Source organism: Mobula hypostoma, chromosome 5 (assembly GCF_963921235.1).
Source record: "Mobula hypostoma chromosome 5, sMobHyp1.1, whole genome shotgun sequence".
In the NCBI taxonomy this organism is placed as follows: domain Eukaryota; kingdom Metazoa; phylum Chordata; class Chondrichthyes; order Myliobatiformes; family Myliobatidae; genus Mobula; species Mobula hypostoma.
Window position 1 is genome coordinate 191,035,817 of NC_086101.1, and position 72,089 is coordinate 191,107,905.

Below are 72,089 nucleotides of genomic sequence, written 5' to 3' on the forward strand. Positions count from 1 at the left end.
TACACGCTCATTCACTGTGGATGCTGGTATGGAGAATCAGTATTGCAGAGTAGCTCTTTTACAGGATGGAATTTGTACGTCAGACCAGCCACCACCAACGTTCCCTTTATACAGCTGTGTGGATCAACCATTGCTCTGAGCAGGAAGTCTCTTCCTTGCCTCAAAACTGCATATTTTTGTAATATGTATACTATGTATATTTAGAATGAAAATTGAAAAATCAAATACCTTTTAATTTTATTTATTAATTGAAGAGTAGTACAACAAAGAAAATATTTCATATTTCATAAACTTTTAAATTTAGACAATATCGACATTCAAAAGGCTGATAGTTTATTAACAATGTGATACAGACTTCCATTCTGTGTTTATTGTTACAATTTGTAACAGTATTGTAACTTGAAACACTGACAATGTAAATATGTTTCAAAGTAAAGGTTGTGGTACATTTATTATTTAGAAAATTTATGGATTATATTTACTAACAAAATTAATTACACATTTATATTAACATAGATTTCAAAATTATATTAACATTAACATCATGAAAAAGAAAAATTCAGCAGTGTGGCAACAAAGGCTACACATACGAGAGCACCTAAGTCACGGTGCAGCCACACACCCATGCAGCTTGGAGGGAACAGCAGACCCCATACAACAAATGATTGCTGCTCAGATCAGCATAAGCACTCAGTTGCAGAGAAGTTGGGGCAGGAGAAGTTCCTGTGTGTGAAGGGAGAAAAATGGGTTCTCGGTCTCCAACAGTGGATTAGTCTGGATCATCTCTGTGGATAAAATAAGACCAATTAAAATCAGTTTCAGTTATTGTATGAGGAAGATACATTTCCCATTTATTGACATTTTAGAAATATTCCTGCACTCCGCCATCGGATTTCTGAATCCATGAACAGTGACGCACTGTCTACTCTCTTTTTGGACTACCTATTTATTTACTTTTCATATATTTCTTATTGTAACTTTTTGTATTTTTAATGTATTGCACGGTACTGCTGCCACAAAACAATAAATTTCACATGTCAGTGATAAACCAGATTTCCACTCCGATTCACAGAATTACAGAACAGTTCCAGTATAGTCATAGTCATAGTCATACTTTATTGATCCCGGGGGAAATTGGTTTTCGTTACAGTTGCACCATAAATAATTAAATGGTAATAAAACCATAAATAATTAAATAGTAAAATGTAAATTAAGCCAGGAAATAAGTCCAGGACCAGCCTATTGGCTCAGGGTGTCTGACCCTCCAAGGGAGGAGTTGTAAAGTTTGATGGCCACAGGCAGGAATGACTTCCTATGACGCTCAGTGTTGCATCTCGGTGGAATGAGTCTCTGGCTGAATGTAGTCCTGTGCCCAACCAGTACATTATGTAGTGGATGGGAGACATTGTCCAAGATGGCATGCAACTTGGACAGCATTCTCTTTTCAGACACCACCATCAGAGAGTCGAGTTCCATCCCCACAACATCACTGGCCTTACGAATGAGTTTGTTGATTCTGTTGGTGTCTGCTACCCTCAGCCTGCTGCCCCAGCACACAACATTTAACATTATCGCACTGGCCACCACAGACTCGTAGAACATCCTCAGCATCGTCCGGCAGATGATAAAGGACATCAGTCTCTTCAGGAAATAGAGACGGCTCTGACCCTTCTTGTAGACAGCCTCAGTGTTCTTTGCCCAGTCCAGCTTATTGTCAATTCGTATCCCCAAGTATTTGTAATCCTCCACCATGTCCACACTGACCCCCTGGATGGAAACAGGGGTCACCGGTGCCTTAGCTCTCCTCAGGTCTACCGCCAACTCCTTAATCTTTTTCACATTAAGCTGCAGATAATTCTGCTCACACTACGTGACAAAGTTTCTTACCGTAGCCCTGTACTCAGCCTCACCTCCCTTGCTGATGATAGAAGGATGCTTTAAGCACTTTATAGTTTGTCCACCCTGTCTCCCCTCACACATTCTCTATTTCCAACGCAGGGACGTTTCTTATTGAATGTGGGCCAGTATATCACAGAAACCAGCCTTCCCTCCATGGATTCTGCCTACACTTCCCACTGCCTCATGAAAACATCCAACATAATCAGAGACCAGTCCCATCACACCTATTCTCCTTCCTCTCCCCTTCTTTCAGTCCAAAAGAGTCAAAAGCCTGAAAGCACATGCCAGTATCTCAGGGACAGCTTCTGCCCCACTGTTGTCAGACTCTTGAACTGACCTCCTCTATGACCATCTTATGAGCTCTCAATCCAGCACATCATGGTCCTGTCACTGTATCCGTCCACCTGCACTGTGCTTTCTCTGTAACTGTGACACAATGTTCTACACTCTTATATTTAATAGTTCTACCTCAATGTACTTGTGTGTGGAGAGAGCTCTCTGGATAGCACACAAGCATTTCACTGTATCTTGGTACACTTGACAATAATGTATCTATTACTCACTTTCAAGGATGCTACAACTCCTGCCCTCGGTATTATGTACAAACATACTTACTTATTCATTATTGTTATTTCATTACTTATTATTGCATTTGCAGAGTTTGTCTTCTTTTGCACATTGGCTGTTTGTAGTTTTTCATTGACTCCATTGTATTTGCTTATTCTATTGTGAATATCTATTGTAATTCTATTGAGTTTTGCAGCTACTGTGAATGCCCACAAGAAAATGAATCTCTGTGTAGCATAAGGCAATATATTTGTTTGTTTGTTCAGTATGTGCCATCTTGTATGACATGGGCAATCTTAGTCTTTCCGTGACCGTGATTGTCCTTGGCAAATTTTTCTATGGAACTGGTCTTCCATTGCCTTCTTCTGGGCAGTGTCTTTACAAGATGGGTGACCCAGCCATTTTCAATACTCTGCCTGGCATCAGTGATCACATAACCAGGACTGGTGATATGCACCAGCTGCTCATACGACCATCCACCACCTGCTCCCATAGTCTCACATGACCCTGAATGGGGGCTAAGCAGGTGCTACACCCTGCCCAAAGGTGACCTGCAGGCTAACAGAGGGCAGGAGCACCTTACACCTCCTTTGGTAGAGATGTATCTCCACCCAGCTACTCAGAAAGTAACATATACATACTTCGGTAATAAATGTACTTTGAACTTTGGGTCCACCAGTGCCCTTGACCTTTATGGGTTTGAGTGATGCTGCCAAAGGCATAGGTTGTCTGTCAGTCTTTGTGTGCAGTATTTCATTGAATATGTTGTATTTCTATGTTCTGCTGTGAATGCTTGCAGGAAAATTAATTCAGAATAGTATATAGTGACATTAACGTACTTTGATAACAAATGCCTTTGAACTTCATTACTAATAACGGAGACACCAGAGGGTCTGCAGATGCTGGAAATCTTGAGCAACACTCACACAATACTGGAAGAACTCAACAGGTCAGGCAGCATCAAAAGAGGGAAATGAACTGTCTCAGGCTGAGACCCTTCATCTGGACTGGCAAGGAAGGGGGCGGAAGCCAGAATGAAAATGCAGAGAAGTGGAAGGAACGCAAGCTAGCAGGTAATAGATTAGCTCAATTAGAGTCATAGAAAAGAACAGCACAGAAACATGCTCTTTGCCCACCTAGTCAGTGCTGCAGTGCTGAACGATTTAAACTGTCCAGTCCCATCGAACTGCAGCAGAACCATAGCCCCCCATATCACTACCACCTACCTATGTACCTATCCAAACTTCTCTTAAAAGTTGAAATCAAACTCATAGGCAGCACTTGTGCAAGCAACTCATACCACACCCTCACAATCCTCTGAGTGAAGAAGCCTCCCCTCATGTTCATCTTAAATTTTTTGCCTTTCTCCCTTAATGCTTGGCCTCCAGTTGTTGTCCCACCCAACATCAGTGGAAAAAGCCTGCTTGCATCTACCCTATCTATACCCTCGTAATTTTGTACATCTCTATCAAATCTCCTCTCATTTTCCTGTGTTCCAAGGAATAAAGTCCTAACCTAGTCAATCTTTCCATATAGCTCATCTCTTTAGCCAGAGATAACCTGAGGCAACATCCTTGTAAATTTTCTCTGTACTCTTTCAGCCTTATTTACCATAAGACTAAAAGATATGGGAACAGAATTAGGCCATTTTGCCCATTGGGTCTGTTTTGCCATTTCATCATGGCTGATCCAATTTTCCTCTCAGCCCAGCCCCAGTCTCTTGTCTTCCTCCGTATCTCATAATTCCCTGATCAATCAAAAATCTATCAATCTCTCCCTTAAAGATACATAAAGACTTGGCCTCCAGAGAATACCACAGATTCGCCACTTTCAGATTTGCCAGAAATTCCTCCTCATCTCCGTACTAAAAGGACTCCCCTCTATTGTGAGCACGTGGCCAAGTGGTTAAGGCATTGGACTAGGGATCTGAAGGTCGTGAGTTCGAGCCCCAGCCGATGCAACATGTGTTGTGTCCTTGAGCAAGGCACTTAATCACACATTGCTCTGCGACGACACTGGTGCCAAGCTGTATGGGTCCTAATGCCCTTCCCTTGGACAACATTGGTGTCGTAGAGAGGGGAGACTTGCAGCATGGGCAACTGCTGGTCTTCCATACAACCTTGCCCAGGCCTGCGCCCTGGAGAGTGAAGGCTTTCCAGGCGCAGATCCATGGTCTCACAAGACTAACGGATGCCTTTACTTTACTATTGTGAGGCTATGTCTTCTGGTCTTAGACTCTCCAACATTCGGAAACAACCTCTCCACATCCACTCTATCAAGGCCTTTCACCATTCAATAGGTTTCAATTAGGTCACTGCTCACTCTTCTGAATTCCAGTGAATAAAGGCCCAGAGCCATCAAACATTCTTCATATGACAAGCCATTCAATCCTGCAATCATTTTTGTGAACCTCCTTTGAATCCTCTACAGTTTCAGCACATCATTTCTAAGAGAAGGAGCCCAAAACTGCTCACAATACTCCATGGGGCCTCACCAGTGCTTTATAAAGTTTCAACATTGCATCCTTGCTTTTATATTCTAGTCCTCTTGAAATGGATGCTAACATTGCATTTGCCTTCCTCACCACAGACTCAACCTGAAAATTAACCTTGAGAGAATCCTGCACAAGGACTCTTCCCTTTGCACCTCAGTTTTCTGTATTTTCTCTCCATTTAGAAAACAGTCAACCCATGACCATACACTTCCTGACACTGTATTCCATTTGCCATTTCTTTGCCCATTCTCCTAATCTGTCTAAGTCCTTCTGTAGCCTCTCTACTTCCTCAAATTGACCTACCTCTCCACCTACCTTCATATCATCTGCAAACTTTGCAACTGTGATAAAATACCAAATTATCAGAAGATTGATGCCGATAAGAGAGTTATGAGAGAGACAAATGGGAGAAACATTCAAAATGCTAATCAGAGAGAGACGAGAGAGATTACCGAAAAGAGACACAGTTCCAAGTATTGTTTAGACTGGTTGCTTTGAACCTGAACTGTTTGAAGTTTGATGGACAGGCGATACTCCAGCAGGAGGATAAAAGGAACAGGTTCGCTAAGGCAAGGAACACACACCATGACACCACGAGATAACGAGACCCTGGAAGAGCGGTGTGCCCCCACAAGTTGGTGAGAGTTTTGGAGGTCTGGTCACGGGACCAACCATAGACGCACAGGGTGAGAAGGTACGATCGGCGGGAACCTGGTGTGTGTGTCCGCCCTCGCCTGGGGGCCGGGTTCACCGTAGAAGAACGATTGTATCCGGAACGGAGGGGTCACAGTCGGTGACCTCAGAAGACATTACAAAGGGCTCGCCCAAAAGCTAACTGCGAGGAATATCAAAGGTCTGTTGAATCCGATTTGAATATCATCATTCGCTCTCTCTCTCTCTCCCCCAAACGGCACAACAACGATTACTGCGAACTGAACTGAACTGAACTCTGTGTCACTTGAGTCTGATCATTTTACCCTAGATTGGGATAGAGCTTGATTGATCCTATAATCCTAGTTCTGTGTACATGTGTGTTTTATCATTGCTAACCCGTTGCATTTATATCCTTACGTTTAGAGTACTGTGTTACTTATTTCTTTAATAAAACTTTCTTAGTTCCAGTAATCCAGACTCCAACTAAGTGGTCCATTTCTGCTGGTTTGGCAACCCAGTTACGGGGTACGTAACATAAGTGGGGGCTCGTCCGGGATTTTGAACGCTAAATTTGGGACTGGGTAAATTGATTGGGTTAAAATTCCCGACAGAAAGAAAAGGCAAACAGCAGAAATGGAGATTGAGGAATTTCTAAAGGCGCCAACCTTGGAGGCATTAGAGGATGCCAGGAAAGTAGAATTGGCAGCTGTGGCCAAACGGTTGAATCTTTTTAAGGGGAAGTCGACCATGAGGAGAGAAGAGATGCACAGAGCTATCATAGAACATTATGTGTCTAAAGGTGTGTTTCCCCAAGGGGAGCTGGAGGTGATATCTATTGAAAAACCTGGTGGAGACGCAGTACAGGTGCAGCTTGAAAAATTGAGACTCGAGCATGAGTTCTGGGTAAGACAGCTAGAACACGAAGAGAAACAGTTAGAACAACAACGAGAAGAGAGGCAGTTGGAGCGAGAAGAGAAACAGAGGGAAAGGGAATTTGAGCTGGAGAGGTTAAAGATAAGGGCCGAGCAGGGGCTCGTGCCGAACCAAGGTGGAGGGTTCAGGGTGACCCAGGAGGTTAGGCTGGTTCCCCCATTTGACGAGACCGATGTTGATCGGTACTTTCTCCATTTTGAAAAAGTTGCTGCAAGTCAGGACTGGCCAAGGGATAAGTGGGCTGTTTTGCTTCAGAGTGTACTTAAAGGAAAAGTCCAACAAGCTTACTCGGCTTTGTCCGCAGAAGATGCCCAGAAGTATGAGGTGGTGAAAGAGGCCATACTCAGGATTTATGAGTTGGTCCCGGAGGCAAACCGGCAGAGGTTCTGGAATGCGAGGAAGCAGTGGGACCGCACGTATTTAGAGTTTGCCCATGAGATGCAGATATATTGTGAGCGTTGGTGCGCCTCGAAGGGGGTAAATGGGGATTATGACAGACTGCTACAGCTGATCCTGATTGAGCAGTTTAAAGGTTGTGTCCCTGAAGGTATGAGACCCTACCTCGATGAGAAAGAGGCAGACACTTTAGCCGCAACTGCTAAGTTAGCGGATGAATACGCGTTGACACATAAAACGAAGTTTACCCGGAGTAAAGGCTACCAGAAGGGTAGTCAAGACGGCGGGGAGAGTCCGCCAGAAAAGTCATAAAGTAAGCTGGGGACTAGTGAGAAGGATAAGGTAGACCGGGAGCAGTTTGGTAGGAAGTCTCCTGGGGTTGTATGCTATAATTGTGGGAAAGTCGGACACTTTGCGTCCAGGTGCTTTGCCCCAAAGAAGGAGACAGGAAAAGGGAAAACAGCGGTTCTGACTGGCTGTATTGAGCTGGTAAGCAAACCGCTAGGAGAGAAGAGGTCTGATAAAGTTCAGGAAGGGCGCGAGAGGTTTATCTCGGCCGGATTGGTGTCGGTGAAGGAGGGGTTAAACCCAGTTCCAGGACGGATCTGGAGCTTGTCAGTCATTGATATTAAAGAGTGTGTTAGACTTTAGTTCAGAGACCCAAACTGGGAAAGTCAGGGTCATAAAAGGCGTTGGGAAAGGGACTGAGGCAGTACCTTTGCACCAGATACACCTAAAAAGTGACTTGGTCTCCGGACCGGTCACGATCGGGGTGAGGCCCGAACTACCGATGAAAGATGTGGAGGTCTTACTCGGTAATGACCTCGCCGGCGGAAATGTAGTAAAACTGACAAGCTAGCCTGCCAGCATTGAGGCCTCGCCCATGGACTCACAGGTTTATCCCATTTGCGCAGTGACTCAACGTGTGTCCAGAAAGGCTGCCGAAGTAATTGTAGAATTGGCTGAGACGTTTCTACCAGCCTTGTACCAGGGGGAGGTAGAAAGTGAAAAGAAGGAGCATAGTAGAACAGGAGGAAGTGTGGGAGCTGAGGCAGACTTAACATTAGCCACGAAGGAATTTGTACAGGCACAGGAGCGAGACGAGGAGCTGATGGTTTCGGCGGACACAGCTCTCTCTGACGCAGAATTAAAAAGGGAGCCAGTAGGCTATTGTGTGGAGGAGGGAGTGCTAAGGAAGAAATGGAGACCAAGTACCGTGTCCACAGATGAGGAATGGGGGGTGGTGCCAAAAATTTATGGGGATGAGATTCTTAACCTGGCCCACAAGATACCCCTCGGTGGACATTTTGGGGGGAGGAAAACAGTCGGCGGAATCATGAAAGAGTTTTACTGGCTGCACAGGAGGAAGGATGATATTGACTATTGTAGACGTGAGTTAACACAGTTAGAGGCTATTAACATGTTAAAAGCTCACCATGATCAGAAAACAGATCTAGCTGGTGATATCATGAAAATTAATGAGGCTAGGGTGCCACCTGATAAAGGGAGGACCCATTTTGAAAAGATAAGTGTGGTGCTGACCAGATGGGAGAACTCTATTGTGTTGACCAACTTTGCTGATGAGTTCTCTCACTTAATCCCTAAACAAAGCGACCCGTTACAAGAGCTAATTAAACGGCACGCACACATATGTCCGAATGTCCCGAAGTGATGCAAAGAGCTGGGACATGGTGTTGCTGTCACATCAGGTCAGCCTAGTGAGCAACATCCCTATAGAATGATTAATTCAGTGACAAAAGGGCTAAAGAACACAGAAGTGTAGATTGGGGATGTAGTGGTCTGGAGTGACACGTGGGAGGAGCACATTGTGGCAGTAGAGGAGTTGTTTAAACGGCTGTCCGAAGCCAACCAGACAGTGAACCTCGCAAAAAGTGAATTCGGCCACGCAAAAATCACTTATCTGGGATTTGTGGTAAGACAGGGGCAGCTGGCACCGATGCAAGTTAAGGTGAAGACTATCTCTGACGTCCCAACCCCGACAGACAAGAGAGCCCTGAGAAGGTTCTTGGAGATGGTGGGGTACTATAGGAAGTTTTGCAAGAACTTTGCGGATATTACCCACCCTCTTACTAAGCTCTTGCCAAAGAATGCTATATTGGTATGGGACGACCCTTGTTATCTTGGTCTGGGACGAAAACCACTGAGAAGTTACACTCATCACAACTCATTAGTGTTTTTGGCCACTATGAAGTTTGCTAAGTTGGAGCCTGGTCTTAGAGGATTATCAAAATAACACATATAAAAGGAACGGCAAATGTGATTGCTAACTGTCTGTCAAGGTGTTGTCAACTTAAAATTCTCTGCATTAGCCAAATAGCTGATGAACATGTATATTTGTGTGTATCTAATAGTGTATTCATGCCTATAATTTTTACCCCAGTAAAAATCCTTGAAGGATAGAGGTATGTGACAAAATACCAAGTTATCAGAAGATTGATGCCGATAAGAGAGATAAGAGAGAGACAAATGGGGGAAGCATTCAAAATGCTAATCAGAGAGAGGTGAGAGAGATTAACGAAAAGAGACACAGTTCTGAGTATTGTTTACACTGATTGCTTTGAACCTGAACTGTTTGAAGTTTGATGGACAGGCGATACCCCAGCAGGGGGATAAAAGGAGCAGGTTCGCTAAGGCAAGGAACACACACCACAACACCACGAGATAATGAGACCCTGGAAAAGTGGTGTGCCCCCACAAGCTGGTGGGATTTTTGGAGGTCTGGTCGCAGGACCAACCATAGACGCACAGAGGGAGACGGTACAGTCGGCGGGAACCTGGTGTGTGTGTGTCCACCCTTGCCTGGGGGCCGGGTTCACCGCAGAAGAACGATTGTATCCAGAACGGAGGGGTCACAGTCGGTGACCTCAGAAGACATTACAAAAGACTAGCCCGAAAGCTAACTGCGAGGAATATCAAAGGTCTGTTGAATCTGATTTGAATATCATCATTCGCTCTCTCTCTCTCCCCCAAACAGCACAACAGCGATTACTGCGAAATGAACTGAACTGAACTCTGTGTCACTTGAGACTGATCATTTTACCCCTAGACTGCGATAGAGCTTGATTGATCCTATTATCCTAGTTCTGTGTACATGTGTGTTTTATCATTGCTAACCCGTTGCATTTATATCCTTACATTTAGAGTACTGTGTTACTTATTTCTTTAATAAAACTTTCTTAGTTCCAGTAATCCAGACTCCAACTAAGTGGTCCATTTCTGCTGGTTTGGCAACCCAGTTACGGGGTACGTAACACAATAAAGCCATCAATTCCGTCATTGATATACAATGTAAAAAGAATCGGTTCCAACACAGACCCCTGTCGTACACCACTAGTCACCGGCAGCCAACCAGAAAAGGCTCCGTTTATTCCCACTCTTTGCCTCCTGCCAATCAGCCACTGCTTTATCCATAGTCGAGTCTTTCCTGTAGGTAGGTAGCCTAAGCTGCACACAGTACTCCAAATTAGGCCTCACCAACTTATGCAATTGCTTATTCCAGTTACTAATAACTGCAAGTTTAAAGGGGGGAAAGGTAGACTGTGAGAAGGGACTGGATGAGCCAAGGCAGTTAACACCATATTGCTAATTAGCAATGGATAAATCAATGACAGAAGGTAAGAGGTTGGAATGAGGGGTACATTGAGAATTTAAGGATGGGAGAGAGAGTCTGTGTGTTCCTCAGGCTGGAGGATGGTGAACAGTGATGTCCCTGAGGCACCGAGCTGGGTCCAATTTTATTTTGGGCTCCTAAATACGTAGGCACTTCTAAATTTGCAAATGACGCAAAGCTTGCAAAGCAGCAAGGATAGCAATAGAAAGTGAAGAGACACGGATTGGGTGCTGGAGGGGCGGGCAAGTGGTAGGTCTAACAAAGTGATAACCTGGGAATGGATTATAAAGAGAGACCATGCAGACTTTGGCAGTGGGCCTGTGGCATTCGGGTAATTGAAAATGCTGGTTATGGCAGGAGAATCTATGCAAGTAGATGGGATAGTAAAGAAGTCTATAAGGCTTAGAGATGGAATGAGGCCATTCAGCCCATTGAGTCTGCTCCATTATGGCTGATTTATTACCCTTCTTAGTCCCATTTTCCTGCCTTCTCCTTGTAACCTTTGGCACCCTGACTAATCAAGAATCTATCAACTTCCACTTTAAATATACCCAATGACTTGGCCTCCACGGCCGTCTGGCAAAGAACTTCACAGATTCATAACTCTCTGGCTAAAGATATTCCTCCTCAATGCCTACGTTCGTTGGTCCGGACATTGAGTATAAGATTTAAAAAGTCATGTTGCAGCCATGTACAACTTTGATTGGGTTGCCAAGTATTATATGTAACTGGAGTATTGGGGTGACATGCTGGTGTAGTGGTTCGTGCAATCACTTTACAGCAGTGAGCGGGGTTCAATTATCCCCGCTGTCTGTATGTTCCCCCTGTGAACACATGGGTTTCCTCCAGGTGCTCAGTTTTCTTCCCAATCCTCCCTTCATTCCAAAAACATGTGTTGAGGGTTGGTAGTTGTGGGCGCACTATGTTGGCGCTGGAAGCATGGGACTGTGGGCTGCCCCCAGCACCATCCTCACTGATTGGATTTGGTGCAAGTGATGCACTTCACTATATGTTTCAGTGTACATGTGACAAATAAATTCTGGGCTGTACCTCCTGTACCTAATAAAGTGGCCACTGAGGATAAATGTGTGGTCTTCTGCTGCTGTCGCCCATCCACTTCAAGGATCAACGTGTTGTGTGTTCAGAGATGCTCTTCTGCACACCACTGGTGTAACATGTGGTTATTTAAGTTAATCTCACCTTGAGACAATCGGGCCATTCTCCTCTGACATCTCTCAATAACAAGGTGTTTTCACCCACAGAACTGCTGCTCACTGGATGCTTTTTGATTGTTGCACTATTCTCCGTAAATTCTACTATCTGTGGTGTGTGAAAATCCCAGAAGATCAGCAGTTTCTGAGATACTCAAACCAGCCTGTCTTGCAACAGCAGTCATTGCACAGTCAAGTCACATAGATCAAATTTCTTCCCCATTCTGATGTTTGGCCTTTACAATATCTGAACTTCTTGACCACATCTGCATGCTTTTATGCATTTCATTGCTGCCACATTATTGGCTGATTAGATTATCCCTGATAAAGAGGCTACCGAGTGTGTAAGTCACAATTCAGGCATTTAAAGGCAAATCTCCCAGCATCTTTACATACCTGGGTTTGATCTTGTATAAAATGATGCCCATCACTAACAAGGTGAAAATTTTCATTCCGAGTGGGATACACAACAGCACAACGGGGGACATCTGCTTGACTGAAGAGAAAGTGAGAGAGGTCAAACTAAATTCCAACAAAGTGGGAGAGAACCCAAAAATGCAGGGACATTTAAGTAAACTCTGTGGGCAGACTAAAGAGTGTGTAACTCAGAAGCAAGTGGCAATTGTCAGAAGGGAGATGAGATCGGCAAAGGACCAACAAAGTGGAGAGAACCGAGTAGGTTGGTCACAGGATTTCCCCTAAGACTGAGGCAGCAAGAAACCTTAATAATGACGAGAATTTAGATCATAAGACACAGAGCAGAATAAGGCCAATCTGACATTCCATCATGGCTGATCTATTAACCCTCTCAACTCCATACTCCTGTCTTCTTCCCATAACCCTTGCCACCGTGACTAATCAAGATCTTATTAATCTCCGCGTTAAATTTCTGCAATGACTTGGCCTCCACAGCTGTCCGTGGCAATGAATTACACAGATTCACCACCCTCTGCCTAGAGAAACTCCTTCTCATCTCTGTTCTAAAGGGACATCCCTCTATTGTGAGGCTGTGCCCTCTGGTCCTAGACTCTCCTACGATAGGAAACATCCTCTCCACATCGAACCTATCTAGGCTTTTCAATATTCAATAGGTTTGAATAAGGTTCCGCCGCCCCCCCCCACCATTATTCTAAACTCCAGAGAGTACAGGCCAATGGCCAGTTAACCCCTTCATTTCTGGAATCAGTCCCATGAACCTTCCCTGGACCCTCTCCAATGCCGACACATCTTTTCTTAGATAAGGGGCTCAAAACTGCTCACAATACTCCAAGCCCAGTCTGACCAATGTCTTATAAAGCCACATCATCACATCCTTGCTTTTATATTCGACTCCCGCCAAAATGAATGCTAACATTGCATTTGCCTTCCTCACTGACTCAACCTGCAAGTTAACCTATAGGGAGTCCTGCATGAGGACTCCCAAATCCCTTTGTACCTCTGATTTGCTAAACCCATTTTCATGTTCTTTCCACACCAACCTAGATTCTATCAATCACCCCAACTAGGGGCATTTTACATAACCCGATTAACCCGCTGACTTGCACGCCTCTGGGGTGTGAAAGGAAGAACCAGAGTGTCAGAGAAATACAGGCATTCACAGGGAGATAGTACAAACTCCACACAGCTGGTGCTGGTGGTCAGCACTGGACACACAGATCTCTAGTGATTGGGGTTCACATCCATAGATAAATCAAAATTGCTGTTCTACTTGATAGGGTGGTTCAGAAAGCGAATGGTGTGTTTGAATTCATTAGTTGAGGGATTGAATTCAAGAACCATGAGAGTTGCAATTCTACAAAACCCTATTTAGACCACACTTAGAGTACCGTGTTCACTTCCGATCACTTCATTACAGGAAGGATGTGGAAGATCCAGAGAGGGTACAGAGGAGATTTACCAGGATGCTGCCTGGATTAGTGAGCATGTCTCATGAGGATAGGTTGAGCGAGCTTGGGCTTTTCTCATTGGAGCAAAGGAGTTGAGGGCTAACTTGACAGAGACGTACAAGATGATAAGAGGCATACAAGATGATAAGATGATAAGGGCTGAAATGACTAATAAGTCGAAACACAGTTTTAAAGTGATTGGAGGGAAGTATGGGGTGGGGGAGAATGTCAGAGGTAGGTCTTTACACACAGAGTGGTGGATGCTAGGAACGCACCCACCAGGGGTGATGGTACAGGAAGATACGTTAGGGACATTTAAGATACTGCTGGATAGGCAAATGAATGGATGGCAGAAAAATGGAGGCAATGTGGGAGAGAAGAGTTAGACTGATCTTTGGGTAGGTTATGAGGTCGACACAACATCGTTGGCCGAAGGGCCTGTACTGGGCTGTACGGTGCAGTGTTGCTTGCTCCCCTTCCTCCCTCACCCTCAGTGTACACCCCAGGGTGCGGTTTCTCACCAGCTCTCATCCGCAGGTGGGCCTCATACAGGGACAGATGGATGATCAAGGACGAAGTATATCCATGGTCAGTCCTGGTCTTCAACTCAGCCAGACACAGGTAGCTGTGACTGTCCTCCACACTCAGCTGCTTTATCCTGGTCGAGGCGTCCCCCAGCTCTGGGTCCCCGATGAGCTCGTACCGAGTCACCCCGTTTTCCGCTGCCCACGATCCATTTGTTTGGCGCCTGAAGGTGACGATGTGTCGGTAAGGAGTCTTCCTCATCCACGTCACCGTGAGTGAGATAAAGCTCTGCGGAGGCCGTGTGAACTCACAGGGTAACGTGGCCGAAGCTCCCTCGGTTCCAGTCACCTCCAGATCTTTCCCATCAGAAGCTGAGAGGAGGACAGACACCAGACAGTATTGATTCACGAATGGCTCCAAGCAAAGAGTGAGGAGAAAAGAGGGAGCTTTCTTAGACAAACTTGGAAATGTGAACCGATGCCTTGTATCACACTGAATAAGTTTTAGACACAACACTGGACATCCCAGTAGGAAGGGTAGAGAGAACAGAGGCCCAATGCCCACAGAGATCTAGCCATGTGGTGAAGATCTCCCTCCAGGGATTGGAGCCCATACTCTTGGTGGTGGGGTCTGAGGTCTCACACAGGTGTTGAAGGTCAGCGAAGATGTGGTTGGTCAGTAACTCAATCATCTACATCCCAGAAGATCCCTGTCGCAGTTGGTGCCCAACGCACACACATGTTACCCCCATACATAATACATGCCCCCCCCACACACACACACACACACACACACACACCTTCTTCGGTTGGTCAGTTGTCCATCGAAATCCGATGACGATGTCCACTCCTTTAACGGTGAGATCTTTGATGACTATACAGTCCTATCCTGGACCCACAAGCTCTATTGCAGGTGGGACATGTATATGTGGTAGTGGTGGCAACCATGGCTGCATTTCTCCTGGCTCTCTTCTGCTGTCTTCTGGTTGTTCTTTCCATCTCCAGAATACGAACCCAGTCCCTTCACAGCTGTCGCCAAGTGGTACGGTCAGCAGCAACGTCCTCCAGGTCCTCGGGTCTGATCTTGCACTTTCTTAAAGCAGTCTTCATCTGATCCTTACAGCGCTTCTTCGGCCCTCCAGCTGAGCATCGACCATGATGTAGCTGGCCGTATAACACTCTGCGGGGTAGCTGACATGGGGGCATCCTTATCACGTGCCCAAGCCACTGCAGCTGACACTGGGTGATCATGGCCTCAATACTCCTGCAGTTGGTCTTTACAAGTATTTCAGTGTGAGGTACCCGCTCATGCCAGGTAATTCCGAGGATGCGCTGGAGGCAGCTTATGTGGAAGTGCTCCAAGGACTTGATGTGACGGCGGTAGGTTACCCAAGCTTCACAGCTATAAAGGAGGGTGGTGACACAGACCGCTTGGTATACGGCGACCTTTGAGGAGGGACGAAGGCTCCTGTTCTGAAAGACCCTACGCCAAAGTCTCCCAAAGGCAGCTGATGCCTGCTTAATGCAGCTCTGGATGCCGTTGTCAATGCTGCTATCCTCAGACAGAATGCTCCCCAGATATTTGAAAAATGGCACTACTGACAGCTTTTCATCACCAACAGTGAAGGCAGGTAGAGTGGGTGGGACACTGGTACTCCATTGGCAAACCACTTCTGTCTTGGTGGTATTGACAGTGAGCCCCATCCTGCTGTACGCTCTCACCGCCACGGCAAGGACAGTCTGAAGATCCTCCGGAGTATGGGCCACAGAGCACAGTTGTCTGCATACTGCAGCTCCAGGACCCGCTCTCTACGGAGTTTGGTGGCTGTGTGGAGCCTCCTGATGACAAAGAGGTTGCCATCTAATCTGACGTCCACTGCCACCCTGCTGCTGTCTTCAATCTCATTGTGGAGAAGCTTGGTAACACACAAGAGGAAGATGTTAAGGAGCACAGGCACTGGTACACACCCCTGCCTCACCCCTGTGCGTACAAGGAAGGGCTCGGACTCTTGTCCTCCTGTGGTCACCCGAGCAGTCATCCCATCATGGAACTGGTGGAGGAAGTTAACAAATTTATTGGGACAGCCAAACCTGAGGAGGACATCCCATAAGAGCTCTCTTTGCACAGTGTTGAATGCTTTGGAGAGGTTGACAAAGGCCATAAGCAGGTCCTGATGTTGCTCCTGGCACTTTTCCTGAAGCTGCTGGGCTGTAAAGATCATGTCGATCGTGCTCCTGTTCTTCCTAAATCCACACTGTGATTCAGGCAGCATTGACTCGGTGATTTTGCTAATCAGTCTCTGAAGCATCACCTTAGCCAGGACCTTTCCAGCAACAGAAAGCAGTGATATGCCCCTACTATTGCCGCAGATGGCCTTGTCACCCTTGTTCTTATAAATGACAACAATGTTTGAATTTCTCCATTGCTGTGGGATGTTCTCATCAGCCCAGGCCTTGGTGATGTACTGGTAGAGGGTGCGCATACACGTGTACCCTCCGTTCTTCAGTAACTCAGCAGGGATATTGTCAGTGCCAGGGGACTTGTTGTTCTTAAGGGAATGGACAACTGATAGAACCTCCTGGAAGGCTGGTGGTAAACTGAGGTAATGAATAGGAGGAAGTTCAGGCAGTTCGTCCAGGATGGTGGGGTCTGCGTCAGAGTCCTGATTAAGCAGGGTGTTAAAATGCTCAGCCCACCTCAGCAGAATGGTATTCTGATTCTTCAGAAGTGTTAGACCATCTGCTATTTTCAGGGGAGTAACAAATCAATTTATTCGGCCGTAGATGGTTTTGACAGCATTGTAAAAATTATGCATGCCATTATTATCAGCAAATGACTGGATTTCATGTGCCTTTTCAGTCCACCACTCATTTTGTATGGCCCGTATTGCCTTTTGCACTTTCCTCCGAGCTGCCTGCCGATGCTACCTGATGCTGGTGGATGACGGGTCGTCTAGTTGCCCGGTGTGCTTTGCATGTCCTTAAGCAAGTTGTGGATGGTGTCTGAGTTATCATCAAACCAGTCTTGGTGGTTCCTGCTGTTATGGCCGATGGATTGGGCTGCTGACACATGGAGCGCAGAGCTGATATAGGTCCACTGTTGTTCCATGGTATTTTCTGAGCTCAGATAAGGTTCCAGCTCTCTTAGTTTCTCAGCTAGGATGTGTTGAAACTCACTTCTTGCTTCTGTGTTTCTCAGGCAGTTGCAATTTGGCTGCTTTTTATTGGGTTTTTGCAGCCGCAAGGGGGGACACACTTTCATATGGAGCTTGGCCACAATCATACAGTGGTCAGTCCAGCAGCCTGCACCTCTCATGGCACGGGTGATGAGAACATCCTTGATGTCACTACGTCTCACAATGAAGTCGATCATGTGCCAATGTTTAGAGTGAGGGTCCATCCACGAGGTCTTATATTCTGCCTTCTGCTGGAAGATGGTGTTGGTTATGGTAAGGTTATGCTCAGAGCAAAGAGTAAGCAGTCTCATGCCATCTGCATTCACCTTGCCAATACCATGCCTACCGAGCACTCCACTCCATATCCTGTTGAAGTTCCCAAGCAAAAGGATCTTATCATTCTTAGGGATCCGGCAAAGAGCTTCATCCAATGTTGATTAAAGCATTTCTTGGCCTCATTCTCAGAAGGCAAAGTTGGTGCATAGGCACTGAGAAGCATGGCATGGCGTTTCTTTGCCAGGGGGATACGGAGGGTCATTAATCTTTCAGTAATGCCAACAGGTGTTTCTGTGAGACTTGGTAGAGAGGTGTTCGTGATGGCCAATATGACTGCCACATACACAGAACCACCACCCCCACACACACACACACACACACACACACACACACACACATTCCTCCCACACGTGTATGTACCCACAAACAAACACAAACCCACACATCGCTCCTTCTTGTACCTTTACCACACTTCAGACTTCCACACACTTCTGGCTGATCTCACCGCACGCATGTCTCACCGAGGCACTTCCCACTCAAATGTACTCGTGAGCCAGTGACAGCCTTCGGATGTGGTAGTGACAGTGACGGTGGTGGTGGTGGGAGACACTGTCCAGTGGTGGGAGACCCTTTGGATGTGACAATGACAGTGATGGTGCTGGGAGACATTGTCCGATGACCGCACAAGTAAGACCAGTCCACCCACTACCATCAACAGCTGGTTGATACAGTTGGCTTTGGGCCGCAACCTCTCACATTGCCTGGGTGCCTTTCTTCGTTCCGGTGTCCCGGGACACCCAGCCATTCAGGGAGCCGCTATTTAGCAGGAGGACGGGTCTATGAAGGCAGCTGTCACTTGAGAAGGTGTGGTCAGCCACCAGCTCAGATACTGGCACTCCTCAACCCAAGTCAGCCCAGGGGACATCTCCTCAGCAGGTGGCTGAGGGACTTGGTGTCCAAAAAGCATCTGCTGCACTCTGTTGGATTGGAGTGTAGAATTGTTATTTTTCTAGTAATTTGCTCTTCTGTGCTTGCTTCTAATTTTTATATAATCACCGTATGTAGACTTAATTGTTCAGTAAATTTTCTAGTGATTAGGGTATAGCTGATTCTGTACTTTCTCAGTTTTTCTCAGTCAGATATATGGGTTGGGGTCAGTAAGTTGTGGGCGTGCTATGTTGGTGCCAGAAGCATGGCGACACTTGTGGGATGCTCTCCAGAACATCTTTGGACTGTGTTGGTCGCTGACGTAAATGACACATTTCGCTGTATGTTTTGGCATGACAATTAAAGCTAATCTGATCTAACCTCCCATGCAGTCACCGGGGGATGTACAAAACTCCTTACAGACAGTGGTGGGAATTGAAGCAGGATGGCTGGCACTGTAAAGTGTTGTGCGAACTGCTACACAACCACAGCCCACCCCTACTTGCCTCTGAACTGTGGTGGCTGTTATGGGTGCACCACGCTGGCATGTCCGTTGTCACATGTAAGCCAAAGTTCAAACTTAACTTATCAAAGTATGTATACTTTATATAACCTTGAGATTCGTCTCCTTGCAGGCAGCCACAAAACAAAGAAAACAAAAGAAGACCATCGAACACCCAATGTACAGTGAGAAGAAAAACAATAAAAGTAAGTAAATGGCATTCAGAACTGAAGTTCATGATTCAGAAGCCAGTTAGGTGCAGGCCACAGCCTCAGTTCAGTGCAAAGACCAGTAAACCTCGTGGAGCAGCGATCTAAACCAAATCGTCCCTCGCCCCTGGTCCTGATACCATGAGTTTTCAATCTGGCCCAGTGCTTCAATCATCCAAACCTGGGGTCATTCCTCACTCGCAGACTCAGGCCCTGCCGGACAAGGTAAGCAAGATAGACTTCCTTCCCAGACTATAGCAATGAAGTAGATTTGGTTTGACTAACTCTGCATTTCCACAATTCATCCTAACTAGGATTAATTTTAGTTTCCATGACAATTTTATTTCAATGTTACATTTAAAACCCTGGAATGATATGGACTCACGTTCCCTTGATTGATGACACAACCTCATGGTTTCAGCCAATGCCCTTTCTTTTAGTGGCCTGGCCAACACCAACACATCCCTTCTGGAAGCTGCTGATCCGATGCTGTTTAATTAATAAATATATTTATTTATTGAGAGATACAGCAGCATGGAACAGGCCCTTCCGGCACTTTGAGCTGCAACCCACCTATTTAACCCCAGCCTAATCACAGGACAATTTACAATATCCCGCTAACTGGTACGTCTTTGGACTGTGGGAGGAAACCAGAGCACCCGGAGGAAGCCCATGCCCTCACGGGGAGAACGTACAAACTCCTTACAGACAGCACTGGAATAAACTCCGAGCTCCAACATCCCGAGCTGTAAGGGCATTCCACTAACTGCCACGCTGTCTGCTTGGGATGCTGCACAAGTCAGTTTTTCATTGCTCTTCTGTGTAACTTCAACTTTGAACAAGCGGTGGCTTACTTAACTGTGGGAGTATGTCAGATAGCCCCTGTTTGCGGGAACGCAACTTCCAGCGGGTTTCGCTACAGAGGGGTTAGTTCTGTAGGCCAGACATACAGGTTCGTGCTGGACTTCTTCTGCTGTCTATGTGGAATCTGTACGTACTTCTTGTGATGGCGGGTGCCTCGGTTTCCTTCCACACTCCAAAGACGTGCAGGTGGGCAGATTAGCAGGTTGTGGGCAAGCTATGTGAGTGCTGAAAGCATGCGAGTTGCCTCCACAGACTCCTCGGACCGTATTGGTTGCTGATGCAAATGTGAAATCTTGCTGCCTGTTTCCATGTACGTGGGACAAACGAAGCTAAGTTTGGGCACCACGGTAGGGTAGTGGTCTGTGTAATTATAGTCATAGTCATAGTCATACTTCATTGATCCCGAGGGAAATTTAGTTTCATTACAGTTGCACCAACCAAAAGTAGAGTATAAATATAGCAATATAAAACCATAAATAATTAAATAATTATATGTAAATTATGCCAAATGGAAATAAGTCCAGGACCAGCCTATTGGCTCAGGGTGTCCTACCCACCAAGGGAGGAGTTGTAAAGTTTGATGGCCACAGGCAGGAATGACTTCCTATGACGCTCAGTGTTGCATCTCAGTGGAATGAGTCTCTGGCTGAATGTACTCCTGTGCCCAACCAGTATATTATATAGTGGATGGGAGACATTGTCCAAGATGGCATGCAACTTAGACAGCATCCTCTTTTCAGACACCACCGTCAGAGAGTCCAGTTCCATCCCCACAACATCAGTGGCCTTACGAATGAGTTTGTTGAGTTTGTGATGTGGGCACATGGCCAAGTGGTTAAGGCATTGGACTAGCGACCTGAAGGTCGTGAGTTCGAGCCCCAGCCGTGTTGTGTCCTTGAGCAAGGCACTTAATCACACATTGCTCTGCAACGACACCGGTGCCAAGCTGTATGGGTCCTAATGCCCTTCCCTTGGACAACATTGGTGTCGTGGAGAGGGGAGACTTGCAGCATGGGCAACTGCTGATCTTCCATACAACCTTACCCAGGCCTGCGCCCTGGAGAGTGAAGACTTTCCAGGTGCAGATCCATGGTCTCGCAAGACTAACGGATGCCTTTACTTTACTAGATACCCTAACAGCTCGAGGTGTCAGAGTTCAGAGCTCAGTTCCAGCGTCCCCTGTCAGAAAGTTTGCACGTTCTCTCTGTGAGTGAGCAGGTTTCCTCCCTCACTGCAATGACATGCTGCTTACAGGCTCATTGGTCATCGTAATTACAGACCACTACAGAGGGGTTACCCTTGTAGGTCCACATGTATGCTAGTTGGTCATCCTGTGATTAGGCTGGGGTTAAATCAGGGAGCTGCTGAGTGGGCAGCTCATTGGGCTGGAAAGACCAGTTCTACATTGTCCCTCTAAATAAATAAGAACAAAAAATAAGCTTTAGTTTTAAACCTGAACGTTGCTCCTTACCTCTGACCATCAGTTGTGTTACAATCATCCCACTGATGTCTGGAATGTTACACTGATACCAACCACCGTCACTCCGCTTCAGACGCTGCACCATGATCGAGGCGTCCCCCTGGCTGAGGTCCCCCACGAATATGATCCGGCCGCCTTCTGCCTCCTGAATCATGTTGCTGCACTGGGAGTGGAAGGGACTGGGGTACGTACACTTGGCCACGGCATTGTAACCCCGCAGGTCGCCTTTTAACCATGTCACGGTGTAGGGGAGAGTGAGGTCGATGACAGTACACGGCAACACTGCAGAGCTTCCTTCCACTGCAAACACATCGTCGGCATAGGGAATGGTCCAAACAGTGGAGGCTGAGAGAGGGGAGAACGACGGGTTTTAATTGCTATGCTTAAATTTAGAGATGCATCGTGAACCAGGCCCTTCGTTGCCCAGCAACCCACCAATTTAACCCTGGCCTAAACACAGGGCAATTTGGAATGACCAATTCACCTATTAACTGTGGGGTGTGGGAAGAAACTGGAGCACCCGGAGGAAACCCACGCACACACGGGAAGAGCGTACAAACTCCTCACAGCCGCCACTGGCACTGACCTCTGAACTCCGACGCCCTGAGCTGTGATAACGTTGCATTAGCTGCCGCGTTACCGTGGCGCCCCCACTCCCCCCCCAATTCTCGCAAGCGGATGGCCAGTGGTGGCAGCTCAGTCGTGTGGTGAACAGAGACACTGCATCACAGCTCCAGTCACCCAGGTCCAATCCTGGATTCCAGCGCTGTCTGCATGCTCTCCCCGCCTCCAGTCTCCAGTTTCCTCGCTACGACCCTGGGATGCGGCGGGGCCAATGGCAAACCACCTGTGTGGAAAAATTTGCCAAGATCAATCATGGTCAAAGTCCGCGATCGCCCACATCATAGGACATGCCGTAATGATGATGATAACAGAGTGCACATTGACTAAGAAACCCATCATCAGGCCTTCTGTCCGTGTTGGGGTTTATCAATTTTGCAGGAGGGGTCAGACTTCAAGCACTTTGCATGTCAGGTGCTACAAATAAAGAACTACAGACAAGGGCAAGACCTTTGAATACAAGTCCTTGCCAGGTGGCAAACACCTGACTTACGCATAGCCTATACAGAGAAGCAAGCCGTGCCCTGGGAAAAGCATACAGTGAACATACACACTATCTATGCCCCTAATGATTTCATACACCTCTGTAAGCTGTATCAGAAACCGCAGAAACACATCAACACATCACAGGAACCAACGTCCCCCCCTGCCCCCTCCCAGCCCACCTCCGTGGACTCTATCTGTACTTGTCACTCCTCAATAATAATCAAAGACCCCCAAACACCCCAGACATTCTCTCTTCTCCCTCCTCCCACTGGGCAGAAGATACGAAAGCCTGGAAGTATGTCCCACCAGGCTCGAGGTCAGCTTCTATCAATTGTTCATTGTGCACCGTGATGTAAGACTCTGGTACGATAAGATGCAGAGCAGGAGATTAGACTGTTCCACTTGAATCTGACACGTGGGTGTTTGATAATATGGACAACATCCTGTACGATACGATGGACACTTGGCCTCACAATCTCACTCATTATGATCGTGCACTTCATCGTTTACCTGCACTGCACTTTCTCTGTAGCTGTTACACTTTATTCTGCATTCTCTTCTTGTTTTACTTTGTTCTACCTCAATGCACTCTGTTATGACTTGATCTGCAGGAACTGTCGGCGAGACAAGGTTTTCATTACAGCTTGATAGATGTGACAGTAATAAACCAAAGTTAGAGTTAGTAAACTGTGGGCATGTTGCTTTGGTAGCGGAAGCATAGTCACACTTGCGGGCTGCCTCCAGAACGTGCTCGGACTGCGTCGGTCGTTGCCGCAAGCAATGCATTTCACTGTATGTTTCGATGCACGTGTGACAAATAAGGCTAATCTTTCATTTTTTAAGTTTAAATCTTTAAGAGAGGCATGGTAGCAAAGCAGTTACAATGATCAATAATGAAAATCCCCTGCCCAATCACCGGTTGAACATTAATGGAAGTGGAAAACAGATTTGAGACCGGGTTCAGATTTGTGTGAGTATTGTGAATAGTTTCAGGTCACCCGCCTACAGGGAAGATGTCAAGGAGACTAAAAGAGTGCAGAGACAATTTATAAGGATGATGCTGGGACTTGAGGACCTGAGTTATAGGGAAAGGCTGAGTAGTTTAGGACTATATTCCCTGGAGCACAGAAGAATGAGAGGAGATTTGACAGAAGTTTATGTGGGTATATGTAGGGTAAATGCTAGCAGACTTTTTCCACCGAGGCTGGGTGAAATGAGAACTCACTAGCTCTAGTCTTGGAGTATTGTGAGCAGTTTTGGTTCCCTTATCTAAGAAAAGATGTGCTGACATTGGAAAGGATTCAAAGGAGGTTCATGAAAATGATTTCGAATTGAAAAGTTATCGTTTAAGGAGAGTTTGATGGCCCTGGGGCTGTGTTCACTGGAATTCAGAAGAATGAGGAAAGAAGCTCATTGAAACCTATCGAATGTTGAAAGGCCTCGATAGAATTGAATTGAATTGATTTTATTTCTTACAACCTTCACATACATGAGGAGTAAAAATCTTTACATTATGTCTCTGTCTAAATATGCAATGTGGAACCATAGTAATTTATAATACTTCATAATAATTAAAACAGTTAATGTAATATAGAAATACACTCAAATCAGTGTGAGTTAATCAGTGTGGTGGCCTGGTGGAAGAAGCTGTCCTGGAGCCTGTTGTTCCTGGCTTTTATGCTGCAGTACCGTTTCCCAGATGGTAGCACCTGGACCGGACCATGGTTGGGGTGACTCAGGTCCCCAATTATCCTTTGGGCCCTTTTTTCACACCAGTCTTTGTAAATGTCCTGAATCATGGGAAGTTCACAACTACAGATGAGCTGGGCTGTGGATGTGGAGAAGATGTTTCCTTTGGTGCAGGAATCTAAGACCAGAGGGGACAGCCGCTGGATAGAAGGACGACTAAGAGATAAGGAGGAATCTCTTTAGCAAGAAGGTGGTGAATCTGTGGAATTCATTGCCACAGACGGCTGTGGAGACCAAGTAATTGGGTATACTTAAGGCAGAGATTGTTAAGTCAGGGCATGAAGGGATATAGAAACATAGAAACATTGAAAACCTACAGCACAATACAAGCCTTTCGGACCACAATGCTGTGCCGAACATGTACTTACTTCAGAAATTACCTAGGGTTACCAACAGCTCTCTATTTTTCTAAGTTCCATGTACCTATCCAGGAGTCTCTTAAAAGACCCTATTGTATCTGCCGCCACCAGCGCCGCCGGCAGCCCATTCCACACACTCACCACTCTCTGCGTAAAAAAACTTAACCCTGACATCTCCTCTGTACCTACTTCCAAGCACCTTAAAACTGTGCCCTCTTGTGCTAGCCATTTCAGCCCTGGGAAAAAGCCTCTGACTATCCACATGATCAATGCCTCTCATCATCTTATACACCTCTGTCAGGTAACCTCTCATCCTCCGTCACTCCAAGGAGAAAAGGCCAAGTTCACTCAACCTATTCTCATAAGGCCTGCTCCCCAATCCAGGCAACATCCTTGTAAATCTATGTTTATATGGGGAGAAGGTAGGAAACTGGAGCTGAGAGGAAAAAATGGATCGGCCATGTTGAAATGGCAGAACAGACTTGATGGGCCAAATAGCCTAATTCTGCTCCTATATCTAAAAAAAACACATGAAAGGTATAAAATATTGAAGGTGGAATGTCTTCACTCAGAGCATGGTGAGAGTGTGGAATGAGCTGTCAGCAGAAGTGATGAATTGGGCTTGATTGCAATATTTAAGAAAAATTTGGATAAATACATGGATGGGAGGGGTACAGAGCAGTAGGGTGCAGATGGGACAAGGTAGAGTATCAGTTCAACACATACTAGATGGGCCAAAGGGCCTGTTTGTGTGCTGTTATACTTTATGGTTCTCTGACTCTAATGACAATGAGCCAATTGACATTAAAAGCCACCCTGTAGCTCTGAGCCTTTGTGGGGTGTGAGGCACAAGCTGCTCGGTGAGCAGTCTCCAGAACATTCGTGCCAGTTCCCGTTGTAGACTGAACTTCGATATTTCATCACTTCTGCAGCCAATGTTGACATTGCTTTCACAAGAACTTAGGAAATGAGAAGTCAAGGCAATTCATCTCCTTAAGCCCTGTCTGCCATTCATCGAGACCACGCCCAATCCTTTATCTCAATACCATCTCCCTTGCCTCTCAATGCTCTTAATGTCCAGAATCCTATCACTTTCTTTTTAAATGAACAAAGACCATATGACCATACAACAGAGGAGCAGGATTAGGCCATTCAGCCCATCAAGTCTGCTCCACCTGCCCATTATGGCTGATTTATTATCCCTCTCCTGCCTTCTTCCCGTAACCTTTGACACCCTGACTAATCAAGAACCTATCAACCTCTGCTTTAAATATACCAAATGACTGTCTGTGGCAATGAATTCCACAGATTGACCAACCCCCAGCTCAAGAAATACCTCCTCATCTCTGTTCTAAAGAGAAGTCCTTCTATTCTGAGGCTGTGCCCTCTAGTGCTAGCCCCCCCCATGATAGGAAACATCCTCTCCATATCCACTCAATCTAGGCCCTTCAATATTTGATAGGTTTTAATGAGATCACCATTCATTCTTTTCAACACCAGTAAGCACAGGCTCAGAGTCACCTCGTATGTTAACCTTTTCATTCCCGGGATCATTCTCGTGAACTCCTTTGGACTCTAACACATCCTGAGGCCTAAAAATGCTCACAATACTCCAAATGTGCTCTGACCATTGCTTTGGAAAGCTTCAGCATTACAGTCTTGCTTTTATATTCTAGTCCTCTCAAAATGAATGCTAACATTGCATTTGCCTTCCTCACCACTGCAAATTTGGGAATCCTGCACTAGGGCTCTCGGGTCTCTTTGCACCTTTGGTTTCTGAATTTGCTCCCCATTTAGAAAATAATCTACATCATGAGGAAATCTGCAGGTGCTGGAAATCCGGAGTAATCGCTGAGGATCTCACCTACTCCCGACATATCGATGCCGCTATAAAGAAGGCAAGACAGTGGCTACACTTTATTAGGAGTTTGAAAAGATTTGGCATGTCAACAAATATACTCAAAAACTTCTATAGTCGTGCCGTGGAGAGCATTCTGACAGGCTGCATCACTGTCTGGTATGGAGGGGTTACTGCACAGGACTGAAAGAAGCTGCAGAGGATTGTAAATCTAGTCAGCTCCATCTTGGGTACTAGCCAGCAAAGTACCCAGGAGATCTTCAGGGAGCGGTGTCTCAGAAAGGCAGCGTCCATTATTAAGGACCTCCAGCACCCAGGGCATGTCTTTTTCTCACTGTTACCATCAGGTAGGAGGTACAGAAGCCTGAAGGCACACACTCAGCAATTCAGGAACAGCTTCTTCCCTCTGCCATCTGGTTCCTAAATGGACATTGAACCTGTGAACACTACCTCACTTTTTAAATATATATGTGCATTTAATCTATTAAATATATGCATCCTGTCATTCATTCATTCATTTATTTATTTATTATTTCTACTTCTATATTATGTATTGCATTGAACTGCTGCTGCTAAATTAACAAATTTCACGACACATGCCGGTGATAATAAACCTGATTCTGATTCTGACAAAATGCTGGAGGAATTCAGCAGGTCAGACAGCATCTGTGGAAAAGAGTAAAGAGTGCTGATGAAGGGTCTTGGCCCGAAACTTTGACTGTTTACTTATCTGCATGGATGCTGCCTGGTCTGCTGAGTTGCTCCAGAATTTTGCATGTGTTACACCTTTATTCCTTCTGCCAAAGTGGATGACCATACACTTCCCTGCACTGTAGGAGGCAAAGCGAGGACGTTGGAGATTTTAGCAGCCTTGCCTCTGTCCTGGCCGTGAGTGCTTTAACTCAACAGAGCAATTCTTTAGGCTGCGTTTACTAGTACCCGCCCCTGAGCGAGAAACAAAATAACAAAACGGTTTCCAGAGCAGGCAGAATCCCCTCTGGTGTTCTGAAACTCGGCGACGAGAAACCTCAGTTACAGACCTGCAAACTCCCACATCCAGAAAGAGGAGAATATTCCAAGGGTTAGAGTTTGCTTGGAATACGGCAGCAATCAAGATCTACATCGATGATTCGGCTGAGGGGATGAAATATCAGCCTGGGGTCAGGTGCAATATACTACAGAAAAGTGTGAGGGAACCCACAGGGCTGAACAAAACAGAAATTTAGAGCATTTGTTAAATAGTGGAAGATCAAGTTCAAAGTTCAAAGTAAGTGCGAGGGGTGATTGATAAGTTCGTGTCCTAAGGTAGAAGGAGTCCATTTTAGAAAACCTAGCACATTTGTTTTCAACATAGTCCCCTCCTGCATTCACACACTTAGTCCAGCGCTCGTGGAGCATACGGATCTTGGACCTCCTGAAAGTGTCCACAGCAGGGATGATTGATAAGTTTGTGGCCTAAGGTAGAAGGAAATAAGATATTAACTTCAAACTTTCTGCATAATCACTCAAAGAGTTGAACTGCATGTGCACGTAACGAGAGCTGTATAACTCATCGCCTTCTACCTTAGGCCACGAACTTATCAATCACCCCTTGTATTTATGGGCTCTCAAGTGGCTTATGAGTCCAATCTTGGCTTTGAAAGTTCTTCCGCATTCAGGACAGGTGGCTCCAGATGGCAGATCGGACTTTGGTTGTTGCTGCTTCTCTCTCCATTTTCTTCTCTTTTCTTCTAATTCTGCACATCTGTTGGCTTCGAAAGTTGCTGTTCCTCCTCCGATGATGCCTTGCCAGAGTTTCCTGTCCTTGGCACTGGTTTCCCAATTGTTGATGTTGATGTTACATTTCTTCATGTTGGATTTTAAGACGTCTTTGAATCTCTTCTGTTGTCCGCCTCTTTTACGTTTGCCTTCTTTAAGCTGGGAGTAGAAGATTTGTTTCAGCAGATGTTCGTTTTTCATCTGAACGTTTTTGATCGCTCCATCTTAGTTGGTTTTTGATGATGTAGGCTTCAACGCTTGTTGTTTTTGCTTTATTTAGCATGCTGACATTGGTTCTTCTATCCTCCCAGCTGATACTGAAGATGTTTCGAAGACAATGTTGATGGAACTTTTCAAGTGCCTTCAGATGTCATCGGTATGTTGTCCAGGTTTCTGATGCATACAGGAGAGTTGGGATCACCACTGCTTTGTACATTAACATTTTGGTGTCTGTTCAGATGGCACGATCATGAAAGACTCTTGTTTGGAGACATCCAAAAGCTGTTCCAGCGCATTGTTGGATCTCATTGTTAACATCAGGTAGGAGATACAGAAGCCTGAAGGCACAGTCTCAGCGATTCAGGAACAGCTTCTTCCCCTCTGCCATCTGATTCCTAAATGGACATTGAACCTTGGAAGACGATGTTGGGTCTCGTCATTAAGGTCGACATTGGAGGAGAGGTGACTTCCAAGATACGGAAAGTGGTCCACGTTTTCCAGGGTTGTTTCGCCAAGTTGAATTGATGGTTCTATCCGATTTGTCTCAGTTGGTGACGGTTGATAGATGATCTGAGTCTTCTTGGAATTGATGGTAAGTCCAAGTTTCGTGTATGCACGGTTCAAGGCAGTCAGAATCTGTTGTAGGTGGTTTTCTGAAAGAGCTGCAACACTGTTGTCATCTGCGTATTGGAACTCGATGAGGGAACTCGTGGATGTCTTGTTTCTGGATTTGAGACGGGCAAGATTGAAAAGTCTGCCATCTGTTCTGTAGACAATTCCGATTCCTGGGAGTAGGTCATCCCTGATTACGTGGATGATTGTCACAATGAAGATGGTGAACAAAGTTGGGGCAAAACAAAGTTGCTTTCTTTGGCTGTATATATGTGTGCGGTTGAATGACAATAAACTTCAGCTTGAACAATGACTATTGTGTAGTTAGTGACACACAAAGGCTGGCAAATGACAATGTACGAAGACAATGTGTACAAATATAGAAGTTATATATTGATAAATAATACTAAGAACATGAGTTGTAGAGTCCTTAAATGTGATTTCACTGGTTATGGAATTAATTCAGGGTTGAGGTGAGCGAAGTTAACCACACTGGGTCAAGAGCCTAATGGTTGAGGGATAATAACTGTTCCTGAACCTGGAGGAGTGGGACCTAAGGCTCCTGTACCTCTTTCCCTTATTAGCCTCAAATCCTGAGCCTCTTGTACCTCTGCAACTAGATCCTTGACTTTGTCATCGGGAGACCACTGTCAGTGCAGGTCAAAGATAACATCTCCACCTCCCTGACAATAAACACAAATGAACCTCAAAGATGCCTGCTGGGCGATGTTTCCTCTAATTTGTAATAACCAGTGTGCGCAATTTTTTGCCCAATGACAACAACATGCGCACACTGAATAATTTCTTCAATAAAAACAGCATAAATAAGTCAGTTCTAAAATCTGCAGACAAATCATCTCAAACTCCATGTCGTCAATGCCGTCCGCATCAGAAACCGGAAAAGGAACTGTGATTGTGTATGATAGTGAAATAAGCTTAACTTAAGTTTAATAAGCGAGGTTGAAGGTGACAATGTTTAATGTTGAAAGAGTTGGACAGAGTAGATGTGGAAAGGCTGTTTCCCTTGGTGGGTGAGTCCAGGACAAGAGGCCATAGTCTTAGAATTAGAGGGTACCCAGTTAAAACAGAGATGAGGAGAAATTTTTTTAGCCAGAGGGTCGTGGATTTGTGGAATTCATTGCCACATACAGCTGTGGAGGCTCGATCACTGAGGGTGTTTAAGGAGGAGATTGATAGGTATCTAATTAGTCAGGGTATCAAGGGATATGGGGAAAAAGCCGGAAATTGGAACTAGATGGGAGAATTAGTTAGCTCATGGGGGAGTTGCGGAGCAGAGTTGATGGGCCGAATGGCCTACTTCTGCTCCTTTGTCTTGTGATCTTGTGATCTTATGACAACCTCTAGTGCGTAGTTTAAATTCCTTTGCGCACTAGTAGCAAAAGAATGTGTGTGCGTGTGTGTGACCTTAGAGAGAACATTGGTGGCTAGTCCATTGCTCTAATTTCCTGGCACTCATGACTTGTAGTAGCATCGCAGTTAGTGCAAGGTTTTACAGTGTGGTTATCGCGGTTAGCGGAAAGCTTTACAGTGCGTCAGCTGTAGGATCGGGGTTCAATTCCTGCCACTGTCTGGAAGGAGTTTGTACCTTCTCCCTGCGTCTGTGTGGGTTTCCTCTGTGTGCTCTGGTTTCCTCCCACAGTCCAAAGACATACAGTATACAGTGGGGTTAGGGTTAGTGAGCTGTGGCCACATTACGTTGGCACTGCAAGTACAGAGACACTTGCAGGCTGACCTCAGCGCATCCTCGGACTGCGTTGGTCATTAACGCAAACGACACATCTCACTGTATGTTTCACAAAAACACAGAAAACCTACAGCACAGTACAGGCCCTTCAGCCCACGATGCTGTGCTGAACATGTACTTTAGAAATTACCTGGGGTTTACCCATGGGTAATTTCGATGTACATGTGACAGATAAAGCCTATTTGTGTTGCTGAACTGCGGTGATCAGAGTTGTGTCAGTCGGTTCAACAACTGAATGGTCGAGGAGAAGTAATTGTTACTGATCCAGTGGTGTGGGACTTCAGAATTTTTGTTTTTTAATGTTTTATTTATTTATTGAGACACAGCGCTGAACAAGCCTGTCCACTGCCGCTCAGCAATCCCTGATTTAACCCTAATTTAACCTTAATCAGAGGACAATTTACAATGATCAATTAACCTGCCAACTGGCAGATCTTTGCACTGTGGGAGGAAACGGGAGCACCTGGAGGAAACCCACACAGTCACAGGGAGAACGTACAGGCAGTGGCAGGAGTTGAACCCGGGTCACTGGTACGGTAAAGTGTCGTGCTAACCACTATGTTACCGTGCCGCCGAGCTGTGAGAAGATGAAAATAGCCTGTATGGTGGGGATCTCTGCCTCCCGTCGATACAACCAATGGTGGGGAGGGGTGTACCGGTGATGTTTTCGGCAGAATCTACTGCTCTCTGCAGCTTCGCACATTCCTATAACTTTCCAAAGGAGCCACAGATAAACACCTGAAAGAATATCTGCCAGAAGGTGGCATTGCCTGGATGATGGGGATCTTTGTTGATGGACATTGTCTCCCTGAGGCAGCTCCTCCTGTAGATACCACATCTGGGGTGTTGGTCATAGGTTCTTCAAGTAGGCCTGTTCTGCGCTGTGTACTCAGCCCCCTGCTGTACTCACTGTACACCCATGATTGTGTAGCCAAGTTTCCATCAAACTCAATATATAAGTTTGCTGATGACACAACAATTGTGGCCATATCTCGGGTAATGATGAGTTTGAGTACAGAGAGGAAATTAAGAACCTGGTGGCATGGTGCGAAGACAATAACCTATCCCTCAACGTCAGGAAGATGAAGGAATTGGTTGTTGACTTCAGAAGGAGTAGTGGACCGCACGACCCTATTTACATCAGTGGTGCGCAAGTGGAACAGGTCAAAAGCTTTAAGTTCCTCGGGGTCAATATCACAAATGACCTGACTTGGTCCAACCAAGCAGAGTTCACTGCCAAGAGGGCCCACCAGCGCCTTTACTTCCTGGGAAAACTAAAGAAATTTGGCCCGTCCCCTAAAACCCTCACTAATTTTTATAGATGCACCATAGAAAGCATTCTTCCAGGGTGCATCACAGCCTGGTATGGAGTTGTCCTGTCCAAGACCGGAAAAAGCTGCAGAAGATCGTGAACACGGCGCAGCACATCACACAAACCAATCTTCCGTCCGTGGACTCACTTTACACCGCACGCTGTTGGAGCAGTGCTGCCAGGATAATCAAGGACATGACCCACCCAGCCAACACACTTTTCATCCCTCTCCCCTCCGGGAGAAGGCTCAGGAGCTTGAAGACTCGTACGGCCAGATTTGGGAACAGCTTCTTTCCAACTGTGATAAGACTGCTGAACGGATCCTGACCCGGATCTGGGCCGTACCCTAGATAGGTATCTTATGGATAGGGGAATTAAGGGTTATGGGGACAAGGCGGAACCTGGTATTGATAGCAGATGATCAGCCATGATCTCAGAATGGCGGTGCAGGCTCGAAGGTCCGAATGGTCTACTTCTGCACCTATTGTCTATTGTCTATTGTCTATTGTCTAATATCCGGACCTGCCTCTCGGTTTTTTTGCACTAACTTTACTTTCCATTTTTCTATTTTTTATTTATGATTTATAATTTAAATTTTTAATATTTACTATCGATTTGTAATCCAGGGAGCGGGAAGCGCAGAATCAAATATCGCTATGATGATTGTACATTCCAGTATCAACTGTTTGGTGACAATAAGGTATAAAGTATAAAGTAAGGTCAACCCAGCTATCAGCTTCAACTATCCCGACCAGTATTCACTGTGCTGCCACTGGACAAAAGGCTGCCACAACCTGCTCCGATAGCTCCGCCTCTCAGTTTCCCAGATGCTGACCCTGCCCGTGGAGGTGAAGTGAAAACTTACACAGCTAAGTCAGTCTGAGCAAAATAAAAAGCACTTACTGTCACTGAGTACAGAGCCCAACAGCAGGGCAGCAGGCAGCCAGGAACCCAGTAAGCTCATCTCCAACTCTATCCTCAGTGTCCTGTTTGTCTCTGGACAATAAAATGCAGAAGTTTCGTTAAGGGTTGCTTCATTTCCTGACATATTCCTGTCCCACCCTGATCTCAACAACAAACAAGGGAAGCAACTTTCTATACATCAGCAGACATGGCCCCAACAGTCACTACATGCCCATTATCACAAAGCACCATTGGAGCAGGCCACTCGGCCCATTGTCTCCCTTCAAGATCCAAGATCATTTATAGTCATGCCTCAGTACATGAGTGCAAGGAGAACAAATTAATTGTTACTCCAGATCTGATGCAGCACAAAAAAAACACAATAAGATAAAGAACACAACAAAAATATAATAAATATAAATATGAAAGCAACCCTATAAAACACAATGCACAAGTAACTGTTTTAGTGTGACCTTAAATACATGCGCTTAGCTTATATACATAGACTGAATAAAGTACATGAGGTGACGCTAGTTGCTGGAGTGTCTGAACACAAGATGATTCTGACAGCAGATGATAAAGTCACAAGGTGACTCTTGGCAAGAGGAACTCTTCGAAGTTTTCCATTCACCACGATTGTATCTATATCAGTATCGGGATTATTATCACTGATATAAGGCCTTTGACAAGGTCCCGCATGGGAGGTTAGTTAGGAAAATTCAGTCGCTAGGTATACATGGAGAGATGGTAAATTGGATTAGACATTGGCTCAATGGAAGAAGCCAAAGAGTGGTAGTAGAGAATTGCTTCTCTGAGTGGAGGCCTGTGACTAGTGGTGTGCCACGGGGATCAGTGCTGGGTCCATTGTTATTTGTCATCTATATCAATGATCTGGATGATAATGTGGTAAATTGGATCAGCAAATTTGCTGATGATACAAAGATTGGAGGTGTAGTAGACAGTGAGGAAGGTTTTCAAAGCTTGCAGAGGGATTTGGACCAGCTGGAAAAATGAGCTGAAAAATAGCAGATGGAGTTTAATACTGACAAGTGTGAGGTATTGCACTTTGGAAGGACAAACCAAGGTAGAACATACAGGGTTAATGGTAAGGCACCGAGGAGTGCAGTAGAACAGAGGGATCTGGGAATAGATACAAAATTCCCTAAGGGTGGTGTCACAGGTAGATAGGGTCATAAAGAGAACTTTTGGTACATTGGCCTTTATTAATCAAAGTATTGAGTATAAGAGCTGGAATGTTATGATGAGGTTGTATAAGGCATTGGTGAGGCCGAATCTGGAGTATTGTGTTCAGTTTTGGTCACCAAATTACAGGAAGAATATTAATAAGGTTGAAAGAGTGCAGAGAAGGTTTATAATGATGTTGCCGGGACTTGAGAAACTCAGTTACAGAGAAAGGTTGAATAGGTTAGGACTTTATTCTCTGGAGCGTAGAAGAATGAGGGGAGATTTGATAGAGGTATATAAAATTATGATGGGTATAGATAGAGTGAATGCAAGCAGGCTTTTTCCACTGAAGCAAGGGGAGAAAAAAACCAGAGGACATGGGTTAAGGGTGAGGGGGGAAAAGTTTAAAGGGAACATTAGGGGGGGCTTCTTCACACAGAGAGTGGTGGGAGTGTGGAATGAGCTGCCAGACGTGGTGGTAAATGTGCGTTCTCTTTTAACATTTAAGAATAAATTGGACAGATACATGGATGGGAGGTGTATGGAGGGATATGGTCCCTGTGCAGGTCGGTGGGACTAGGCAGAAAATGGTTCGGCACAGCCAAGAAAGGCCAAAAGGCCTGTTTCTGTGCTGTAGTTTTTCTATGGTTTCTATAAGATGTGAAAATTGTTGCCTTGAGCCACCAATACTGCAAAGACTTACAAACAGGTCAATTACAACAAGAATCAGAATCAGATTTCAGAGTCAGAATCACCAGATATACGTCGCAAAATGTGTTGTTTAACAGCAGCAGTAGAGTGCGTCCGTTCATTGTGTGCCGAGTCGTATGACGTGGGCGATCGTGGTCTTTGACCAGGATTGTCCTTGGCAAATTCTTCTACTGAAGTGGTTTGTCATTGCCTTCTTCTGGACAGTGTCTTCTCAAGATGATGACCCTAGCCATTATTAATACTGTTCAGAGATTGTCTGCCTGGTGTCAGTGGTCACATAACCAGGACTTGTGATCTGCTCCGGCTGCTCGTCCGACCATCCAGCACCTGTTCCCATGGTTGCATGTGGCCCTAATCAGGGGTGGGGCGGTAAGCAGGAGCTACACCTTGCCCAAGGGTAACCTGCAGGCTAGCGGAGGGAAGGAGAGCCTTACATCTCCTTCCGTACAGACATCTCTCCACCCCGCCACCCAAGCGAGATACATACCACCATACATGGATTTTCAGGCATTACAACTAGTAGCTGCAATACATAAAAATCCATAAATCTCAGAAATATTGCAAAAACAAGGTAGTGTTCATGGGTTAATGGACCATTCAGATGGGCATGAACCTCCTTGATCATTGATTGTGGGTCCTCAGACCCCTGTATCTACTCCCCGATGACATGCCCCTAGCAGTGAGGGTGATTAGTGACGACGCTGCCTTCCTGAGGCACCGCCCATTGAAGATCCCGTTGGACGTAGGGAGGGAGGGTTGTGCCCGGCACGGAGTTGTCTGTAAACCTCTGCAGCCTCTTGCAGCCCAGTGCATGGGAGGCTCCACGCCAGACTGTGGTGCAACCCATCAGAATGTTCTCCACTGTAATTCAGTGGAAATTTAGTGACAAACCAAATCTGAAACTCCAAAAAAAGTAGAACTTCTGTCACTACTTCAAGCCCCTTAGGAGATGGATTGCAAAGAAAATACTACCTAAAAAAAACAGTTTTCTCATCGCTCTTCGATGACCTCTACTTCAGTGCTCTGTTCCTGTGGCTAATCCTTCTGTCAAAGAACTTTAAAAGAATTTTACTCAGGTTTCTGGCAAGACAAGCATATAAAGCTCTTTGCTAGCTGAAACAGAACATGACAGCACAGGACAGGCCCCTCAGCCCATTCTGTTATGTAAAATTGTCACACAGAACACTACAGCACAGACAGGCCCCGGGCCCACTCTGTTACATGGAATTGTCACACAGAACACCACAGTACAGGACAGGCCCCTCGGCCTGCAATGTTGTGCCAACCCTTTAACCTAGTCTAAGATGGTGTGGGCGTGGCACTATTGATCAGAGATAGTGTCATGGCTGCAGAAAAGGAGGAAGACATGGAGGGATTGTCTGCAGAGTCTCTGTGGGTGGAAGTCAGGAACAGGAAGGGGTCAATAACTCTACTGGGTGTTTTTTATAGACCACCCAATAGTAACAGGGACATCGAGGAGCAGATAGGGAGACAGATTCTGGAAAGATGCAGTAATAACAGGGTTGTACGTTCTAGTATCAATTGTCTGGCGACAATAAAGTATATAGTATGTATCTCCTGCCCGGGAGTGTAGTGAGAAGAGAGCATGACCTGGATGGTGGTCTTCGGTCATGGACCCAAACCAGGCCGCAGTGCATCCAGTTCGGAATCACTCCATCGTGCATCAATAGAGCTTTCTGGAACGCAATCTTGCATGCCAAGGGACAATTCTACACTAAGCTAGAATCAGAAATAATGCTCGATGGCTGTAGCAGGGCTTGCATGTTTGCATCCTACAAGCCGAGATCGGGTAACATTAGTGGCAATAACCCATCACTTCCCGATGAACTCAATGATTTTTTGTACACTTTGAAAGGCAGAGCAATGACACCCCTACACCACCCCCCATAACTCCCGATAACCCTGTGATCTCAGACTCTGAGCCTGATCTGTCTGGGACTCCTGCTCTTCATGATTTTTATAAATGATCTGGATGAGGGAGTGGAGGGATGGGTTAGTAAATTTGCTGATGACACAAAGGTTGGGGGTGTTGTGGATAGTGTGGAGGGCTGTCAGAGGTTACAGAGAGACATTGATAGGATGCAAAACTGGGCTGAGAAGTGGCAGATGGAGTTCAACCCAGATAAGTGTGAGGTGGTTCATTTTGGTAGGTCAAATATGATGGCAGAATATAGTATTAATGGTAAGACTCTTGGCAGTGTGGAGGATCAGAGGGATCTTGGGGTCCGAGTCCTTAGGACACTCAAAGCTTCTGCGCAGGTTGACTCTGTTGTTAAGAAAGCATACAGTGCATTGGCCTTCATCAATCATCGGATTGAGTTTAGGAGCCGAGATGTAATGTTGCAGCTATATAGGACATTTCTAAGGTAAGGACGTGTTCGGCACAGCTTTGTGGGCTGAAGGGCCTGTACTGTGCTATAGATTTTCTATGTTTCCATGAATCTAACCATTCCCTCCTATACAGCCTCCATTTTTCTTTCATTTTGTGCCTGATCTGTTGTGCTGATCCAATTAAACAGATGACTCCTGATGAATCGAATCCACCTTCACCTCACATTGACCGTATCCCTCTTTCTCTGCACATCCATGTGCATATCTGGGAGTCTCCTCAATGCTGCCATGTCACCACCCTGACAGCGCTTTCCTGGCATCAGACACTCTCTGTGAAAAAAAATCTGACACAGCACACCGCCTTCGAACTGGCCCCCTCTCACCTTTAACGTATGCTTCCATTGCTGGACATTACAGTCATAGTCATACTTTATTGATCCCGGGGGAAATTGGTTTTTGTTACAGTTGCACCATAAATAATAAATAGTGATAGAACCATAAATAATTAAATAGTAGTATGTAAATTATGCCAGGAAATAAGTCCAGGACCAGCCTATTGGCTCAGGGTGTCTGACCCTCCAAGGGAGGAGTTGTAAAGTTTGATGGCCACAGGCAGGAATGACTTCCTATGACACTCTGTGTTGCATCTCGGTGGAATGAGTCTCTGGCTGAATGTACTCCTGTGCCCACCCAGTACATTATGTCGTGGATGGGAGACATTGTCCAAGATGGCATGCAACTTAAACAGCATCCTCTTTTCAGACACCACCGTCAGAGAGTCCAGTTCCATCCCCACAACATCACTGGCCTTACGAATGAGTTTGTTGATTCTACTGGTGTCTGCTACCCTCAGCCTGCTGCCCCAGCACACAACAGCAAACATGATAGCACTGGCCACCACAGACTCGTAGAACATCCTCAGCATCGTCCGGCAGATGTTAAAGGACCTCAGTCTCCTCAGGAAATAGAGACGGCTCTGACCCTTCTTGTAGACAGCCTCAGTGTTCTTTAACCAGTCCAGTTTATTGTCAATTTGTATCCCCAGGTATTTGTAATCCTCCACCATGTCCACACTGACCCCCTGGATGGAAACTGGGGTCACCGGTACCTTAGCTCTCCTCAGGTCTTCCACCAGCTCCTTAGTCTTTTTCACATTAATCTGCAAATAATTCTGCTCACACCATGTGACAAAGTTTCCTACCGTAGCCCTGTACTCAGCCTCATCTCCCTTGCTGATGCATCCAACTATGGCAGAGTCATTATAATCCTGGGGATAAAAGGGCAGGCTGGCTGTTCCCATTATGCCACTGGTGTTTCGGGCAGCAACGAAGGCCCTCTGTCTCTGGCAGTGTCATAGCTTCCTTCATCACCTCAGTAGCTTCCTCTCAGTTTTCACTACTGTCAATCATGCAAGTCCCAGGTGGAAGATCAGGAATACCTTCACACTCAGATGCAGAACGGTTCTTCATTGCTGATTCCTTAACAGTTTTGTTTGACCATTCAGGGTTGTTAGCCCTGAGCTGAACCCCCGAACCTGGAGGATCGGTGGACACTCTTAGTGTGTCCTCTACCCTTTGACCTGCTTGGCATGGGTGACCCTACCAAGAGCCAAAGCACAAAGCCCTGACTCCAGCCAACGTAGCTCTCCGGGTCACTGAGGCGCACAGGCCTCCAAACCCAGCGAGGTTGTGGTCCTTTTAGAGGTGGGTGCAAAAGGATAACTTTTATTTGTCACATCTAGATCAAAAACATACAGTGAAACCTGTCACTTGTGTCAAGAAGATACCAGATGGCATAAGAAATTCTGCGGGAGCTGGAAATGTGCAGCAACACCCACACGCAAAGTGCAGGAGGAACTCAGCAAGTCAGCCAGCAGCTATGGATGAAATAAACAGTCAACATTTCAGGCCTGATGATGGATTTCGGCTTGAAACTGTAACAGTTCATTCCCCTCTATAGATGTTGCCTAACTTGTAGAGTTCCTCCAGCATTTCATGTATGTTGCTCAAGATACCAGCCGTCTACTCTAATCTGTATAAACTTCTCCCCTCAGCCTTTGCCACTCAAAAGACAGCAGCTCCTGCCTGTCTGACCTCCTGAGGCTGAGGTTGTCCTTGAGATGGAATTAAATGGTGCCTGATTTTGAAGTAAACTTATTAACAAAGCAAAGTACCTATATGATTTTATTGCACTATCTGACAAATTGCGCTGGGTTTAGATGATTCACTTTCTAGGATGTTACGACTCATGGTATCAGCTTTATTTATTTAGTTATGTATTCATTTCTTATCCATCTTTTGTTTGCCTATTTATTTATTATTCATTATTCTGGGTTTTTTTTTTGTATTTCTACAGCTTTGTCTTCTTTTGCACACCGGCTTTGTGTGTCAGTCTTCATTCATTCCATTGTACTTCTTTGTTCTACTGGGAAGGCCTGCAAGAAAATTTAAACTTCAAAGTAAACTTACTATCAAAGTACATACAGTATATGTCACCATAAGCAACCCTGAGATTCGGAGATTTGTTTTCTTGCGGCTGTACTCAGTAAATCCAAAAACCATAATAGAATCAATGAAAGACCACACCCAAGCAATAAATGAAGAACATGGGATGAAGAGTCCTTGAAAGTGAGTCCATGGGCTATGGGAACAGCTCAGTGATGGGATGCGTGAAGTTATCCCCTTTGGTTAAAGAGCCTGATGGTTGAGGGGTAGTAACTGTTCCTGACCCTGGTGGTGTGGGTCCTGGTGCTCCTGTATCTTCTTCCCAATGGCAGAAGCTAGAGGTAAACACATCCTGGGTGGTAGGGGGTCCCCGATGTCAGATGCTGTTTTCCTGCGACTATGCTCTGTGTAGATATGTTCAAAGGTGAGGACGGCTTTACCAAAGAAGAACTGGGCTGTGTCCACTACATTTTGTAGGATTTTCAGTTCGAGGGCATTGGCATTTCCATACCAGGTAGTGATGGAACCAGTCAAAATACTCTCCATTACCCATCTATAGCAGCTTTTCCAAGTTTTAGAGTAGAGCTACCAGGACTTGATGTTTCAATCCCTATGGTAAGTTGGCACTCTCGATGTTGGCAGTGGGTTTGGAGTGGTGACAAGGAGGGAGGGTAGGTACGTCATTGGGGTCATCAGGTGGGCACCCTCCTTCTTTGATGTTTCGTTGCTAAGCCCAGAGGGCTCAACGGTGCTACCTGGCGTCCCAGATACACCCCCTCAGTTCCATACCCTCCTGTCTTCATCTTGCAGCCCAGTTGATGTCTTTCCTTTTAATACAAATCCAGTTGCTGCTTTCTTCTGCTGCATTTGACAAGGACTTCATTGCTCATTGGAGGGAGTGACCCCTCACCCCCATCTTCTTCAATAGACTGGTCGTAGATGTAGCAACGAATCCCCTGCATTCCACTTCTACGGGGAAAATCTTGGTCTTCCAGCCATTCTGGGCAGCTTCAGTTGCCAGTTCAGAGTATTCGGTCTTTTTCCTCTCTTAAGCTTCTTCGACACCATCTTCCCATGGTACTGTCAATTCCACAACATATAGATAACATAAATGAATCTTCAGATAGTATATGGTGACATATACTGTATGTACTTCGATAATAGATTTACTTTGAGCTTTAACCTATTTGAACTTTGATATAAATAATGATTACTTTCCTAATTACCACACCCAAGATTCTTGGCAAAATCAGAACTGTACACTGTGTTTTTGTAATTGCACGGTTTATTGCTGTCTGCACTCTGGTTCGGAGGTCCTTTACTGATTCTGTTGTAATTATTATTCTATTTATTGAGAATGCCCACAGGAAAACGAATCTCTGGTTTGTTTGTGGTGACATATATGTACTTTGATAATAAATTTACTTTGAACTTTGAAAAGCAGAGTTGTTAAGAGATATTATACTAATGAAGTGCAGTGGTAAGGCAACACAGAAGTATTCTTAAACCCTTGTTAAACTCGACTTCTTGCGTCACACGTACTGCTTGATCTGATAACTTCCTACTGCATTAGCCTATGCAATCATGAAATCCAAGTTCCTTTCACAAGATCATTAAGAAAGCAAAAATTTATCAACTGTTCCAACCTCCGTTGAATTGAGTGGCTTCCCAGAGCATTTTAGTTCTGAATGCTATTTGCTTACTTTTATTGTTTGCACAATTTGTTATTTTCTCTCTGCACGATGGGTGTTTGATGGTCTTTTTTGTTTTAATTATTTCCACTGAGTTTCTCTGTTTTGTGGTTGCCTGTAAGGAGACGAATCTAAAGGTTGCATAATATTGACAAACTTTGATAATAACTGTACCTTCAACTTTGAACTTCAGAGGGAAGTTAAGATGCTGATGTGTCAAAGTCAAAGTTGAGTTTATTATCACGGACACAGGTGCAATGAAAAACTTACAGCAGCATCAGAGGCCCAGATCATCAGATAAGCAGCGTTCACAAGAAATATATAAATCATTAATAATAACCACATAGGGTTTCTCTGGGTGCTCTGATTTCCTTCCAAATTCCAAAGATGTATGGGCTTGGGTTAGTAAATTATAGGCATGCTATGTTGATGCTAGAAGCAAGGTGACACTCGTGGGCTGCCCCCAGCACATTTTTGGACTGTGTTGAACATTGAGGCAAATGATGTCAATAAACTAAAAATTCTTTACATGGGTGTTTGACAGGCTGAAGGGCTTGTGTCACTATGATGATAAAACCCTGACCTCTGTTCACTGTTGACCTGGAAGTTAAATCCCTCTAAGAATGTTCAAGTTTATTTTCATTCAACCGTACACATGTATACTGTTAAACAAAACAATATTCTTCCGGACCAAAGTGCACAACACCATACATATAACTCACACACACAGCACATAAAGTAATATTACAATAAATAAATTAACAAATAATAAAAATAGATTCCAGAAGACTGGCATTTAGCATAAGGTGCAATTACAACACAAGTTAAAAAGTAAACAGTATAATGCTACTGGTGCTTCTTTCGTGATGGGTGGCATCAGGGAGGACTTAAATGTGACTTCAAAAGTAAAGAGTGGGAGGAATTCAACAGGTCAGACAGCATCTGTGGGGGGAAATGAACTGTTGGTGTTTCCAGTCAAAACCCTGGAGAGTGGAGAGGGTAGATGGGCAGAGTAAAGAGAAGGAATCTATTTTTATTATTTGTTATTTTATAGTAATATTACTTTATGTATTGTGTGAGTTATATGTGCTGTGTTGCGCACCTTGGTGTTGTGCATCTCGGCTCAAAACGCCATCTGTTCACTCTTTCCCATGGATGCCACCTGACCTATGGAGTTCCTCCAGATTTTTATGAGCATTGCTTTGATTTCCAGCATCTGCAGACTTTCTCTTGTTTGTGATTCCTTCTCCCGTATCAGATGCTGCTCGACCCGTCGAATTCCTTCTGCAGATTGCTTGTTCCCGATTCTCATGTCTGCTGTCTCCTAAAGTTTAGAGATCAGCTTTACTTGTCACATGTACATCAAAGTATCGAATGTCGTTCGAGTTGAGAATGTGCTGGGGGCAGTCTGCAAGTATTGCCACACTTCTGGTGCCAACATAGCTGACCCAGCTTACTGACCCTTATCCGTGCGCCTTTGGAATGTGGGAGGAGACCAGATCATCCGGAGGAAACTTACACGGTCGCGGGGCGAATGTACAAGCTCCTTACGGGCAGTGGTGGGAATTGAACCCTGATCACTAGCACTGTAAAGAGTTACACTAACTGCCACAGTACTGTGTCAGCTTTGATTTAATAGAACTTGATCCTTACGTTGGTGATTGATCATTGGATTCCTGTTCAGTTTGCAACCTCGGTTTGCTCTCCGTGTCTAACAGTTCGGTTTGCTGTCAGTGTCCAACTGTTAACATTGACTAATTAATTGTCTTAACTCCTACGAAGAGATTCATTTGACAGATGTGCAGTGGAGAGCATCCCCACAAGCTGCATCACTGTATGGAATGGAAACTACACTGCAGGAAGGCTGGACTACGGCTGGTGCAAGCTGCCCAATGCATCACTGGCACCAGCTGGCCCACCATCAAGGGCGTGCATACAGAAAGTTGCCAGCAAAGGGCTAGTAACATCATAAAGGATCCTACACACCCTGCCCGTGGACTGTGTGTCCCGCTCCCATTAGCTACAGCCACACCAGGACCACCAGGCACAAAAACAGTTAGTTTCCCCAAGCAGTAAGGCTGACCAACATGTCCACCCACTAGCCCAGCTCTCTACACCCTCCCCCCACCACTACATTATCATTTCCTGTCAGTCACCTTGTGTACAGACACTCCTGTGCCCTGTGTCAATTTATGGGCGCACAATCAATCTTATTTATTGGATCTCCCCCGCCCCCTCCCACTTTCAAATCTCTTACTAGCTCTTCCTTCAGTTAGTCCTGACGAAGGGTCTCAGCCCGAAACGTCGACTGTACCTCTTCCTAGAGATGCTGCCTGGCCTGCTGCGTTCACCAGCAACTTTTATGTGTGTTGCTTGAATTTCCAGCATCTGCAGAATTCCTCGTGTTTACAATCTTATTTATTTATATTTATAGTGGTTTACATTATTATTGTGTTCTTTATCTTATTGCGTTTTTGTGCTGCTTCGGATCCGGAGTAACAATTATTTTGTCCTCCTTTACAGCTGTATGTTGGAAATGACATTAAACTATCTTGAATTCGCTCCAACGCGAACGACTGATGAAACCAGAGCCTGCGCGGTGCAGTTCCCGAGGAACATCACTAGAGGGGGCTATAGTCCCTCTCGCGTCGGTGTGATTGATTATTATAGTGGAGCCGGGGAAACTGTCCCGAGAGCACACATCCCAAGAAACCAACTACTGAGCGAGTATCCATAGCTACTGTATCCTTGGAAACTACACCTAGATGGAGTTGCTATGGTTAATACGTCTACAATTGATTTACCGCTAAATAAAATGTCGCAGCCTTATAAGCAGCTATGGAACCCACAGCCGCTTTGCTAGAAATGGTCCTGTTTTTACTGGTGTGTGGCCTCTCCTGCTATACTGCGCGTTTTGTAGGCTCGCTCAAAATTTAGTACGCAGCAGGCCATTTGGACCGTCTCGGTTGTGCCAGCCAAAACAAGGGCTATCTATCCGGACTGATCTCAGCATTGGGCCTGTCGTCCTCTTCAGGGAAATATGGGGAGGATTTCTACCTCTCCCACGCCCTCGGAGAGTGAGTTCCGGACAATCCCCACCCCCACCCCCACCCCCACCCCCCAGTGGCCAGCCCTCAGGGAGAACTTTTCTACGTTCGCCCCACCAGTCCTTTCCACTCTTTGCTACTAACTCCTGTCCCCGTTTCCACAGCAACAAGACATTTAGAACAGAAATTAGGAGGAATTTCTTTAGCCAGAGGGTGGTGAATTGGTGGAATTCAGACAGCTGTAGAGGCCAAGTCATTGGGTATAGTTAAATATAGTAGATTCCTGATTAGTCAGGGTGTCAAAGGTTACAGGGGGAGGGCAGGAGAATGGGGTTGGACAGGAGAGGGAAAATATGGAATGACAGAGGAGACTGGATGGGCTGAATAGCCCAATTTTGCTCCCATGTTTCATGGTCTTGTGGACATTCTGCGTTCCTCCAGTTACTTGTGTGGGTTGCTCAAGATTCCCAGCATCTACAGAATCTCATGTTTGCCCTGCTGGTTTCCCAGCCATGATATTGGCACACCCTCTTGGAACTCCTCTAAATCCCCTCCGGTGCAGAAGAGGAGTAGTGAGGTAGTGCTCACGATGGTGGAAGGGAAAATGTTAAGGAGTCTTAAGGCTCCTGTGCCTCCTCCCCGATGGTAGCAATGAGAAGAGAGCATATCCTGGGTGATGGAGGTCCTTAATGATGGAAGCCACCTTTCTGAGACACCACCCTTTAAAAATATCCTCGTTGGCGGGGAAGTTTGGAACATAGACCAGTAGAGGCACTTTGGCCCACAATGTGCCAACCTAACCTACTCTAAGGTAAGTCTAACCCTTCCCTCCAAAGCCATCCATTTTTCCTTCATCCATAGATGTGCCTGGGTTTGTGCCCATGGTGGATCTGGCGGAATCTACAACCGTCTGTAGCCTCTGCGAGAGAGGGGGACTGATGCCCTCACAATCTACCTCGCCGTCATCTTGGACCTTATTGCCTACCCACACGGCTCTTTCGGCATGGCTGTAACAGTTGATTCCGTGTAACACACACAAAATGCTGGAGGAATTCAGCAGGTCAGCCAGCATCTAGAGAGGGGAATAAAGAGATGACACTTCCTGCTGAGACCCCTCATATCAGGACTGCCCCTTATTCTGCATTCCCTGACACTGCCTCGATGTGCTGACGTGATGAAATAATCTGTATGGATGGCTTGTAAAACAAAGATTTTCACCATAGCTCAGGACATGTGACAATAATGAACCCAATTACAGGGAAATAATGAGAGTGGGAATCACTTGAAGGGGGCGATGGGGTTAATATACTGGGAGTCTGCATGTATCTGATAGACTGAATGGCCTCTGCTCTGTTGTCATACTGTCTTAAGACCATAAGTCGATACGATATAGGAGCAGAAGTAGGCCATTCAGTCCATCGAGTCTCTCCGCCATTCAATCATGTGCTGGTTCAATTTTTCCAGTCATCCCCACTCGCCTGCCTTTTCTCCACACCATTTGATGCCCTGGTTAATCAACAACCTATCTATCTCTGCCTTAAAGGCTCCCAATGACTTGGCCTCCACAGCCACTCATGGCAACAAATTCCACAGATTTACCACCCTCTGACTAATTTCTCTGCATCGTTGTTCTAAATGGACGTCCTTCAATCCTGAAGTCATGCACTCTTGTCCAAGAATCCCCTACCATGGGAAATAACTTTGTCATATCTAATCTGTTCAGGCCTTTTAACATTCAGAATATTTCTATGAGATCCCCACCCCTTCTCCTGAACTCCAGGGAATACAACCCAAGAGCTGCCAGACGTTCCTCATACAGTAACCCTTTCATTCCTGGAATCATTCTCGTGAATCTTCTTGAACCCCCTCCAATGTCAGTACATCCTTCCTAAAATAAGGAGCCGAAAACTGCACACAATACTCCATGTGGTCTCACGAGTGCCCTATAGAGCCTCAACATCACATACCTGCTCTTATATTCTATACCTCTAGAAATGAATGCCAACATTGCATTCACCTTCTTCACAACCGATTCAACCTGGAGGTTAACCTTTAGGGTATCCTACACAAGGACTCCAAAGTCCCTTTGCATCTCTGCATTTTGAATTCTCTCCCCATCTAAATAATAGTCTGCCCGTTTATTTTTTCCACCAAAGTGCATGACCATACACTTTCCAACATTGTACTTCATTTGCCACTTCTTTGCCCATTCCCCTAAACTATCTAAGTCTTTCTGCAGGCTCTCTGTTACCTCAACACTACCTGCTCCTCCACCTATCTTTGTATCATCAGCAAATTTAGCCACAAATCCATTAATCCCTTAGCCCAAGTCATTGACATCCATAGTAAACAGCAGTGGTCCCAGCACCGACCCCTGTGGAACTCCACTGGTAACCAGCAGCCAGCCAGAATAGGATCCCTTTATTCCCACTCTCTGTTTTCTGCCGATCAGCCAATGCTCCACCCACGCTAGTAACTTCCCTGTAATTCCATGGGCTGTTATCTTGCTAAGCAGCCTCGTGTGTGGCACCTTGTCAAAGGCCTTCTGAAAATCCAAGTACACCACATCTGCATCTCCTTTGTCTACTCTGCTTGTATTTTCCTCAAAAAGCTGCAGTAGGTTAGTCAGGCAGGATTTTCCTTTCAGGAAACCATGCTGGCTTTGGCCTATCTTGTCGTGTGCCTCCAGATATTCTGTAATCTCATCCCTAACAATCGATTCCAACAACTCCCAACCACTGGTGTCAGGCTAACAGGTCTCTAGTTTCCTTTCTGCTGCCTCCCACCTTTCTTAAATAGCAGAGTAACATTTGCAATTTTCCAGTCATCCGGTACAATGCCAGAATGAAATCAGTTCTCGAAAGATCATTGTTAATGTCTCCGCAATCTCTCCAACTACTTCCTTCAGAACCTGACGGTGCATCCCATCAGGTCCAAGAGATTTATCCAGCCTCAGACCAGTAAGCTTCCTGAGCAGCTTCTCAGTCATAATTTTCACTGCACATGCTTCACTTCCCTGACCCTCTTGAATGTCTGGTATATTGCAGGTGTCTTCCACTGTGAAGACTGATGCAAAATACACATTCAGTTCCTCTGCCATCTCTGCGTCTCTCATTACAATATCTCCAGCATCATTTTCTGTTGGTCTTACATCTACCCTCAACTCTCTTTTACCCTTTATATACTTTAAAAAGCTTTTAGTATCTTTTTTGATGTTGGTCACCAGCTTCCTTTCATAATTCATCTTTTCCTTCCTAATGACCTTCTTAGTTTCCTTCTGCCAGTTTTTATAAGCTTCCCAATCCTCTATCTTCTGACCATAGCCAACATCCTGCCGTTGGAGGGGGTTGGACAATTGTGGTTGGAGCTCTCACAATTTCCTCTTGTGCTTCCTTTAACGGCCTGTGGTGCACTTCATCCAGATGTGGAAACTTCTTCACATTTGAAGATGTGTAGCTGCTTAATGTTTCCTGTTTTAGCAGAGACTCAACGCCGCAGTGGTTAGTACTGATGACCCAGGTCCAGTCCTGAGCTCGGTTGCTGTCTGTGTGTGGATATTTTCCCTGTGGCCGTGTGGGTCTGGGCCACAGCAAAGTCTCCTTCACTTCCTGTCACAGGTCTCTCCCCAGCAATGCCACTCCCATCCCCCCAGACCGCAGCAGTAAGCCTTCCATCTTAAAGTTCAAAATTCAAAGCAACCTTATCATCAAAGTACATAGGGTTTTTAAAATTTATTTAGAGATACAGCACAGTAACTGGCCGTCTGTCCCCAGGAGTCAGCGCCCCATTCCCCGTTACACCAATGTGACCAATTAACTGACTAATCCGCACGCCTCTGGAATGTGCAAGGAAACCGGAGCACCCAAAGGAACGCTGTGTGGTCACGGGAATAACGGAAATCCACGCAGTCACAGAGAGAACGTACAAGCTCCTTACAGGGAGCAGTGGGAATTGAACCTGGGCCAGTGGATGGAGCTGTAATAGTGTTACATAGTCATAGTCATATTTTATTGATCCCGAGGGAAACTGGGTTTCATTACAGTTGCACCAACCAAGAATAGAGTATAAATATAGCAATATAAAACCATAAATAATTAAATAATAATATGTAAATTATGCCAGGAAATAAGTCCAGGACCAGCCTATTGGCTCAAGGTGTCTGACCCTCCAAGGGAGGAGTTGTAAAGTTTGATGGCCACAGGCAGGAATGACTTCCTATGACACTCAGTGTTGCATCTCAGTGGAATGAGTCTCTGGCTGAATGTACTCCTGTGCCCACCCAGTACATTATGTAGTGGATGGGAGACATTGTCCAAGATGGCATGCAACTTAGACAGCATCCTCTTTTCAGACACCACCGTCAGAGAGTCCAGTTCCATCCCCACAACATCACTGGCCTTACGAATGAGTCTGTTGATTCTGTTGGTGTCTGTTACCCTCAGCCTGCTGCCCCAGCACACAACAGCAAACATGATAGCACTGGCCACCACAGACTCGTAGAACGTCCTCAGCATCGTCCGGCAGATGTTAAAGGACCTCAGTCTCTTCAGGAAATACAGACAGCTCTGACCCTTCTTGTAGACAGCCTCAGTGTTCTTTGACCAGTCCAGTTTATTGTCAATTCATATCCTCAGGTATTTGTAATCCTCCACCATGTCCACACTGACCCCCTGGATGGAAACAGGGGTCACCGGTGACTTAGCTCTCCTCAGGTCTACCACCAGCTCCTTAGTCTTTTTCACATTAAGCTGCAGATAATTCTGCTCACACCATGTGACAAAGGTTTCTACCGTAGCCCTGTACTCAGCCTCATCTCCCTTGCTGATGCATCCAACTATGGCAGAGTCATCTGAAAACTTCTGAAGATGACGAGACTCTGTGCAGTAGTTGAAGTCCGAGGTGTAAATGGTGAAGAGAAAGGGAGACAAGACAGTCCTCTGCGGAACCCCAGTGCTGCTGATCACTCTGTTGGACACACAGTGTTGCAAGCACACGTACTGTGGTCTGCCAGTCAGGTAATCAAGAATCCATGATACCAGGGAAGCATCCACCTGCATCGCTGTCAGCTTCTCCCCCAGCAGAGCAGGGCGGATGGTGTTGAACACACTGGAGAAGTCAAAAAACATGACCCTCACAGTGCTCGCTGGTTTGTCCAGGTGGGCGTAGACACGGTTCAGCAGGTAGACGATGGCATCCTCAACTCCTAGTCGGGGCTGGTAGACGAACTGGAGGGGGATCTAAGTGTGGCCTGAACATAGGCCGGAGCAGCTCCAGAACAAGTCTCTCCAGGGTCTTCATGATGTGGGAGGTCAATGCCACCGGTCTGTAGTCATTGAGGCCACTGGTGCTATGCTACCATATCACCCCCTTAAATTATGCCCCCTGGTATTATCCGCTTAACTCTGACATGGACGGTCCCAAGCCCAGCTCTGAAAGGTTGGGCATGGGCAACCCCATCCTGTAAAAACCCAGAAACAGAGAAATACCAACAGAAGCTCCGAAGATCTTGTCGCTGGGAGAGGAAGAACCTTTGATCATCTACGCCTGGGAACACTTGAAAGACTGGCCTAGGACAGAAGACTCTGGTGGGCTGTACTCAGCAGCCTGTACCCCAGAAAGGGTGTTGGGTGATGGGGGTGGTGTCAGCCATTTCCTCCCTTCACGGACAGTCACGAGTGCTGTAAAGCATCGTGCTTCACACAAGAATCTGACAAAATCTATGCTTAAAGTGACAAACAACCAAAGAAGACAAACTGAGCAAATAAAAGTGAAAATGAGTTGTAAGGAGTCTGTGAGAGTGAGCCCAGAGGTCAGAGAATCAGTTCAGAGTAGTGGTGAGTGAAGTTTTCCTCTCCGGTTCAGGAGCCTGATGGTTGAAGGGAAATAACTCTTCCCGAGCCAGGTGATGTGGCACCTAAGGCTCCTGTATCTCCTGCCCGGGGGTGTAGTGAGAAGAGAGCATGATCTGGATGGTGGCGGGGTGTGGGGGGTGGTCTTCATCATGGATGCTGCTTTCTTGTGGTAGCGCTCCTTGTAAATTTACTCAATGGCGGGGAGAGCTTTGCTTATGATGAACTGGGCTATGTACACCACGTTCTGTAGACCTCTCCATTTCTGAGTGTTGATGTCCCCAAACCAGGCCGCAGTGCATCCAGTTCGGAATCACTCCATCGTGCATCAATAGAGCTTTCTGGAACACAATCTTGCATGCCAAGAGACAATTCTACACTAAGCTAGGATCAGAAATAATGCTCGACAGCTGTAGCAGGGCTTGCATGTTTGCATCCTACAAGCCGAGATCGGGTAACATTAGTGGCAATAACCCATCACTTCCCGATGAACTCAATGATTTTTTGTACACTTTGAAAGGCAGAGCAATGACACCCCTACACCACCCCCCATAACTCCCGATAACCCTGTGATCTCAGACTCCAAGCCTGAACTTAGAACATCCTTCAATAGAGTGAACCCATGCATAGCACCCAGGCCAGACAGTGTTATGTCACAGCCAAGGTGGTTCACCAACGCCTCCTCTTCCTCAGGAGACTAAAGAATTTCAACTTGTCCCGACTCTTACCAATGCTATCAAAGCACTGGACAGTCCCAATCCCGGCTGTGAAAAGGGGGTAATTGGGAATAAACTCCCATGGACAGTCCCAATCCCCACTGTGAAAGGAGCAGGGGTCTGGGAATGAACTCCCCATGGACAGTCCCGATCCCGGCTGTGAAAGGCGGGGGGACTGGGAATGAGCTCCCCATGGACAGTCCCGATCCCCACTGTGAAAGGAGGAAGTTGGGAATGAACTCCCCAAGGACAGTCCCGATCCCAGCTGTGAAAGGAGGAAGTTGGGAATGAACTCCCCATGGACAGTCCCGATCCTGGCTGTGAAGGGGTGTCTGGGAATGAACTCCCCATGGACAGTCCCGATCCCCACTGTGAAAGGAGGAAGTTGGGAATGGACTCCCCAAGGACAGTCCCGATCCCAGCTGTGAAAGGAGGAAGTTGGGAATGAACTCCCCATGGACAGTCCCAATCCTGGCTGTGAAGGGGTGTCTGGGAATGAACTCCCCATGGACAGTCCCGATCCTGGCTGTGAAGGGGTGTCTGGGAATGAACTCCCCATGGACAGTCCCGATCCCGGCTGTGAAAGGAGGAAGTTGGGAATGGACTCCCCAAGGACAGTCCCGATCCCAGTTGTGAAAGGAGGAAGTTGGGAATGAACTCCCCATGGACAGTCCCGATCCTGGCTGTGAAGGGGTGTCTGGGAATGAACTCCCCATGGACAGTCCCGATCCCCACTGTGAAAGGAGGAAGTTGGGAATGGACTCCCCAAGGACAGTCCCGATCCCAGCTGTGAAAGGAGGAAGTTGGGAATGAACTCCCCATGGACAGTCCCAATCCTGGCTGTGAAGGGGTGTCTGGGAATGAACTCCCCATGGACAGTCCCGATCCTGGCTGTGAAGGGGTGTCTGGGAATGAACTCCCCATGGACAGTCCCGATCCCGGCTGTGAAAGGAGGAAGTTGGGAATGGACTCCCCAAGGACAGTCCCGATCCCGGCTGTGAAAGGAGGAAGTTGGGAACGAACTCCCCATGGACAGTCCCGATCCTGGCTGTGAAGGGGTGTCTGGGAATGAACTCCCCATGGACAGTCCCAATCCCCACTGTGAAAGGAGGAAGTTGGGAATGAACTCCCCATGGACAGTCCCGATCCTGGCTGTGAAGGGGTGTCTGGGAATGAACTCCCCATGGACAGTCCCGATCCCGGCTGTGAAAGGCGGGGGGACTGGGAATGAGCTCCCCATGGACAGTCCCAATCCCCACTGTGAAAGGAGGAAGTTGGGAATGAACTCCCCAAGGACAGTCCCGATCCCGGCTGTGAAAGGAGGAAGTTGGGAATGAACTCCCCATGGACAGTCCCGATCCTGGCTGTGAAGGGGTGTCTGGGAATGAACTCCCCATGGACAGTCCCGATCCTGGCTGTGAAAGGCGGGGGGACTGGGAATGAGCTCCCCATGGACAGTCCCAATCCCCACTGTGAAAGGAGGAAGTTGGGAATGGACTCCCCAAGGACAGTCCCGATCCCGGCTGTGAAAGGAGGAAGTTGGAAATGAACTCCCCATGGACAGTCCCGATCCTGGCTGTGAAGGGGTGTCTGGGAATGAACTCCCCATGGACAGTCCCGATCCCGGCTGTGAAAGGAGGGAGGGCTGGGAATAGGGCTAGCAAACCCATCCCATAAAAACCCAGAAACCCAGAAATGCCTGCAGAAGCTCCAAAGACCTTATTCCTGGGAGAGGAAGGATCTTCAATAAAATGGACTTCTTCGGGGACAACTTGAAAGACTGGCCCGGGACAGAGGAGTTTGGTGCCAACAGCCACTCACTTCTGATGTCTAAAGTTACCACCTGCTTCAAAAGGGTATTCATAAAATCAGTGCTGAAGAACAGCATGGTGGTGACCTGCCTCTGTGACCACTGTCTGGTGGCATTTACATGCATCCCAACGAAGAGCTTCGAGAGGTTGGTTTTGGCGTGAATCGGATCTGCTTCAGGGATAACCCGGAGTTGTTCCCCTCCACAGACGCTGCCTGAATTGCTGTGTTCCTCCAGCATTTTGTGTGTGTTACTCCACCTCCATTTGGACCCCTCTCCATCGTGGGAACTGGCCTCTGCAGCGCTGAGGCAAAAGGTGATGGTCTCAGAAAGTCTGTATCCGTCAGTAAGAACCCCACCACCATGGTCATGACCTCTACTCATTGCTACCGTCAGGAGGCACAGGAGCCTGAAGGACCACAGGCAACATCCTCCCCTCCGCCATCACACTTCTGAATGGACAATCAATCAATGCACACTACCTCACTGTTTATTTTCTTCTCTTTGCACTGCTGATTACATACAATATAATATTTATACTGTAAGTATGTACAGAACTATGCTAAAGTCTTGGGCACATATGGCTGAGACTTTTGAACAGTACGACAGTAATTTCATGTATTACACTGTACTGCAGAGGGATTTGGACCAGCTGGAAAAATGGGCTGAAAAATGGCAGATGGAGTTTAATACAGACAAGTGTGAGGTATTGCACTTTGGAAGGACAAACCAAGGTAGAACATACAGGGTTAATGGTAAGGCACTGAAGAGTGCAGTAGAACAGAGGGATCTGGGAATACAGATACAAAACTCCCTAAAAGTGTCGTCACAGGTAGATAGGGTCATAAAGAGAGCTTTTGGTACATTGGCCTTTATAAATCAAAGTATTGAGTATAACAGCTGGAATGTTATGGAGAGGCTGTATAAGGCATTGGTGAGGCCGAATCTGGAGTATTGTGTTCAGTTTTGGTCACCAAATTACAGGAAGGATATAAATAAGGTTGAAGGAGTGCAGAGAAGGTTTACAAGGATGTTGCCGGGACTTGAGAAACTCAGTTACAGAGAAAGGTTGAATAGGTTAGGACTTTATTCCCTGGAGCGTAGAAGAATGAGGGGAGATCTGATAGAGGTATATAAAATTATGATGGGTATAGATAGAGTGAATGCAAGCAGGCTTTTTCCACTGAGGCAAGGGGAGAAAAAAACCAGAGGACATGGGTTAAGGGTGAAGGGGGAAAAGTTTAAAGAGAACATTTGGTGGGGCTTCTTCACACAGAGAGTGGTGGGAGTGTGGAATGAGCTGCCAGATGAAGTGGTAAATGTGGGCTCACTTTTAACATTTAAGAAAAAATTGGACAGGTACATGGATGGGAGGAGTATGGAGGGATATGGTCCAGGTGTAGGTTAGTGGGACTAGGCAGAAAACTGGTTTGGCAAAGTTAAGAAGGGCCAAAAGGCCTGTTTCTGTGCTGTAGTTTCTATGGTTCTACCACAAAAACAAACAACTTTCATGACGTATGTGAGTGATGATAAACCTGATTCTGATATGGGTCTCTGTTGTGGACTGAGAGTGGGAAGCGGGCAGGGAGAGGGGAATCATGGTTGGGGAAAGGAGAGGGAGCAGGAAGCACCAGACAGACATTCTATAATGATCAATAAACCGATTGTTTGGAATCAAATGACCTTGTCTGGTGTCTCAGGACTGGGAGTGTGTCCACCTGGGTCACCTCCCCCCCCTGCCCCTGGCACTACTTCTCTGCCAACTATCCCACACCCCTCCTGTGGCACTCTAGTCTCAGCATTCCCAACATCCTCTGCTCCCGCCAGATTTAAAAACTCACTCTCTGCTCAATTTAACAAATGTAGTACTGCACAGGAGTTTTAGGCACCCTAGCTATGTATATCTGCCCAAAGACTTTTGCACAGTATACAGACTGTATGCCAGTGAAAATAAACCTGATTCTAATCCTGCCTACCACCACAACAGGTCAACGGCAGATACAATCTCACTGACTCTCCGCTCTGCTCTGGACCGCCTGACAACTGAAGCGTGCTGTTCTTCAACTACAACTCAGCTTTCAACACAACTGTTCCACCCCAACTTCATCCCTAGCCTCCAAGTCTTGGGCCTTTGCACCTGGATCCTTGACTTCCTCATCAGCAGACCTCAATCCGTATGGATTGGGAATGTCTCCTCCCCACTGACCACCAGCACAGCCGCACTAAGGGCTGTGTGCTCAGTCCCCTGCTCTGATCCCCATACACCCTTGGCCGTGGTGGCTGAGCACATCTGCAACACCATCTACAAATTCACCGACGACACCACTGTGTTTGCCAAATCAGGTGGGGTGGTCAGCACACGGGAGTGAGGCAGGACACCTGGTTGAGTGATGCCACAATAACAACCTTTCATTCAACGTCAGCAAAACCAAGGAGCTCGTCGTTAACTTCAGAGAGTGGAAGTTGGGAGACCAATTCCCTGTTCTCAGTGGAGAGCTGGGAAGAGTTCAGATTCCTGGATGTTAACATCCTGGGTGACCTGTCCTAGGCTCAAAACACAGGTGCAACTATGGAGAACTATGATCAGTCCCGGTCACCTCATTGCAGGAAGCATGTGGGTGCTATGGAGAGAGTGCAGAGAGAGATTTACAAAGATGTTGCCTGGATTGGAAAGTGTGCCTCATGAGAATAGGTTGGGTGAACTTGGCCTTTTCTCCTTGGAGCGATGGAGGATGAGAGGTGACCTGATAGAGGTGTATAAGATGAGGAGGGGCATTGATCGTGTGGGTAGCCAGAGTCTTTTTCCCAGGGCTGAAATGGCTAATACGAGGGGGCACAGTTTTAAGGTGCTTGGAAATAGGTATTGAGGGGATGTCAGAGGTAAGTTTCTTACACAGAGAGTGGTGGGTGCATGGAATGCACTGCTAGCGATGGTGGTGGATGAGGATACAACAGGATCTTTTAAGAGACTCTTAGATAGGTACATGGAGCTTAGAAAATTGGAGGGCTATGCGGTAGGAAAATTCTAGGACGTTTCTAAAGTAGGTTACATGGTCGGTACAACATTGTGGGCCGAAGGGCCTGTAATGTGCTGTAGATTTCGATATTCCATATTCTATGTTCTAAAGCACACCAGCACCTTTTCTTTTATTAGAAGCTTCAGTGGGTTTGGCATGTCCCTAAATGCTTGAAGAAATACCGATAGATGTACTGCACTGCTGAAAGTATACTGACTACTTGCTTTGTGGACTAGAATGGAATTGCAACATAAAAGAATGTGAGAGGCTGCCGAGAGTGGTGGGCAAAGCACAGCCCAGTCTGTCACAGGCACAACTCCCCACCACTGACAGCATCTGCAAGAGGCTTGGCCTCAGAAAGATAGCATCTAGCATCAGTACTGATGAAGGGCCTCAGCCCGAAACATCGACTGTTTATTCATTTCCATCGACACCGCCTGGCCCTGCTGAGTTCCTCCAGCAGTTTGTGTGTGTTGCTTTGAATTTCCAGTATCTGCAGAATCTCTCGTGTTTACGATCTGTCATCAAAGATCCACACCATCTGGGCCATGCTAGCTTCTCACTGCAACCATAAATCAGGAGGTACAGGAGCCTGAAATCCCACACCACTGGGTCGAAGAACAGCTTTGTTCCTACAACCATCGGATTTTTGATCCAGCCGGCACACCCTAACACTACCCCAGCACTGCAGACCACCCCTTGCACTGCCAGGGGTGGCCTGAGACTCGTCTCAGATTGGCTATTAATTATTGAACTGGGGGCCACAGTGGAGTGGTGATTAGAGTGATGCTATTACAGCTCGGGGCATCAGAGTTCAGAGTTCAATCCCGGCGTCCTCCGTAAGGAGTCCGTACGTCCTCCCTATGGAATGCATGGGTTTCCTCCCACTGTCCAAAGATGTACCGACTAGTAGGGTAATTGGTCATTGTAAATTGGATGGCGATTAGGCTCGGGTAAAATCCAGGGATGCTGAGTGGCACGTCTCCAAATGCCGGAAGGGCCTGTTCTGCGCTGTCTCTCCAAATAAATGTAAGAGGTTTCTTCTTTTATGTTACTGCTAAGGCTAATAAAAATGGCTTCTTTGTTATGTTAACTGCTGAGAAAGTGCTTCCGTCTCGCAGCTTGTTTGGGTTATAATTACTAATAAGAGAATTGTATTCCTTTGCTAACCAGTTGGGATAGATGTCTTTCTTGTGTGTCTGTAAGCTATTGTTTTCGCGGGCTTTGGGGCAGAAGGCGGATGGGGACAGAGAGAGGAGGCGCGATGCTGTAAGCTGGGTGACAGGATGGGCCCCCGAGCGGGATTCCAAGGCCCAGAGTTTTCGGGAGGAGAAACGGAAGAGGACTGGACGTGCTGGACGTGCTCTGGTCGACCACTGTGGTTGGTCCCAGGCGACGGGTCGAGGGGGTCGGAGGAGATCGAATGGTGGAAAGAGGACCCCATTCATTGAGCTCCAACGGTTGTGCACGAAGCGGTTGAACTCTGATAAGTTTTGGCGCCTTTTATTTTTTCCTTTTATATTGTATCTCTATTAATTACATAGTTCCAGTAGGATTTATAAAGTGTAATCATTTAATCGCATATACTGTACTGTCTGTTATTTGGCGGGGTGGGGTACATCACACAGCATCTACACAAACGTGATTACCCAGTTTGGCGGGGCTGAAGGCTGCTCCCCCTCAACGAAAGGGAGCTGAGCAAGCCTGAGGCTTACCGGGGGCTACATAAAGAACAAAATAAAAAGGTATGGCACGGTAACAGGCCCCTCCAGCCCATCGAGCCCGCGCTGCCCAGCTACACCCACATGACCAATTAGCCTACTACCCCGTACGTCTTTGTGAGAGGAAACCGGAGCATCCGGGAGGAACCTGTGCGGTGACGGGGAGAGCATATAAATTCCTTACAGTCAGTGGCAGGAATTGAACCTGGGTCACTGGCACTGTAAAGCGTTAGGCTAACTGTCTTATTATGCAGTCCTTTTTTTCACGGTCTTCTCTAATTTATACATGTAATATAGTCTCCGTGTGTTTGTACATCTATGCCTGTGACGCTGCTGGAAGCAAGTGAACATAACTTGATGTGATAGTATTGGAGAGGGTGCAGAGGAGACTCACCAACAAGTTGACAGAAGGGACTGCACAGGCTGGAATCAGGGAGAAAAACTCAGCAGGTCAGGCAGCATCTGTGGAAGGGTGAGTGGGAGAGGGAGGGTGGAATGACTGCGTTACCTTCCAGGTCAAGATCAGTCCAGATGAAAGATATCGACTCAAAATGTTGACTGTCCATTTTCTGCTACAGCCTGCCCTCCAGCAGACTGATTTTTTCACCCGTCTTTTTTCTTGGGGTGGTTCAGTCATGCCTCCATTGAGCACATTGACAAGGAGCACTGTTGCAGGAGAGCATCATTAAGGACCCCCACCATCCAGGCCACGCTCTCTTCTCACTGCTGCCTTCAGGAAGGAGATACAGGAGCCTCAGGACCCACACCACCAGGTTCAGGAACAGTTATTACCCCTCAACTATCAGGAAGGTGATACAGGAGCCTCAGGACCCACACCACCAGGTTCAGGAACAGTTATTACCCCTCAACCATCAGGAAGGTGATACAGGAGCCTCAGGACCCACACCACCAGGTTCAGGAACAGTTATTACCCCTCAACCATCAGGAAGGAGATACAGGAGCCTCAGGACCCACATCACCAGGTTCAGGAACAGTTATTACCCCTCAACCATCAGGAAGGTGATACAGGAGCCTCAGGACCCACACCACCAGGTTCAGGAACAGTTATTACCCCTCAACCATCAGGCAGGAGGTACAGGAGCCTCAGGACCCACATCACCAGGTTCAGGAACAGTTATTACCCCTCAACCATCAGGCTCCTGAACCAGAGAGGATAACTTCACTCACCCCATCACCGACCTGTTCCCACAACCTATGGACTCACTTTCAAGGACTTCATCTCATGTTCTCAATATTTGCTGCTTATTTATTTATTTATATATTTATTTATTGTTTTGCAGTCTGTTGTCTTTTGCACATTGTTCTTGTCATTTTTGTTGTGTGCAGTTCTTATTGATTCCAGCGTATTTCTTTGTGAATGCCTGCAAGAAAATGACTCTCAGGCTCGTATATGGTAACATATACACGTGTACTTTGATAAATTTACTTTGAACTTAGAAGTTTGGAGAGGCTGTGTCTGTTCTCCGTGAAGCAGAGGAGGGTCAAAGGGGACATGTCTGAGGAATGCAAAACGTTGAGTGATAGACTGCAGGGACTGCTCCGACTGGCATTTCCAGCATCAAGGACACCTCGAAAAGGCAGCACCCATCATTAAGGACCCCAATCACCCTCTTCTCATTGTTACCTTCAGGGCTTGCTACCTTCAGCGATGCTAACGCAGAATCTGATCCTGATTCTCCCCACCGGACAAAGATTCAAGGTATGGGGGAAGGTATTCGATATTCAAATTTAATTATCGCATGTACATCGAAACATACAGTGAGATGTGTGGTTTCTGTGAACAACCAACACACCCAAGGGCTGGGGGCAGCCCACAAGTGTCGCCACACATTTCCAGCTGCGACATGGCATGCCCATGATGCTCGGCAGAAGAACGCAGATCACAACGAGCAACAAAACCACGGCAGCAAAACCAGGCCTGTCCACGACAACCCCAAGACAGGCTGTCTTCGGCCTCTGGCCCCCAGCAGACTGGGATTCGGACACACAGACAGGTTTAGAGGGAATCCAAGAGGGACTTTCTTCACCCAGGAATTGATGAGTTCCTGGAACAGGTAGTCAGAGAGAGGGTGGAAGTATATTTGTTGAGTTATACTGCATGGAGACAGGCTCCAGGCTCCATCTGCCATGACTGGTGAATACAAGAAAGGAGACTTATACAATAAAGGAGCTTTAAAGGCTGTCAGATTGGCAAAGTTCAAAGTAAACTTGTTATCAAAGGACATATACGTCACATACACATCACCGAGATTTGTCTGCTTGAGGACATACTCAATAAATCCAAGAACCAAGAGGATGGACAAACACCGTGCAAAAGACAACAAACTGCAAATACAAAAACAGAGAAATCAAACAAACAAGTAAATACATAGGTAAATAAATAACAAACAAACATGAGATGGAGCCCTTGAAAGTGAGTCCATAGGTTGTGGGAACAGTTCGGCGATGGGGTGAGTGAAGTTATCCCCTCTGGTTCAGGAGCCTGATGATTGAGGGGTAATAACTGTTCCTGAACCTGGTGGTGTGGGTCCTGAGGCTCCTGTACCTCCTGCCTGATGGTTGAGGGGTAATAACTGTTCCTGAACCTGGCGGTGTGGGACCTGAGGCTCCTGTACCTCCTTCCTGATGGTTGAGGGGTAATAACTGTTCCTGAACCTGGTGGTGTGAGTCCTGAGGCTCCTGTACCTCCTGCCTGATGGTTGAGGGGTAATAACTGTTCCTGAACCTGGTGGTGTGGGTCCTGAGGCTCCTGTACCTCCTTCCTGATGGCAGCAACAGGAAGAGAGCATGGCCTGGATGGTAGACGTTCTAGATGATGGATGGTGCTTTCCAAGACTGTGCTCCATGTTATGTGCTCAATGGTGGGGAGGACCATTACCTGTGATGGACTGGGCTGTATCCAATACTTTTTGTAAGATTTTCTGCTCAAGGGCATCGGTGTTTCCATCCCAGGCTGTGATGCAGCCAGCCAATATACTCTCTAGTCAAATTCAACAGAGTTGTTTAAAAGGCTTTGAGAGATGCACATAAGGAAGCAGAGAATTGAGGGGTATGGACATCATGTAGGCAGAAGCTGCTGGCTTAGTCCATAGAGTACTACAACAGGGAAACCCAGCCCTTTGGCCCATCTAGTCCATGTTGACCCAGTTTTCTGCCTAGTCTTTTCAACCTGCACCCAGACTATCCCCACCAAACCCCTCTCATCCTTGTACTTATCCAAATTTCTTAAATTTTCCAATTGAATTTGCCTCCACCACTTCCTCTAGCAGCTCGTTCTACACACTACTCTCTGAGTGAAGCAGATTCCCCTTGAGACTCCCCTTAAATATTTTACATTTCACCCTAAACTATGACCTCTAGATCTCGTCTCACCCAATGCCAGTGGAAAAAGCCTCCCTGCATTTACCCTATCTATATCCGTCATAATTTTGTGTGCCTCTATCAAATCTCTCCTCAATCTCCTGCTCTCCAGGGAATAACATATTTAACCTTTCTCTAAAACTCAAGTCCCGGCATCATTCTTGAATTTTTTTTTTACAAAGTTAGGCATGTAATTCTGTCTTAATTAGTTTGGCACAACATCATTTGCTGAAGGGCCTGTGAGAGTGCTGTACTGTCTGTGACCATGGTGCACACCCAAAATGGCCCCAATTGGCTGCATTCATGTTCCTCTGAAACCCTTCTATCTCTTCATCTAATGTCTTTTTAAACATCGTTGATGTACCTGCTTCAAAGACTTCCTCTGGCTGCTCTTTCCATTTACTAACCACCTTCTGTGTGAAGAAGTTGCCCCTCGGGTCCCTTTTAAACCTCTCCAATCCAAGACGAGTTTTTCACTGCACCTCGTAAATGTGACAATGTCAAAACTAATTCCAGTTTCAATTTGTGGTCGTGGTGAGGCGCAGCCACGGCTCCTGTACTGGCCTCACTCACCTCGGTGACTGGTGGCTGTCGACCTACTTTTGGGGACTCCACAGTTTGACGTTTAATTTTTTTTTTGTCTTATGTGTTCACTTCGTGCTGTTTGCACGATTTGTTCACTCGTCTGATGGTCAAGTTGTGTGGGCAGAGGTTTCAGGTGGTCTTTAAACGGGTTGTATGGTGTTTCTTTGTTTCAGTGGCTGCCTGCAGGAATATAATCTCGAGGTTGTATACTGTATACATTCTTACTTACTGCCTGTTACACTGCAGATGTTTCGGGCGGCGATGGAGGCCCTCCATCTCTGACGTTGTTCGCAGCTTCCTTCATCATATCAGTTGCTCCCTCTCAGTTTTCACTACTGTCAGTCATGCAAGTCCCAGGTGGAGGCTCAGGTATACCATTACACACAGATGTAGAAGGAATCTGAATGGAGTCCGATTAGGAAAAGGGGAGGTGCAACGAGACCTGGGTGTCATTATACACCAGTCATTGAAAGTGGGCATGCAGGTACAGCAGGCGGTGAAAAACGCGAATGGTATGCTGGCATTTATAGCGAGAGGATTCGAGTACAGGAGCAGGGAGGTACTACTGCGGTTGTACAAGGCCTTGGTGAGACCACACCTGGAGTATTGTGTGCAGTTTTGGTCCCCTAATCTGAGGAAAAACATCCTTGCCATAGAGGGAGTACAAAGAAGGTTCACCAGATTGATTCCTGGGATGGCAGGACTTTCATATGAAGAAAGACTGGATGAACTGGGCTTGTACTCGTTGGAATTTAGAAGATTGTCGGGGGATCTTATTGAAATGTATAAAATCCTAAAGGGATTGGACAGGCTAGATGCAGGAAGATTGTTCCTGATGTTGGGGAAGTCCAGAACGAGGGGTCACAGTTTGAGGATAGAGGGGAAGCCTTTTAGGACCGAGATGAGGAAAAACTTCTTCACACAGAGAGTGGTGAATCTGTGGAATTCTCTGCCACAGGAAACAGTTGAGGCCAGTTCATTGGCTATGTTTAAGAGGGAGTTAGATATGGCCCTTGTGGCTAAAGGGATCAGGGGGTATGGAGGGAAGGCTGGTACAGGGTTCTGAGTTGGATGATCAGCCATGATCATACTGAATGGCAGTGCAGGCTCAAAGGGCCGAATGGCCTACTCCTGCACCTATTTTCTATGTTTCTATGAATATTCATTGCTTTTTTTTCATAACTATCTTGTTTGACCAGTCGGGGTTGTTAGCCCTGAGCTGAACCCCCGAACCTGGAGGACTGGTGGACACTCTTCATCTGACCTCTACCCTTTGACCTGTTTGGCATGGGTGACCCTACCAAGAGCCAAAGCATAAATCCCTGACTCCAGCCAACGTAGCTCTCCGGGTCATTGAGGCACACAGGCCTCTGAGCCCAATGACAAGGTTGTGGTCCTCTTAGAGGGCACCGTATACATACATCAATAATAAATGTACTTTAATTCCTGAGCCTATGAATTAATTTATTAAATTTTAGCTCCCTTTCCCTGGGAGTAAGACAGTTGTGTATTCACCTTGTTTATGCCCCTGAATGGATTTATAGATTAAAGCCTCATTACTGAGGCCTGAGGCCTTGTGCAGGAAGACGGGATTAATAGGGATGGGTTGCAACTGGATCTGATGAGCCAAGTGGCCTGTTACGGCTCTCTGAGCACCAATGTATGACGATCAGCAAACCGGTTAATGTCCTGAAGGGGTGCAGGGACGGTTATCACTGTGGGTCTCCCCCCACCCCCGCAGGCCCAGGGAGATGAGCTGCATTGACGTAGCGCCACAAATTCAAGTTCAAGTTTATTGTTGCAACACACATCAAAGTTGCTGGTGAATGCAGCAGGCCAGGCAGCATCTCTAGGAAGAGGTACAGTCGACATTTCGGGCCCAGACCCTTCGTCACGACTAACTGAAAGAGCTAGTGAGAGATTTGAAAGTGGGAGTGGGAGGGGGAGGGGGAGGGGGAGATCCAAAATGATAGGAGAAGACAGGAGGGGAGAGGGATGGAGCCAAGAGCTGGACAGGTGATTGGCAAAAGGGATACCAGAGGATCATGGGACAGGAGGTCCGGGAAGAAAGACAAGGGGGAGGAGGGGGGAACCCAGAGGATGGGCAAGGGGTATAGTGAGAGGGACAGAGGGAGAAAAAGGAGAGCGAGAGAAAGAATATGTGTATATAATTAAATGCTGGATGGGGTACGAGGGGGAGGTGGGACCTTAGCGGAAGTTAGAGAAGTCGATGTTCATGCCATCAGGTTGGAGGCTACCCAGACGGAATATAAGGTGTTGTTCCTCCAACCTGAGTGTGGCTTCATCTTTACAGTAGAGGAGGCCGTGGATAGACATGTCAGAATGGGAATGGGATGTGGAATTAAAACGTGTGGCCACTGGAAGATCCTGCCAAGTTTATCGTCACCTGACAGCACATATTTATAACCAAATGAAACACTGTACCTACCTCCAGACCAGGGTGCACCCACAATACATATATCACACAGAGCACACAAAGCAAAATATCACCACAAATAAGTTAGTAAAACATAATTCAAAAAAAGCATGTCATGTGCAGCACAGGTAAACAGGACAGTGAACCGCTCGCTGTCCCGGTGAGGAGACCTCAGTGTTGGCAGGGTATTCATTAGTCTCACGGTCAGGGGGAAGAAGCTGTTACCCAGTCTGACAGCCCTGATGCTCCTGTACCTCCTTCCTGACGGCAGCGGGTCAGAGAGATGGTGGGACCGGTGGTCGGGATCCCCAACAATGCATCGGCAAGCTCCCGGTGAATGTCACAGATAGGGGAGAGGGGGACCCCGGTAGTTCTCTCGGTGATTCGGTCTCTCGGCGGACAGTGCTGCAGCCGACCGACCGGGAACCCGGCACAGGAAAGGAGCGGATCCCCGATGGGGGAGAGAGCCTGCGCCCCTCACTGACTTAGCTTTGTCCTGACGGGGGGGAGAGGTAACAAGCTGCTGGGCTCAGCAGCGACCCGCAGGCGGCGCCCGGTGCCTGCGGGCGGCGGCGGCGGCGGGGCGGGCGGAGACGGGAGCGCCGCCCCGCTGCAGCCTCTCCGCCCTCGCCGCTCCACATAAGGAACGGGAGCCCTTCGGCGTGCGCAGGGCGGCAGCTCCGTGATCCCGAGAGCGGGTGGCGCTGCAGGCGGAGCCCGGGAGGAGAGGGTGGGGACGACAGCGGGAGGCCTGACCCGTCCGGAGCTGGAGCAAAGCGGGCTGCGGAGATACTGGCGGCAGAGCCCGGGCGGATAAACCGGGATCGGACCGGGAGCCGGGGAGCAGTTAAACCGGGATCAGGCCAGGAATAAGACCGGGATCAGATCGGGAGCCGCTAGACCTGGATCAGACCAGGACTGGATAGACTGGGATCAGGGGAAACTGGGATCAGAACAGGAGTAAATAAACTGGAATTAGACCAGGAACAGAGGAGACAGACCGAGATCGGATCAGGAACATACACCGGGAATGGATCAAGAGCCAGTAGGGGAAACTGGGATCAGACCAGGAGCAGATAGACTGGGATTACATAGGGAATAAGGAGGAGACAGTCAGGAATGGGGAGCAGTTAAACAGGGATCAGACCAGGAATCATGATGGGATAGATTGAGATCAGACCATGAGCCGGCAGAGGACACTCGGTTCGGGCTAGGAATAGGGAACAGTTAATTTGGGATCAAACCAGGAGCAGTTAAACTCGGATCAGACCAGGAGTTAGGAGCAGGTGGACCAGGATCAAATCGGAAGGCAGCTGAGAAAACCAGGAGTCAGGAGCAGGCAGGGCGGGATCAGACCAGGAGCAGTTTAATCAGGAGTAGGCTGAGTGGTATTGGGACCCGAGCGGGGGACTGGGTTGGACCCGGAGTCTGTTTTGATCGCTCTGTTTCTCTACCACGTTGAAGGGCGGGGTCCTTCCCTAACAGTGCCAGTCCCGGGCGCCAGCATTGCTTTGCGTTGCCCAGACTGTGCCCAGAGGATGCGAGTCCATGGACAGTGAACTCTCTTGGCCTTCTCCCTGGTGAGAGGTGTTTATTGATCCAAGTTCAGGACATCTACTGCTCTTCAGTTTGAGGGCTTGAAGATTGACTGGACTTTCGCTTGATACAATCTTACCAATTCACCATTATTGGATTATGTATTGATCACGACCAGGTTATTGATGAATGGACCATCGTTTTACTGATTTATCAATATTGGATTATTGATGAACCATTGCTGGGCCACAGATTGATCAGAATTGGATTATCAATTAACCAGTGGTGGATTGTTGATTGACTGATGGATTATTATCTGTTATTGGGTAACTAAATGATTTGTAAACCAATCCAGGCCAGTCCTGGATAATTATCTGCTGCCTGTCTTCTGTCGCCTGTGAATGGCCCTGCTGATACGGAGGATGCCCAGAGTGGATCTAATCTCTGGCTTGATGGTGTGAAGACTCTTCTCTAAGCTTACGGGAACGCCCCTTTTCCCTCCCACCACCCTGTCGACAGCCAGAGGAAGATGTAAATCGTGGTTGGATTGAGTTTGGGTGGGAGGGGGTTCACCTTTGCGGAAAATGTCGCGGGAGCCAGCCCTCCGATTGGACTTGTCCAGTGACGTCCTGGTACCTGACTGTGGACCTCACTCGGCTCCCGCGTCGGGCTCGATGTCCGGGTGCAATTGCCTCCGCCCCTCGTCGTACAGGGCCCTCCGTAGTGCTGTCTCCACCCTGGCCAGGATTGACGACTTCTACTGCGAGAAGATCGGATCTGGATTCTTCTCTGAGGTGTTCAAGGTAGGTGGCTTTGAATGGTCCCCTGTGCTGGTGGTTGGCATCGCTCTTGAGTAGCGGGCAAGTTCTGTGACTGGAGGTATTTGCCAGTCTTGTAACGTGGCAGAGGGTTGCAGTGCTGCCCACTGTTTCACATGTAGTTGATTCCTGGGTTGGCCACAGGCTGAGACAACCTGTTAGACATGGGAAGAGCAGGACGGAAATGCACGTTGGCTGGTCTGCGGTGTTGGCGTGATTAAACCCTCACCTGGCAGAGTCAGGTTAAAGGGTGTACCTGGAGGACTGTGGACAGCTTTGGTCACCCTCTTACAGGTCAAAGTAAATTTATCACCAAAGTATGGCGCATTAATAAATAGTTCAGGGGTGGCATGGTAGCGTGACACTATTGAAGTGCCAGTGACCCGGGTTCGATTCCCGCTGCAGTCTGTAAGGAGTTTGTATCTTCTCCCTGTGAACTCATGGGTTTTCTCTGGGTGATCCTGTTTCCTTCCACGTTTGAAGGACTTGCGTTTTAGTAGGTTAATTGGTCACGTGACTCATTGGGATGGAAGGGCCTGTTACCCTGCTGTATCTCTAATTATAAAAATGTAAAATAAATAGACACTTACATGTCACAGTATACGACCGTCAGATTGATATTTTTGTGGGCATTCACAGTAGAACAAACAAATACAACAGAATCAATGAAAAACTGCACACAAAGGTTGAAGAAAGAACCAATGTGCAATAAAAAAAAGTGCAAATACGAAAGAAAAGTAAATAAATAATATTGAGGATATCAGTTGCATTGACTTGAAAGTGAGTCCATAGGTTGTGGAATAATTCCGGTGTTGGCTGGTTCAGGAGCCTGATGGTTGTCGGGTAAAGATGCTGTCAAACTGGAAAGAGTGCTGGAAAGATTTACAGCAGTGTCGCCAGGACTGGGCTATAGGGAGAAGTTACCCAGGCTGGGTCTTTATTCCTTGGAACGTAGGAGAATGAGGGATGACTCATGTTTAAAATTGTGAGTGATAGAGAAGGTTAATGGGAACAGGGTAGGGGAGACAAAAACCAGCGTACATAGATATAGGGTGAGAGGGGAAAGTTTTAAAAGGGCCCTGGGAGGTGGGTTCCTTCCATGCAAAGGGTGGTGAGTGTGTGGAACGAGCTGCCAGAGCATTTGGTTGAGACAGGTACAATAATATCATTTAAAAACAGGTACATGGAGAGACCAGGCTTAGGGGGATATGGGTTAAATGCCGGAAATTGGGACTAGCTGGGTGGGCACCATGGTTGGGCTGAAGGGCCTGTGTTTCACTACTAATTGTTGTTAAATATTTCCCAAATGTCAGAAACCTCATTAAAATCACTGATAGGTTTTACAGCTGACTGTCCGACCCATACCCTGCTGTCAGCTGTCAAACACGTCAAAGATGTCCCAGGTGCTGTCATCCTTATACCCTGATTTGTCAGCTGTCAAACATGTCAAAGATGTCTCTGGTGCTGTCCTCCCCATCGCCTGTTTTGCCAGCTGTTAAACATATCAAGTATGTCTCAGGTATTTCCTGCCCATCCCCTGCTCTGCCAGCTGTCAAAGATTTCCGGTGCTGTCCTCGCCATCCCCCACTGTACCATCTGTCAAAGGTGTCAAGGATATCTGAGGTGCTGTTCTTCCCATTTCCTGCTTTGTCAGCTGTCAAACATGTCAAGGATGTCTCAGGTATTTCCTGCCCATCCCCTGCTCTGCCCGCTATCAAAGATGTCCGGTGCTGTTCTCCCCATTTCCCGCTTTGCCAGCTGTCAAAAGGTGCTGTTCTCCAACCCCAATGTGTCAGCTGTCAAAGGTGTCTCAGTTGCTTCTTCAGAGGATTCCCCTTAGCACTGGGATCTGGCTGCCCGAGCATGGAATCTGGACAGTGAATGAGACAGATCCCCCCATGTTCAGACAGCTGTGGGTGGGTGGTCACCAAGGTCAGGCCCACAGACGGTGCTGGGAAGTTTTGGTGGCAATTCACTTCAACAGAGTGCATACCTGGTACCTTTAATAGAGAAAATAAAGCATCAAATGAGAAACAGAGGAATGGTGTAGGGGTTAGAGCAACACTATTGCAGTTGAGGCTGTTCCAGAGTTTGGAGTTCAATTCCAGCGTCAGCTAGAATTCTCCCCATGTACGTTCCCTCCGGGTGCTCCAGATTCCGTGCACAAACTAAAGACATACACTACATACCAATTAGTAGGTTACTTGGTCTTTGTAAATGTCCCAGGATCAGGCTAAGGTTATATCAGGGATTGCTGGGTGGCGTGGCTCAGCAGGCCAGAAGGGCCTGTTCTGCATTGTATGTCTAATAAATAAAAAGCGACCTACATAAATACATACATTCTGTCACCCAAACACATAAGGGAGTATATGTATAAGATCATGGTCAGTTTGGTCATTGTGACCTTGACTTTGTATTCTTGTCTACCTCCTGGTGGCCTTTCAACATCCTCTCTATCAAGAATTCTTCTGTCTCTGCCAGAAAAATGACTCACAGTCTTTGCATCCACTATCCTTTTGAGGAAGAAAATTCCAAAACACTCATAAACTCTCCAAGTGAAAATGTTTTCCTTCTCTCTCTCTCTCTCTCTCTCTCTCTCTCTCTCTCCCCCTCTTTCTCTCCCTCCCTCCCCCTCTCCCCCTCTCCCTCTCTCCCTCTCCCTCTCATTTGGAGGATTTTTTTTAAATTTTTAAACTTTTCGAAGTGTAATCACAGTTATCAGAGAGGAAATGAGGCAAACACAGCCTCCAACGAACTGCAAGCAGATATAGCTGAGATAACCCGTTCTTGTGTGTCAGTTGAGATAAAAGTGTCAACCAGGACACTGGAGATAAGTTGTCCATTTTTCTTTGAGGGAAAGCCGGCGGTTGGGAGATCTTATCACTTGCTTCCATCGGAGAGTGGGGCTGTAGCAATGGTTCAGTGGAACCGCCCAGCCCTGCGCTGGGTTTGTCAATGTAGAGTTTCTGGGTTCAGACTCCGGAATGGGATTCGAACTCACTACCTCTTCAAACATGGAGCAGAGGCACAACCCCTAACGCCTCTCCTTCCCTGAACTTCAAACACAACGAGGTCTGAGCCATGATCTCGACGGTGAGCACAGCCCGGCGCCATCTTGAAGAGACTCACTCCCTCTGGCTCTGAGTTAATAAATCCGATTCTCACTCAAACTCAGATTCAGATAGGGATTCTGATTTGGATGCAGATTCATTTATTTATCATGTGCACTTTGAAACATACTGTACAGTGAAATGCATCATTTGTGTTAACGACCAACTCAACCTAGGAAGTGCTGGGGGCAGCCCGCAGTGTCACCACACATTCCGACTCTAACATAACATAAGCACAATGTTCTGCAGAACAACAACAGACAAACAATATCCTTTTCTCCCTCACACCCACCCACCCTAACACACAGGCAGGCCTGCAACTCCAAGTTAGGCCTCCTGTCCCCATTAGATTAGTAGGCCCACCCACCCTAACACACAGACAGGCCTACAACTCCAAGTTAGGCCTCCTGTCCCCATTAGATTAGTAGGCTCACAGATATCGGGCCTCTGACTGCCGCAGTGGACTCACAGACTCAGGGCTCTGGCCACCAGGCCTTGAATTCCAGGCTTCTGATCGACCTTTGGGCATCGATTTTCGGTACCGACCCCAGGAGTCGCCAGTGATAGGATCCCAAACTCCAGGCCGCACAGTGTCACAGCCAGAGCATGACCCATGCTCAACACTTTGGGAGCACTTTCTTCCCCTCCCCATCAGACCTGCTCACTATTTTTGCTGTCTTTTTACACTACTGATTTATTTTTTGTTTATATTTCTTATTATAGTTTGTTTTATGTATTTCACTGCACTGATGCTGAAACGCAGCACAGTTCATGATGTACGTCAGTGGATTCTGGTTCTGAAAATTCCACGCTGAGACGTCAGGATCGAACCCGGCACCTGGAGTCACTGAATAGTTAAAGGAGCAGAGGCCTTCATCTCCAAGGAGTTGAAATTCAAATAAAAAAGAAGGAAGTGACCTTGAGTGGCCAGAGGGTTGATTGGATCTCAGCCAGAGCACTGCAGATCTGTTCTGCAGCGACGTTAACGATGGCCCAGCTAGACGCTGAGGTGGGAATCTGAATGGAATCCCTCCAGAGGAGCACTGCTGCAAGACAGCGACGTCCTCCTTGGGGGCCATGCCCTCTTCTGGCTGCTGCCATTGGGAGGGAGGTACAGGAGTCTCAGGACCCACACCACCAGGTTCAGGAACAGTTATTACCCCTCAACCATCAGGCAGGAGGTACAGGAGCTTCACGACCCACACCACCAGGTTCAGGAACTGTTATTACCCCTCGGCCATCAGGCAGGAGGTACAGGAGCCTCAGGACCCACACCGCCAGGTTTAGGAACAGTTATTACCCCTCGGCCATCAGGTTCCTGAAACCATGTGGGCAGCTTCACCCAGCTCAGCTGATCCACAGCCCAGAGGCTCACTCTGAAGGATTCCAGAACTCCTGTTCTCAATGCTACTTCTTCACTTTTCTATTTGCCCAGTTTGTCTTATTTTGCACATTGGTTGTTTGTCCCCCTCTGTGTGTAGTTTTTCACTGATTCTATTGTACTACTTTGTTGTACTGTGAAAGAAAACAAACTTCAGTGTTGTATATGATGACATATACATATTCTGATAATGAATTTGCTTTGAACTTTGAACAAAGGTGAAGACAGATGAAATCCAGTAAGAACAAATGGTGCGCATGGCCTGCAAAAGACAAAAGCTGGTTCACCCACACTGAAGTCTGCAGTGTAAACAGGCGATGGAATTTATCTAATGGTTGAAGGTTTTAAAATTCGAAGGACAGATTATTATCTGACTGGTGATGGATTGGGCTGGGGGAGGTGCACCGAGACCTGGTTTCCTTGTGAAGCGGTCACACAGGTGCAGCAGACAGTCAGGAAGGCCACTGGAATGATAACACTCATGGCAAAGGAAGCTGAGCACTGGCGCCAACACGCCGTGCCTACGACTCACTAACCCAAACCGGTACTCCTTCGGCCTGTGGGAGGAAACTGAAAACTCACGCGGTCACGGGGAGAACGTACAAACTCCTTAGAGGCAGCAACAGGAATTGAACCCCGGTCTTTCAGTCGGTGCTGTGAAGTGTTAGGCTAACCACTACACTACAGTTCAGCCAGAATTCCCCCTGAAATCATTGCTCCCTGCCACCGCCCCCCCCACCCCGGATGAGTTAGGCCGAAGGTCCTGTTGCCATGGTCTAGGGCTCTGATCCCCTCACTGCTGTGTAGGCCATTCTCCACATCTCCTTTATATGATCTTAGATATACTTGCCACATGTACATCGAAACATTGGAACAGGCAGGGGGTGCATCCGTTGCGTCAATGCCCAACCCAGTCCGAGGGCGGCCCGCAAGTGTCGCCACGCTTCTGGTGCCAACATAGCGTGCCCACAACCTACTCACCCTAACCTGTATGTCTCTGAAATGTGGGAGGAAACCAGAGCACCTG

General features: G+C 46.8%; 2 protein-coding genes across 2 annotated transcripts in view; one reads left to right on the forward strand and one right to left on the reverse strand.

Moving 5' to 3' along the window:
- Positions 1-242: 242 nt before the first annotated feature.
- Positions 243-33,350, reverse strand: LOC134346383 (uncharacterized). The gene is made up of 5 exons (XM_063047739.1): positions 33,272-33,350; positions 21,621-21,974; positions 14,193-14,567; positions 12,182-12,281; positions 243-785 (listed from the first exon to the last, which is right to left on the reverse strand). The coding sequence occupies exons 1-5, from the start codon at positions 33,330-33,332 to the stop codon at positions 770-772; spliced, it is 906 nt and encodes a 301-aa protein (XP_062903809.1). The 5' UTR covers positions 33,333-33,350; the 3' UTR covers positions 243-769.
- Positions 33,351-64,874: 31,524 nt separating this feature from the next.
- Positions 64,875-72,089, forward strand: part of LOC134347244 (dual specificity testis-specific protein kinase 2-like) — a 135,229-nt gene continuing 128,014 nt past the window's right edge. Inside the window, exon 1 of the mRNA XM_063049591.1 lies at positions 64,875-66,556. Coding sequence (XP_062905661.1) covers positions 66,338-66,556 — 219 coding nt within the window. The 5' untranslated portion in view covers positions 64,875-66,337. The remainder of the gene's footprint in view (positions 66,557-72,089) is intronic.

Excerpts from the sequence above, each read along its gene's own strand:
- LOC134346383 (XM_063047739.1), bottom strand. The coding sequence starts at position 33,332 with ATGAGCTTACTGGGTTCCTGGCTGCCTGCTGCCCTGCTGTTGGGCTCT. Across the intron at positions 14,568-21,620 it reads AACACAACTGATGGTCAGAG|CTTCTGATGGGAAAGATCTG; the intron begins GTAAGGAGCAAC and ends TCCTCCTCTCAG. Across the intron at positions 12,282-14,192 it reads CCACCTGCGGATGAGAGCTG|TCAAGCAGATGTCCCCCGTT; the intron begins GTGAGAAACCGC and ends CTTTCTCTTCAG.